At 48.7% G+C, this 60,926-nt stretch overlaps 1 protein-coding gene and 1 non-coding gene across 2 annotated transcripts; both read right to left on the bottom strand.

Annotated features, from left to right (window-relative positions):
• Positions 1-15,056: 15,056 nt before the first annotated feature.
• On the bottom strand, positions 15,057-15,129 carry trnaa-cgc (transfer RNA alanine (anticodon CGC)). Its single transcript has one exon. It is a non-coding gene; the product is annotated as a tRNA-Ala (tRNA).
• Positions 15,130-31,806: 16,677 nt separating this feature from the next.
• Positions 31,807-60,633, bottom strand: LOC106590669 (retinol dehydrogenase 10-A). The gene is made up of 6 exons (XM_045710927.1): positions 59,836-60,633; positions 58,958-59,193; positions 38,566-38,664; positions 35,958-36,103; positions 33,937-34,068; positions 31,807-33,287 (listed from the first exon to the last, which is right to left on the bottom strand). The coding sequence occupies exons 1-6, from the start codon at positions 60,134-60,136 to the stop codon at positions 33,164-33,166; spliced, it is 1,038 nt and encodes a 345-aa protein (XP_045566883.1). The 5' UTR covers positions 60,137-60,633; the 3' UTR covers positions 31,807-33,163.
• Positions 60,634-60,926: the final 293 nt, after the last annotated feature.

The raw sequence follows: 60,926 nt of genomic DNA, 5'->3' as shown, positions 1-60,926 counted from the left end.
AGAAGGGAGAAGGGTTAGTGTCCTGTTGGCATTGGGTTTCTCAGAGTAAATGTTAGTTAAGGGAGAAGGGTTAGTGTCCTGTTGGCATTGGGTTTCTCAGAGTAAATGTTAGTGTTAGAAGGGAGAAGGGTTAGTGTCCTGTTGGCATTGGGTTTCTCAGAGTAAATGTTAGTGTTAGAAGGGAGAAGGGTTAGTGTCCTGTTGGCATTGGGTTCCTCAGAGTAAATGTTAGTGTTAGAAGGGAGAAGGGTTAGTGTCCTGTTGGCATTGGGTTCCTCAGAGTAAATGTTAGTGTTAGAAGGGAGAAGGGTTAGTGTCCTGTTGGTATTGGGTTCCTCAGAGTAAATGTTAGTGTTAGAAGGGAGAAGGGTTAGTGTCCTGTTGGTATTGGGTTTCTCAGAGTAAGTGTTATTTGAAAAGCAGCTGAAAGGTGACACTCAGTCCCTCCCTCCATGTCTCACTGGGCCATCTGTTCTCCCTCTCTCTGCAGACTGCTCTAAGTGCCTTGAAACAGCTGTTGTGGCAGGGACTGGATGGGGTGGACGGCCCTATCAAGGTACAACAAGCAGCGGCATAGTGCATTATAACCACTATATGAAACCATTTATAATGCCACATAGACACTAATAACAGCTCAGAACCATCTCTATACTGTAACTACACTCATATACCTCAACTTTTGTAAATGAGCGTGTGTGTGTGTGTGTGTGTGTGTGTGTGTGTGTGTGTGTGTGTGTGTGTGTGTGTGTGTGTGTGTGTGTGTGTGTGTGTGTGATACAGTATTTACATGATGGTCAAACACATGTATAAAGCTGAGCATGATGCTGTTAGGAGAGATACCACATCCTGCTGTTAGGAGAGATACCTCATCCTGCTGCTGTTAGGAGAGATACCACATCCTGCTGTTAGGAGAGATACCACATCCTGCTGCTGTTAGGAGAGATACCACATCCTGCTGTTAGGAGAGATACCACATCCTGCTGTTAGGAGAGATACCACATCCTGCTGCTGTTAGGAGAGATACCACATCCTGCTGCTGTTAGGAGAGATACCACATCCTGCTGTTAGGAGAGATACCCCATCCTGCTGTTAGCAGAGATACCACATCCTGCTGTTAGGAGAGATACCTCATGCTGCTGCTGTTAGGAGAGATACCACATCCTGCTGTTAGGAGAGATACCACATCCTGCTGCTGTTAGGAGAGATACCACATCCTGCTGCTGTTAGGAGAGATACCACATCCTGCTGTTAGGAGAGATACCACATCCTGCTGCTGTTAGGAGAGATACCACATCCTGCTGTTAGGAGAGATACCACATCCTGCTGCTGTTAGGAGAGATACCACATCCTGCTGTTAGGAGAGATACCACATCCTGCTGTTAAGAGAGATACCACATCCTGCTGCTGTTAGGGGAGATACCACATCCTGCTGTTAGGAGAGATACCACATCCTGCTGTTAGGAGAGATACCACATCCTGCTGTTAGGAGAGATACCACATGCTGCTGTTAGGAGAGATACCACATGCTGCTGTTAAGAGAGATACTACATCCTGCTGTTAGGAGAGATACCACATCCTGCTGTTAGGAGAGATCACACAGCAGGACTGTAACAGAGTGCACTAATATATCGTGCACTACTTTTGACCGTGGCCCATAGGGTGGCATTTAGGATACAGGTAGGAGATGGCCAGACCAATGATAATCATATTTATTGGGCAGCCTTGTAAAACGCACCCTAAACGCATCAGTTGCTACACCTGGTTAGGCCTTTATAGCATATTGTTAGTATATGTAGGTTACAGCAGGGAGGGAGAGTTAGAGAGAGAGTTAGAGAGAGAGAGAGAGAGAGAGAGAGAGAGAGAGAGAGAGAGAGTTAGAGAGAGGGAGAGAGTTAGAGAGAGTTAGAGAGAGAGAGTTAGAGAGAGAGAGTTAGAGAGAGTTAGAGAGAGAGAGTTAGAGAGAGTTGGAGAGAGTTGGAGAGAGAGAGTTAGAGAGAGTTAGAGCTAGAGAGAGTTAGAGCGAGAGAGAGAGAGAGAGAGAGAGAGAGTTAGAGAGAGAGAGAGTTAGAGAGAGTTGGAGAGAGTTGGAGAGAGAGAGTTAGAGAGAGTTAGAGCTAGAGAGAGTTAGAGCGAGAGAGAGAGAGTTAGAGAGAGAGAGAGAGAGAGAGAGTTAGAGAGAGAGAGAGTTAGAGAGAGAGAGTTAGAGAGAGAGAGTTAGAGAGAGAGAGTTAGAGAGAGAGAGAGAGTTAGAGAGAGAGAGTTAGAGAGAGAGAGTTAGAGAGAGAGTTAGAGAGAGAGAGAGTTAGAGAGAGAGAGTTAGAGAGAGAGAGAGAGAGAGAGTTAGAGAGAGAGAGAGTTAGAGAGAGAGAGTTAGAGAGTTAGAGAGAGAGAGAGAGTTAGAGAGAGAGAGTGAGAGAGAGAGAGAGTTAGAGAGAGAGAGAGTTAGAGGAGAGAGAGAGAGAGAGAGTTAGAGAGAGAGAGAGTTAGAGAGAGAGAGTTAGAGAGAGAGAGAGAGAGAGAGTTAGAGAGAGAGAGAGAGAGAGTTAGAGAGAGAGAGAGAGAGAGAGAGTTAGAGAGAGAGAGAGTTAGAGAGAGAGAGAGGTTAGAGAGAGAGAGGTTAGAGAGAGAGAGAGAGAGAGAGTTAGAGAGAGAGAGTTAGAGAGAGAGAGAGAGGGAGAGAGAGAGAGTTAGAGTAGGAGAGAGAGAGAGTTAGAGAGAGAGTTAGAGAGAGAGAGAGAGAGAGAGTTAGAGAGAGAGAGTTAGAGAGAGAGAGAGAGAGTTAGAGAGAGAGAGAGAGAGAGAGAGAGAGAGAGAGAGAGAGAGAGAGAGTTAGAGAGAGAGAGAGAGAGAGAGTTAGAGAGAGAGTTAGAGAGAGAGAGAGAGATTAGAGAGAGAGAGAGAGAGAGAGAGAGAGAGAGAGAGAGAGAGAGAGAGAGAGAGAGAGAGAGAGAGAGAGAGAGAGAGAGAGAGAGAGAGAGAGAGAGAGAGAGAGGTAGAGAGAGAGAGAGAGAGTTAGAGAGAGAGAGAGAGAGAGAGTTAGAGAGAGAGAGTTAGAGAGAGAGAGAGAGAGAGAGAGAGAGAGAGAGAGAGAGAGAGAGAGAGAGAGAGAGTTAGAGAGAGAGAGAGAGAGAGAGAGAGAGAGAGAGAGAGAGAGAGAGAGTTAGAGAGAGAGAGAGAGAGAGAGAGTTAGAGAGAGAGAGAGAGAGACAGAGAGAGAGACAGAGAGAGAGAGAGTTAGAGAGAGAGAGAGAGAGAGAGAGAGAGAGAGAGAGAGAGAGAGAGAGAGTGTGCTCATGCGTGTGTTTTTCAAACTGTCCTTTAGTGAGGCGCAGAAAGCAGCAGTTTTGTACGAGTTTGAGGCTCGATAAACCAGAACTAGAGGATAACTCCATCATCAGTTAAATTTCCAGGAACATTTTGTCTTTCCAGTAGATAACAACTGCGATGGACAGAGAGTTGTGGATGAAACGTTAACAGTATGTCGCCACGCTCAACAAGAATAACCAATGCAGCTGCCCAACACCACAAATATGTTGACACATTTTACACCGACATCAGTGTATACCGGAGCGAGACGGTCAATGAAACAAATAAAATAAAATCTCCCCTCCGCATTCAAGCAGCCCTTGGCAGCTGATTTTGACCGGGCCAAAGAAATTACAAGAGTGTTAGAGTTTTTCACAGTCGGCGGGTTCATAGTTCGGTGGATATGCGTCCATTCTCGGTGGGTGAGAATAGGTGGTTCTAGCATCTTCTGTCACTGTTATGAACTTCCTTCTTGCACCCATTTTAGCAAACAGATAGTACCCGCTCTATATAAGCCAGAGTCAAAAGTTTTTGATAGAATAGGCCAATGAACCCCAGGGGGCATAGGCACAGGTGGGCTCAGACACACCCGCTGCGGAGCCAGACCCACCCAATCAGATTGAGACCCCAAAAAAGATGTATATACAATATACAGTACCAGTCAAAAGTTTGGACACACCTACTCATTCAAGGGTTTTTCGTTATTTTTTAAAAATGTTTCTACATTGTAGAATAACATGTGAAGACATCAAAACTATGAAATTACACATATGGAATCATGTAGTAACCAAAAAAGTGCGTTGATGACAGCTTTGCACACTCTTAACATTCTCTCAACCAGCTTCATGACGTAGTCACCTGGAATGCATTTCAATTAACAGGTGTGCCTTGTTAAAAGTTAATTTGTGGAATTTTGAGCCAATCAGTTGCGTTGTGACAAGGTAGGGGAGGTATACAGAAGATAGCCCTATTTGGTAAAATACCAAGTCCATATTATGGAAAGAACAGCTGAAAAAATCTAAGAGAAACGACAGTCCATCATTACTTTAAGACATGAAGGTCAGTCAATATGGAACATTTCAGGAACTTTGAAAGTTTCTTCAAGTGCAGTAGTAAAAACCATTTAGTTCAATGATGAAACTGGCTCTCATGAGGGCATCCACAGGAAAGGAAGACCCAGAGTTACCTCTGATGCAGAGGATAAGTTCATTAGAGTTACCAGCCTCAGAAATTGAAGCCCAAATAAATGCTTCAGAGTTCAAGTATCAGACATCTCAACATCAACTGTTCCAACCGTCGTGTCTTTGTGAAACGCAGAGCAGGTGAACGGATGACCTTTGCATGTGTGGTTCCCACTGTGAAGCATGGAGGAGGAGGTGTTGGGGTGCTTTGCTGGTGTCACTGTCCATGATTTATTTAGAATTCAAGGCACACTTAACCAGCATGGCTGCCATAGCATTCTGCAGCGATGCGCCATCCCATCTGGTTTGCACTTAGTGGGACTATCATTTGTTCTTCAACAGGACAATGAACCAACACACCTCCAGGCTGTGTAAGGGCTATTTGACCAAGAAGGAGAGTGATGGAGTGCTGCATCAGATGACCTAGCCTCCACAATCACCCAACCTCAACCCAATTGAGATGGTTTGGGATGAGTTGGACCACAGAGTGAAGGAAAAGCAGCCAACAAGTGCTCAGCATCTGAGGGAACTCCTTAAAGACTGTTGGAAAAGCATTCCAGGTGAAGCTGGTTGAGAGAATTCCAAGAGTCTGCAAAGCTGTCATTTAAGGCAAAGGGTGGCTACTTGGAAGATTCTGAAATATAAAATATAACACTTTTTTGGAGAGAATGTTTTTGCCGCAGATTCCTGTCACGGCACTAAATCTGGTGCTGTACTTAAAATCAATTTAATTTAGTATGTAATGAATTTTAATTATGCTTGATTTTTTAGAAGGAAATAAACAATTAGCTTTATCAATTTCAAAATAATGGGTAGGTTCTGGCACGTGCCCCTTTGCACTGATACCATGTGCAGTGAACAGTAGCTTTCGCTGTGTAGTCTACTCACCGTTAGCTACAGTAGCTATCACTGTGTAGTCTACTCACCGTTAGCTACAGTAGTTATCCCTGTGTAGTCTACTCACCGTTAGCTACAGTAGCTATCGCTGTGTAGGCTACTCACCGTTAGCTACAGTAGCTATCACTGTGTAGTCTACTCACCGTTAGCTACAGTAGCTATCGCTGTGTAGGCTACTCACTGTTAGCTACAGGTGCTATCGCTGTGTAGGCTACTCACCGTTAGCTACAGTAGTTATCACTGTGTAGGCCACTCACAGTTAGCTAGAGTAGCTATCACTGTGTAGGCTACTCACCGTTAGCTAGCAAGCTAAGACTCACTAGCCAACTTGGCTAGCAAAAACAAGTAAAATGGCCAAACAAATAATAATATATATAAAAAATTAAAAAAACAGACTGTATCTTGAAGAGGATTTTGGAGCATTTGTCCAGTTCTTTGATGTCAGTGATTTTGCCATGAAGGGCCCTTCAGTCCTCCTCTAGATCAATCACTGATTGATCTAATCGAGAGCCTTAAAGACTGTGGTCTATGTGAGGGTCTATGTGATGGTCTACGTGATGGTCTATGTAAGGTCTATGTGAGGGTCTATGTAAGGTCTATTTGAGGGTCTATGTGAGGTCTATGTAAGGTCTATGTGAGGGTCTATGTGAGGGTCTATGTGAGGTCTATGTGAGGGTCTATGTGAGGGTCTATGTGAGGGTCTGTGTGTGGTCTATGTGTGGGTCTATGTGAGGGTCTATGTGTAGGTCTATGTGAGGGTCTATGTGAGGGTCTATGTGAGGGTCTATGTGTGGGTCTATGTGAGGGTCTATGTGAGGGTCTATGTGTGGGTCTATGTGAGGGTCTATGTGAGGGTCTATGTGAGGTCTATGTGAGGGTCTATGTGAAGGTCTATGTGTGGGTCTATGTGAGGGTCTATGTGAGGGTCTATGTGAGGTCTATGTGAGGGTCTATGTGAGGGTCTATGTGAGGGTCTATGTGAGGGTCTATGTGAGGGTCTATGTGTGGGTCTATGTGAGGGTCTATGTGAGGGTCTATGTGAGGGTCTATGTGAGGGTCTATGTGTAGGTCTATGTGAGGGTCTATGTGAGGGTCTATGTGAGGGTCTATGTGTGGGTCTATGTGAGGGTCTATGTGAGGGTCTATGTGAGGGTCTATGTGTGGGTCTATGTGAGGGTCTATGTGAGGGTCTATGTGAGGGTCTATGTGAGGTCTATGTGAGGGTCTATGTGAGGGTCTATGTGAGGGTCTATGTGAGGGTCTATGTGAGGGTCTATGTGAGGGTCTATGTGAGGGTCTATGTGAGGGTCTATGTGAGGGTCTATGTGAGGGTCTATGTGAGGGTCTATGTGAGGGTCTATGTGAGGGTCTATGTGAGGGTCTATGTGAGGGTCTATGTGAGGGTCTATGTGAGGGTCTATGTGAGGGTCTATGTGAGGGTCTATGTGAGGGTCTATGTGAGGGTCTATGTGAGGGTCTATGTGAGGGTCTATGTGAGGGTCTATGTGAGGGTCTATGTGAGGGTCTATGTGTGGGTCTATGTGAGGGGTCTATGTGAGGGTCTATGTGAGGGTCTATGTGAGGGTCTATGTGAGGGTCTATGTGAGGGTCTATGTGAGGGTCTATGAGAGGTCTATGTGAGGGTCTATGTGAGGGTCTATGTGAGGGTCTATGAGAGGTCTATGTGAGGGTCTATGTGAGGTCTATGTGAGGGTCTATGTGAGGTCTATGTGTGGTCTATGTGAGGTCTATGTGAGGGTCTATGTGAGGGTCTATGTGAGGGTCTATGTGTGGGTCTATGTGAGGGTCTATGTGAGGGTCTATGTGAGGGTCTATGTGATGGTCTATGTGAGGTCTATGTGAGGGTCTATGTGAGGGTCTATGAGAGGTCTATGTGAGGGTCTATGTGAGGGTCTATGTGAGGGTCTATGAGAGGTCTATGTGAGGTCTATGTGAGGGTCTATGTGAGGTCTATGTGAGGGTCTATGTGAGGGTCTATGTGAGGGTCTATGTGAGGTCTATGTGAGGGTCTATGTGAGGGTCTATGTGAGGTCTATGTGAGGGTCTATGTGAGGGTCTATGTGAGGGTCTATGTGAGGGTCTATGTGAGGGTCTATGTGAGGTCTATGTGAGGGTCTATGTGAGGGTCTATGTGAGGGTCTATGTGAGGTCTATGTGAGGGTCTATGTGAGGGTCTATGTGAGGTCTATGTGAGGGTCTATGTGAAGGTCTATGTGAGGGTCTATGTGAGGGTCTATATGAGGGTCTATGTGAGGTCTATGTGAGTCGCATGTTAAACGCAAGGTTCATTGATTTACTTATGCCTACAAGACTATTTGTTCTGTAATGTGGTCTCAGTAGGGTATACGGTAAGCTATGCCTTTATGATCATTTAATACTGATTTTAGTGCCGAAAATTTGGCACACTTAAAATCTTTGCTGTCCCTGCCGTTAATGGGTTTATGCTTACGCCACTGATTCACCCAGTGCTGTTCTTACTTAATCAGCGACAGCCCGTCACATGACCCCGGAGTGGGAGGTGTACCAAGTTAAATGCAACAACAAAATATTATTTACAAAAAGCTATGTTTTTTTTTTAAACTCTAGCCACTGGCCCAACTCCACCCCAACCACTGGCCCAACTCCACCCCAGCCACTGGCCCAACTCCACCCCAACCACTGGCCCAACTCCACCCCAGCCACTGGCCCAACTCCACCCCAACCACTGGCCCAACTCCACCCCAGCCACTGGCCCAACTCCACCCCAACCACTGGCCCAACTCCACCCCAGCCACTGGCCCAACTGCACCCCAGCCACTGGCCCAACTCCACCCCAGCCACTGGCCCAACTCCACCCCAACCACTGGCCCAACTCCACCCCAGCCACTGGCCCAACTCCACCCCAGCCACTGGCCCAACTCCACCCCAACCACTGGCCCAACTCCACCCCAGCCACTGGCCCAACTCCACCCCAGCCACTGGCCCAACTCCACCCCAACCACTGGCCCAACTCCACCCCAGCCACTGGCCCAACTCCACCCCAGCCACTGGCCCAACTCCACCCCAACCACTGGCCCAACTCCACCCCAGCCACTGGCCCAACTGCACCCCAGCCACTGGCCCAACTCCACCCCAGCCACTGGCCCAACTCCACCCCAGCCACTGGCCCAACTCCACCCCAGCCACTGGCCCAACTCCACCCCAGCCACAGGCCTTACTCCTCCTCAGCCACAGGCTCCACTCCTGTGGGAGGGGGGGGGGGCAACTGACCAGCATTTTAACATAAAATGTACACTAATAGACTATGGGCCAATCAAGAAATACTAAATGGGTAGTTCATACTTGGCCCCCTACACTCTGACCTACATGGGTAGTTGGTGAGGGTAGGCAACATCACCTCAGCCACGCTGACCCTCAACCCGAGGGCCCTACAGTACCCTCCTGTACTCCCTGTTCACCCACAATATAGGGTCTCTATGGTTAGAGGTAGAGCTATAGGGTTTCTATGGTTAGGGTTAGGGTTAGAGATATAGGGTCTGTATTGTTAGAGGTAGAGATATAGGGTCTCTATAGTTAGAGGTAGAGATATAGGGTCTCTATAGTTAGAGGTAGAGATATAGGGTCTCTATAGTTAGAGGTAGAGATATAGGGTCTCTATAGTTAGCGGTAGAGATATAGGGTCTCCATAGTTAGAGGTAGAGATATAGGGTCTCTATAATTAGGGTTAGCGGTAGAGATATAGGGTCTCTATAGTTAGCGGTAGAGATATAGGGTCTCCATAGTTAGCGGTAGAGATATAGGGTCTCCATAGTTAGAGGTAAAGATATAGGGTCTCTATAGTTAGAGGTAGAGATATAGGGTCTCTATAATTAGGGTTAGAGGTAGAGACATTGGGTCTCCATAGTTAGAGGTAGAGATATAGGGTCTCGATAGTTAGAGGTAGAGATATAGGGTCTCTATAATTAGGGTTAGAGGTAGAGACATAGGGTCTCCATAGTTAGAGGTAGAGACATAGGGTCTCCATAGTTAGAGGTAGAGATATAGGGTCTGTATTGTTAGAGGTAGAGACATAGGGTCTCCATAGTTAGAGGTAGAGATATAGGGTCTCTATAGTTAGCGGTAGAGATATAGGGTCTCCATAGTTAGAGGTAGAGCTATAGGGTCTCTATAGTTAGAGGTAGAGATATAGGGTCTCTATAATTAGGGTTAGAGGTAGAGACATAGGGTCTCCATAGTTAGAGGTAGAGATATAGGGTCTGTATTGTTAGAGGTAGAGACATAGGGTCTCCATAGTTAGAGGTAGAGATATAGGGTCTCTATAGTTAGAGGTAGAGATATAGGGTCTCTATAGTTAGAGGTAGAGATATAGGGTCTCTATAGTTAGAGGTAGAGATATAGGGTCTCCATAGTTAGCGGTAGAGGTAGAGATATAGGGTCTCCATAGTTAGCGGTAGAGGTAGAGATATAGGGTCTCCATAGTTAGCGGTAGAAATATAAGGCCTCTATGGTTAGGGTGATAGCTCAGACACACCGGTAGGATTGTCAAACATTTGCCTCCTGACAGCACTTAGCACCTCTGAACAGAGTGTCGGCAGTCAATCTCTTGTTTTGTTCACACAGCAAAGACCTTGAAGTTGTCAGCCACTCAGCTTTGTTAAAATATTCCAAACCAGAAGGTGGCAGTAGTGTTTTTTGGCAACGCATGTCCATGTGTGTTGCTTAGTTTATGGTGTAGATTAAAATGTTAGCTAGCTAGCTAGTTATCTACACTAATTTTGCTATTTTGTTGAAAGTTGTTGATACTTGCCAGGTGGCCAGAACTAGATAACCTAGCAAGAGGACAAAGATACAACGTAATTTACTCTCCATAATCCCATACTACCAGTGCCATCCCATAGCCAAATGCTAATATTAGCATATTTACTAGCTAGCACAACATAGCTATCTAGCTAGCTAGCACAACATAGCTATCTAGCTAGCTAGCACAACATAGCTATCTAGCTAGCTAGCACAACATAGCTAGCTAGCTAAAGACACTGCACTAACACGGCAGTTAACTGTTTCGGCAGCTGTTTCATGGGAACAAATCCAGTGTGATGTCATTATAATGTCAATACTAGCTACAGTGGTTAGCTAGCTTGGAGGAAGTATTTAGTGCCTTGTGCATTGTGTCTGTGCACTTAGCTCGCTACCATCCCGTAGCCTACAGGTACCACTTTTGTTCTAGCAAAAGACGGAACGGCCTCCCACTGTGGTAAATACCTATCGGCAGTCTATCGTCAGGGAGATTCTCCGTGTGTGTCACGTTTTAGAGATGGGGATAATGACTCTTGACAGGATCCATTCCATGCATTAGATCAGTAACGATTTCAAAGAAGGGTTTGTAAGGATCCGTTCTATGTATTAGAAAAGTGAATACATTTTAAGGAAGGAAGAAAGGATGCATTTCTATGGATCCATTCTAACGTCTTCCCTCCTTCTCTCTGATTGGTTCCCCAGAGCAGCGAGGTGTGTGTCAGAGAGGAAGGACACTAAAACAGACTAACTCAGGCACCACCCACCACTCAGGTCACCATGGATACAACAGGCTGTCATCATGGAGATCCCCCACGACAATCACTGCATCCTTTAAAAACCGTGGCAACCAGGGTGTGTGGATGTTGTACAGAGAATACTTTTTTTTAAGGACGACTAGTAGTCTCGTGTAGCTCAGTTGGTAGAGCATGGCGCCAGGGTGGTGGGTTCGATTCCCAAGGGTGACCAGTATGAAAAAAAAGTATTGAAATATATGAACTCACCACTGCAAGTCGCTCTGGATAAGAACGTGTGCTAAATGACTAACTATAAAAATAAAGAATAACAAAAACCTACAGTGTCTACGTGAAGACAACACTATCCTAACACATGACAATTACTGATCATTTATGAGGAATTAAAATAAACTAATTAAGAAAAATATATAAAGAAATAGCAATGATATTGGGGCGGCAGCGTAGCCTAGTGGTTAGAGTGTTGGACTAGTAACCGGAAAGTTGCAAGATCATAATCCTTGAGCTGACAAGGTACAAATCTGTTGTTCTGCCCCTGAACAAGGCAGTTAACCCATTGTTCCTAGGCCGTCATTATAAATAAGAATTTGTTCTAAACTGACTTGCCTAGTAAAATAAAGGTAAAAATATATATATATTAAAATCTTTGAATAAGATATTAAATGTATTGTTTCACATTAAGGGAAGATGCGTGGGTCAACTCCAATTGGTTGAATAGATGTGTTACTGTGTGGGTCAACTCCAATTGGTTGAATAGATGTGTTACTGTGTGGGTCAACTCCAATTGGTTGAATAGATGTGTTACTGTGTGGGTCAACTCCAATTGGTTGAATAGATGTGTTGTCACAACCTGATCTGTTTCACCTGTCTTTGTGATTTGTCTCCACCCCCCTCCAGGTGTCACCCATTATTCCCTGGGTATTTATACCTCTGGCCTGCCTTCCCTCTTACATCAACACCTGACCCACTTCACTTCACCACAGACATACAGTAGCATCACTAGAATGGATACTACTCACCAGAGAGGTAGAGAAGAGTTTGTGGGTGATCTCCATGACGACAGCCTGTTGGTGACCTGAGTGGTGGGTGGTGCCTGAGTTAGTCTGTTTTAGTGTCCTTCCTCTCTGACACACACCTCGCTGGTAAGGACCTAAAAGCATAAGACCCCCATCCCTAAGTGTGTACTGTAACAACCCCCCCTGCCTACCATAGAGGCTGCCCACCATTCTAGAATGCATAGTATTGGAGTATTCTGGAATGGACGAGGTGTTCTAGAATACACCTACTGTAATCTAGAATGGACAGGATGTTGTTGATGATGATGATTGTTGATGATGTCATAGCATTGAGTGACTAGAACTCTCTACCAGTCCAGTGAATCTATGTTAATGAAAATCGATCCCCACCACCACAGTTTAGTCGATCACATCTGCACCCATTGTGTGTGTGTTGTATTGACCAGCAGCAACCGGGTGCTTTTAATCACTGCATTGATTAGCCGGGTTTCACCCTTTCAGAGTTCGCTTGGATCAAGGGTTGCAAAATTTCCTTAAAATGTCCAGGTTTTCCTGAAATCCTGGTTGGAAGATTCCTGGAATTACGAGGGTGTTAATAGGGAGATCCAGAATCGAACAACCAAGATTTCTGGAAAATGTGGGATTTTTTTTTGGAAAGTTACTGTAATTTTGCAACCCTACTTGTATCAGTTATTCACAAACACAATCCTATAACCCGCGATCAGATTGAATCTCAGCCAAACACAATCTTTTCACAAACTTTTAAAGGTAAAATCTATTTTCTTGCTGCAACAGTTAAAATTGTAACATTAATGTGACTATTTTTTTTATAATTTTAACTGGTAGGTACCATAAGGAACATATGTTGAGGATGTAAACGCTGACAATTTATTTCCATAACAATCTGTTTTATAGGTCAAAAGAACTGTGTTACATCATGTGTTAACATGACATAAATTACTTGCATCACATTCTAATACAAATATTCTCTAGTGAGTCTAAAAGAACTTGCATGTTTTAGGGGCCTTTGGTCGATAGTAGTGCACTATATAGGGAATAGGACTCCATTTGGGACACAAGCCTTTGTGACTACGTTCATTAAACCCACGTCCTAAGATCAAGCCCTGATAACGTGTGGCGGAATCCACCCACAATACTTGACTACGAAACGGAAAGATCTTTAAGAAGTACATACACTACCCTACGTATTTATTTGGACAGCGAAGCTCTATTCTCCAAAATCTGGGATTTGAAATCAAATGTTTCATATGAGGTGATAGTACAGAACGTCACCGTTTAGAAATGAAAGCATTATGTGTCAAAAGTATTTGGGAAAATGAACTTATAGTGTATTAAATGTGTCAAAAGGTGTAGCATTTAATGTGATATTCCAAGCACACATTGATTACATCAAGTTTGCGACTCTACAAACTTGTTGGATGCATTTACAGTTTGCTTTGGTTGTGTTTCAGATTATTTTGTGCCCATTAGAAATGAATGGTAAATAATGTATTGTGTCATTTTGGAGTCACTTTTATTGTAAATAAGAATAGAATATGTTTTCTGAACACTTCTACATTTAATATGGATGCTACTATGATTATGTATAATCACAAATGAATCGTGAGAAAGAAGCACAAAACGACCTCCACAAAATGCTAACCTTCCCTGTCATTGGTGATGGTGAGAGCAACATTTGATCTCAAATCCAAAATGCTGAAGTATAGAACCAGATGTAAAAGATTTTGCTTCACTGTCCAAATAACTATGTCAGTGAGTGTATGTTCTACTCATAGAACTAGAATGATTGACCATACTATTTGTGGTTCCACCCCTATCTTATCAGAACCCTATTTTCACCCTATTTTCAGAACCTATGTGAATCCCCTTGTAAATCTCCACCCCCATATCTAAATATACAGAACCCTATGTGTAAATCTCCACCCCCATATCTAAATATACAGAACCCTATGTGGAAATCTCCACCCCCATATCTAAATATACAGAACCCTATGTGGAAATCCCCACCCCCAGATCTATTTAAAGAATCTCATTGGTGAATCATTAATGAAGAGGTGAGTGTACATTCTGAAGATCAGGAACTCAAAAGGCAGCGAGACAAAATGATTTGCATATTATCAGGCATGGCATTCCAAAGGGTTTCCCTTTCCTCAATGGGAATGTTCCCAGTTTAGGAAGGAAGCTCAGTCTCCCTGCAATACAAGTCCCACATCCCAAATGGAACCATATTCCCTATGTAGTGCACTACTTTTGACCAGGGTTCTATGGCACCCTATTCCCTATATAGTGCACTACTTTTGACCAGGGTTCTAGGGCACCCTATTCCCTATATATAGTGCACTACTTTAGACCAGAACCCTATGTCACCCTATTCCCTATATATAGTGCACTACTTTTGACGAGGGCCCAACTGGAATAGGGTGCCATTTGGGACGCGGCCCCAAGCAGCGCCCTATTCGTTCATGGTCATCAGATTCTCCTGCTGGGGTGAAATAACATCCTTTTCCAGGACGTTTGGGAACAACCTCTAGTCTGGTAGTTCAGTGTTTTGACTCGATACTAGCGACCCCATATCACCAGGTCTGGATTGACATGAGAGAGCTGTGATATTACTCGTTCATACAGCACTCACTGTTAATGTGTCCCAAATGGAATCCTATTCCCTACATGTAGTGCACTGTCAAGCGTGTCTACGTTGATAAAAGTATCAGTCCACTGTGGCCCAGTGGGAGTTGTGACGTCTGCCTGTGTCTTGTCTTGTAACATGGGAAATATTTCATTGTGTGATTTTAAAATTGCTAGTTGGAGGAATGTTGGAGGACTTTTATTTTTTAATGGTTTTCATTTAGTATAACGCTTCATACGATGTAGGTCTTCTACCTGTGTAGTAACAATGTCATTAATATAAAATAAGGTACATCCCATTCTGTGTCTCTATCTCGTAACACAGGAAATCTTTCAACGTGTGATATGTTACTTTATTTCAGACATTTTACATTTTCATTTTAGTCATTTAGCAGACGCTTTCATCCAGAGCGACTTACAGTAGTGAATGCATACATCTCATTATTTTTTTTTCCCCGTACTGGTCCCCCGTGGGAATCGAACCCACAACCCTGGCGTTGCGAACACCATGCTCTACCAACTGAGCCACAGGTCGTTTTACAGGGACAGTGCACATTAAAATCAACATTACTGTAAAAATGCTGTAGTCCCTGTACAGTTTAAAGTTATAAAAAGATTAAACTGCTACTTGGAGGAATGCTTATCTTTACAGAGTTCTACATCTGTAACACTTCACATGTCTCTGGTCCCAAATGGATCAGAATGAATCAGATTACATGGAGAGATGTGGACCTGATCCTAGATCAGAATGAATCAGATTACATGGAGAAATGTGGACCTGATCCTAGATCAGAATGAATCAGATTACATGGAGAGATGTGGACCTGATCCTAGATCAGAATGAATCAGATTACATGGAGAGATGTGGACCTGATCCTAGATCATAATGAATCAGATTACATGGAGAGATGCGGACTTGATCCTAGATCATAATGATTCAGATTACATGGAGAGGAGGGGGACCTGATCCTAGATTATAATGAATCAGATTACAAGGAGAGATGTGGACCTGATCCTAGATCATAGGGAATCAGATTACATGGAGAGATGTAGTCTGAGACGCTTTTGTGAATACAAGCCCCAACCACCACACAGTATACCTGTGTTCTGTTAACTAACTAACAGAAAACCTCAGGACCCAACCTGCTCCCCTATGTGTGGAGATGGACATCCAACAAGAGGGCTACGTCCCAAATAACACCCTATTCCCTATATAGTGCACTACTTTCAAGCTGGGCCCATAGGGCTCTGGTCAAAAGTAGTGCACTATATAGGCAATAGGGTGCCATTCAGGAAACAACCAAGCTCTTCATGTCTTCATCACTGCTTAATAAACCGAGCTGGCAGCAGGATTCGCATATCTTTAATGACAAAAAAACAAATAAATGTGTTCTCACACATCAGAGCCATCTAGTCCCCGTCTCTCCTCTTCTGTTCTCACACATTAGAGCCATCTAGTCCCCGTCTCTCCTCTTCTGTTCTCACACATTAGAGCCATCTAGTCCCCGTCTCTCCTCTTCTGTTCTCACACATTAGAGCCATCTAGTCCCCGTCTCTCCTCTTCTGTTCTCACACATTAGAGCCATCTAGTCCCCGTCTCTCCTCTTCTGTTCTCACACATTAGAGCCATCTAGTCCCCGTCTCTCCTCTTCTGTTCTCACACATTAGAGCCATCTAGTCCCCGTCTCTCCTCTTCTGTTCTCACACATCAGAGCCATCTAGTCCCCGTCTCTCCTCTTCTGTTCTCACACATCAGAGCCATCTAGTCCCCGTCTCTCCTCTTCTGTTCTCACACATTAGAGCCATCTAGTCCCCGTCTCTCCTCTTCTGTTCTCACACATTAGAGCCATCTAGTCCCCGTCTCTCCTCTTCTGTTCTCACACATTAGAGCCATCTAGTCCCCGTCTCTCCTCTTCTGTTCTCACACATTAGAGCCATCTAGTCCCCGTCTCTCCTCTTCTGTTCTCACACATTAGAGCCATCTAGTCCCCGTCTCTCCTCTTCTGTTCTCACACATTAGAGCCATCTAGTCCCCGTCTCTCCTCTTCTGTTCTCACACATTAGAGCCATCTAGTCCCCGTCTCTCCTCTTCTGTTCTCACACATTAGAGCCATCTAGTCCCCGTCTCTCCTCTTCTGTTCTCACACATTAGAGCCATCTAGTCCCCGTCTCTCCTCTTCTGTTCTCACACATTAGAGCCATCTAGTCCCCGTCTCTCCTCTTCTGTTCTCACACATTAGAGCCATCTAGTCCCCGTCTCTCCTCTTCTGTTCTCACACATTAGAGCCATCTAGTCCCCGTCTCTCCTCTTCTGTTCTCACACATTAGAGCCATCTAGTCCCCGTCTCTCCTCTTCTGTTCTCACACATTAGAGCCATCTAGTCCCCGTCTCTCCTCTTCTGTTCTCACACATTAGAGCCATCTAGTCCCCGTCTCTCCTCTTCTGTTCTCACACATTAGAGCCATCTAGTCCCCGTCTCTCCTCTTCTGTTCTCACACATTAGAGCCATCTAGTCCCCGTCTCTCCTCTTCTGTTCTCACACATTAGAGCCATCTAGTCCCCGTCTCTCCTCTTCTGTTCTCACACATTAGAGCCATCTAGTCCCCGTCTCTCCTCTTCTGTTCTCACACATTAGAGCCATCTAGTCCCCGTCTCTCCTCTTCTGTTCTCACACATTAGAGCCATCTAGTCCCCGTCTCTCCTCTTCTGTTCTCACACATCAGAGCCATCTAGTCCCCGTCTCTCCTCTTCTGTTCTCACACATCAGAGCCATCTAGTCCCCGTCTCTCCTCTTCTGTTCTCACACATTAGAGCCATCTAGTCCCCGTCTCTCCTCTTCTGTTCTCACACATCAGAGCCATCTAGTCCCCCGTCTCTCCTCTTCTGTTCTCACACATCAGAGCCATCTAGTCCCCGTCTCTCCTCTTCTGTTCTCACACATCAGAGCCATCTAGTCCCCGTCTCTCCTCTTCTGTTCTCACACATTAGAGCCATCTAGTCCCCCGTCTCTCCTCTTCTGTTCTCACACATTAGAGCCATCTAGTCCCCGTCTCTCCTCTTCTGTTCTCACACATCAGAGCCATCTAGTCCCCGTCTCTCCTCTTCTGTTCTCACACATCAGAGCCATCTAGTCCCCGTCTCTCCTCTTCTGTTCTCACACATTAGAGCCATCTAGTCCCCCGTCTCTCCTCTTCTGTTCTCACACATTAGAGCCATCTAGTCCCCCGTCTCTCCTCTTCTGTTCTCACACATTAGAGCCATCTAGTCCCCGTCTCTCCTCTTCTGTTCTCACACATTAGAGCCATCTAGTCCCCGTCTCTCCTCTTCTGTTCTCACACATTAGAGCCATCTAGTCCCCGTCTCTCCTCTTCTGTTCTCACACATTAGAGCCATCTAGTCCCCGTCTCTCCTCTTCTGTTCTCACACATTAGAGCCATCTAGTCCCCGTCTCTCCTCTTCTGTTCTCACACATTAGAGCCATCTAGTCCCCGTCTCTCCTCTTCTGTTCTCACACATTAGAGCCATCTAGTCCCCGTCTCTCCTCTTCTGTTCTCACACATTAGAGCCATCTAGTCCCCGTCTCTCCTCTTCTGTTCTCACACATCAGAGCCATCTAGTCCCCGTCTCTCCTCTTCTGTTCTCACACATTAGAGCCATCTAGTCCCCGTCTCTCCTCTTCTGTTCTCACACATTAGAGCCATCTAGTCCCCGTCTCTCCTCTTCTGTTCTCACACATCAGAGCCATCTAGTCCCCGTCTCTCCTCTTCTGTTCTCACACATTAGAGCCATCTAGTCCCCATCTCTCCTCTTCTGTTCTCACACATCAGAGCCATCTAGTCCCCGTCTCTCCTCTTCTGTTCTCACACATTAGAGCCATCTAGTCCCCGTCTCTCCTCTTCTGTTCTCACACATTAGAGCCATCTAGTCCCCGTCTCTCCTCTTCTGTTCTCACACATTAGAGCCATCTAGTCCCCGTCTCTCCTCTTCTGTTCTCACACATTAGAGCCATCTAGTCCCCGTCTCTCCTCTTCTCCCGTCTCTCCTCTTCTCCCGTCTCTCCTCTTCTCCCGTCTCTCCTTTTCTCCCGTCTCTCCTCTTCTCCCGTCTCTCCTCTTCTCCCGTCTCTCCTCTTCTCCCGTCTCTCCTCTTCTCCCGTCTCTCCTCTTCTCCCGTCTCTCCTCTTCTCCCGTCTCTCCTCTTCTCCCGTCTCTCCTCTTCTCCCGTCTCTCCTCTTCTCCCGTCTCTCCTCTTCTCCCTGTCTCTCCTTTTCTCCCCGTCTCTCCTTTTCTCCCGTCTCTCCTCTTCTCGAGGGCCCGGGCAGTGAGTAGTGAAAGCCAGAGGCGAATTGCCGACTCCTAGGATGAATTGCCCCACTCCATCCCTCCAACATGGAAAGCCAAGTAGCGAACAACCCGTGACGTAAATAGAATCAAATCAATGATACTGTTTGAGCCTGTCCGTGGCCATGTGGGAACAAATGCCAACGTCATTGATTTTTCCATTTGAATGATGTGTTATCAACCTGCTTAATTAAAACCATCTAAATGAATTGCCATGTTAACGGGGGGTTAAGGAAGAAAAAGGAATACTACAGACGTTGATGAATGAATGAATGAATGATTAGAGATCAGAATAGATATCAAGCCAATAGTTTGTTTTTGCTTTTCTTAGTCCATGTGAATTCTCAGCAGATCTGTAACGTGGGCTCCTGGCCAGATAGTTTTGGCTCCAGACTAGGGAGGAAGAACTTGCATTTTAAGTTTAATCAAGTGTGTAAGTGCTGGGCTGGAACAAAAGCCTGCGGCCACTGTGGTCCAGTTTTGCCCATGCTTGGCTTTGGGCTATCTCTTTATCTACAGACCACAAACACACAGTAGCTGGCTAGGTGGTGGTGCTGCAGTAGCTGGCTAGGTGGTGGTGCTGCAGTAGCTGGCTAGGTGGTGGTGCTGCAGTAGCTGGCTAGGTGGTGGTGCTGCAGTAGCTAGCTAGGTGGTGGTGCTGCAGTAGCTGGCTAGGTGGTGGTGCTGCAGTAGCTGGCTAGGTGGTGCAGTAGCTGGCGGTGCTGCAGTAGCTGGCGGTGCTGCAGTAGCTGGCGGGGCTGCAGTAGCTAGCTAGGTGTGCGGGGCTGCAGTAGCTAGCTAGGTGGTAGTGGTGATGCAGCAGTTAGCTAGGTGTGCGGTGCTGCAGTAGCTAGCTAGGTGTGCGGGGCTGCAGTAGCTAGCTAGGTGGTAGTGGTGATGCAGCAGTTAGCTAGGTGTGCGGTGCTGCAGTAGCTAGCTAGGTGTGCGGTGCTGCAGTAGCTAGCTAGGTGTGCGGTGCTGCAGTAGCTAGCTAGGTGTGCGGTGCTGCAGTCGCTAGCTAGGTGTGCGGTGCTGCAGTAGCTAGCTAGGTGTGCGGTGCTGCAGTAGCTAGCTAGGTGTGTGGTGCTGCAGTAGCTAGCTAGGTGTGCGGTGCTGCAGTAGCTAGCTAGGTGTGTGGTGCTGCAGTAGCTAGCTAGGTGTGCGGTGCTGCAGTCGCTAGCTAGGTGTGCGGTGCTGCAGTAGCTAGCTAGGTGTGCGGTGCTGCAGTAGCTAGCTAGGTGTGCGGTGCTGCAGTAGCTAGCTAGCTAGGTGTGGAGGGCTGCTGTTTGTGCTTGATTTCTCCTGGACACTGCAGGGATGTGAGCTAATTAGTACGGCATATTATAACTAATATCCTTTCTAAGCAACAGAAACACGCACACACGTCATCCAGCCCAATTAGTAGAGATAAAGCTAGTTACTAACAGCTACAGCTGTAGAGACTACAGTATTGACTACAGCTAGTTACTAACAGCTACAGCTGTAGAGACTACAGTATTGACTACAGCTAGTTACTAACAGCTACAGCTGTAGAGACTACAGTATTGACTACAGCTGTAGAGACTACAGTATTGACTACAGCTAGTTACTAACAGCTACAGCTGTAGAGACTACAGTATTGACTACAACTGTAGAGACTACAGTATTGACTACAGCTGTAGAGACTACAGTATTGACTACAGCTACAGCTGTAGAGACTACAGTATTGACTACAGCTGTAGAGACTACAGTATTGACTACAGCTAGTTACTAACAGCTACAGCTCTAAAGACTACAGTATTGACTACAAATCAAATCTAATTTTATTAGTCAAATGCTCTGAATACAACCTTACAGTGAAATGCTTACTTACGAGCCCCAATACAGAGCTAGCTGCTAACAGCTACAGGACAGCTCTGAGGGAGGGGATGAATAGGAAGGAGGGGAGGAGGAAATGAAGATTAGGAAGGCATGAATAGGAGGGAGGCATGAATAGGAGGGAGGGGAGGAAGAAAGGAAGTTTAGGAGGGCATGAATAGGAGGGTGCTACGTAGTAAGAATGGAAGGAGTGAGTAAGTATATCAACAGTTTGAAAGGGATACTTTGAATCAATAATGACAGTGGCTCAGATCAGTCAGCAGTCACTCTGACTCACCGAGGAGCAGGACTTGATTGTCTTGTACAGTCACATGTACTGTATGGGGATGGGACGGTTACTGTATTATGATGACACAAAGACAAAACAGCGGATCGCGGCTCCTCTAGCCAACACCCATATCTATGTGTATGAGTCACGTGACGTGGCAACAACACGGGAGGACAATGACATCCATGAAAACAACGGCCTTATGGAGGGAAGAGGGGAGGGATACGAAGAAGGACAAGGGGAGTGATAGGGGGGAGAGGAAGAATAGGAGGGGAGATGGGAATAGGGAGGGAGGAAGAATAGGAGGGAGATGGGAATAGGGGGAGAGGAAGAATAGGAGGGAGATGGGAATAGGGGGGAGAGGAAGAATAGGAGGGGAGATGGGAATAGGGAGGGGAGGAAGGAGGAGGGAGATGGGAATAGGGGGGAGAGGAAGGAGGAGGGAGATGGGAATAGGGAGGGGAGGAAGGAGGAGGGGAGATGGGAATAGGGGGAGAGGAAGGAGGAGGGGAGATGGGAATAGGGAGGGGAGGAAGGAGGAGGGAGATGGGAATAGGGGGAGAGGAAGGAGGAGGGGAGATGGGAATAGGGAGGAGAGGAGGAATAGGAGGGGAGATGGGAATAGGGAGGGGAGGAAGAATAGGAGGGGAGATGGGAATAGGGGGGAGAGGAAGAATAGGAGGGGAGATGGGAATAGGGAGGGGAGGAAGAATAGGAGGGGAGATGGGAATAGGGAGGGAGGAAGAATAGGAGGGGAGATGGGAATAGGGGAGAGGAAGAATAGGAGGGGAGATGGGAATAGGGGGGAGAAGAAGGAGGAGGGGAGATGGGAATAGGGAGGGGAGGAAGGAGGAGGGGAGATGGGAATAGGGGGGAGAAGAAGGAGGAGGGGAGATGGGAATAGGGGGAGAGGAAGGAGGAGGGGAGATGGGAATAGGGGGGAGAGGAAGAATAGGAGGGGAGATGGGAATAGGGGGGAGAAGAAGGAGGAGGGGAGATGGGAATAGGGAGGAGAGGAAGGAGGAGGGGAGATGGGAATAGGGAGGGGAGGAAGAATAGGAGGGGAGATGGGAATAGGGGGGAGAGGAAGAATAGGAGGGGAGATGGGAATAGGGGAGGGAGGAAGGAGGAGGGGAGATGGGAATAGGGAGGGGAGGAAGAATAGGAGGGGAGATGGGAATAGGGGGAGAAGAAGGAGGAGGGAGATGGGAATAGGGAGGGGAGGAAGGAGGAGGGGAGATGGGAATAGGGAGGAGAGGAAGGAGGAGGGGAGATGGGAATAGGGGGGAGAGGAAGGAGGAGGGGAGATGGGAATAGGGAGGGAGGAAGGAGGAGGGGAGATGGGAATAGGGAGGGGAGGAAGGAGGAGGGGAGATGGGAATAGGGAGGGGAGGAAGGAGGAGGGGAGATGGGAATAGGGAGGGGAGGAAGGAGGAGGGGAGATGGGAATAGGGGGGAGAGGAAGGAGGAGGGGAGATGGGAGATGGGAGGGAGATGGGACGAGGAGGGAGGGGAGGAAGGAGGAGGGGAGATGGGAATAGGGAGGGGAGGAAGGAGGAGGGGAGATGGGAATAGGGAGGGAGGAAGGAGGAGGGGAGGAAGGTGGTGGGGAGGTGGGAATAGGGAGGGGAGGAAGGAGGAGGGGAGATGGGAATAGGGAGGGGAGGAAGGAGGAGGGGAGATGGGAGATGGGAGGGGAGATGGGACGAGGAGGGAGGGGAGGAAGGAGGAGGGGAGATGGGAATAGGGAGGGGAGGAAGGAGGAGGGGAGATGGGAATAGGGGGGAGGAAGGAGGAGGGGAGATGGGAATAGGGAGGAGAGGAAGAATAGGAGGGAGATGGGAATAGGGAGGGAGGAAGAATAGGAGGGGAGATGGGAATAGGGAGGGGAGGAAGGAGGAGGGGAGATGGGAATAGGGAGGGGAGGAAGGAGGAGGGGAGATGGGAATAGGGAGGGAGGAAGGAGGAGGGGAGGAAGAATAGGAGGGGAGATGGGAATAGGGAGGGGAGGAAGGAGGAGGGGAGATGGGAATAGGGAGGGGAGGAAGGAGGAGGGGAGATGGGAATAGGGAGGGAGGAAGAATAGGAGGGGAGATGGGAATAGGGAGGGGAGGAAGAATAGGAGGGGAGATGGGAATAGGGAGGGGAGGAAGAATAGGAGGGGAGATGGGAATAGGGGGAGAGGAAGAATAGGAGGGGAGATGGGAATAGGGGGAGAGGAAGAATAGGAGGGGAGATGGGAATAGGGAGGGGAGGAAGGAGGAGGGGAGATGGGAATAGGGGGAGAGGAAGGAGGAGGGAGATGGGAATAGGGAGGGGAGGAAGGAGGAGGGGAGATGGGAATAGGGGGAGAGGAAGGAGGAGGGGAGATGGGAATAGGGAGGGGAGGAAGGAGGAGGGGAGATGGGAATAGGGGGGAGAGGAAGGAGGAGGGGAGATGGGAATAGGGAGGAGAGGAGGAATAGGAGGGGAGATGGGAATAGGGAGGGGAGGAAGAATAGGAGGGAGATGGGAATAGGGGGAGAGGAAGAATAGGAGGGGAGATGGGAATAGGGAGGGGAGGAAGAATAGGAGGGGAGATGGGAATAGGGGGAGAGGAAGAATAGGAGGGGAGATGGGAATAGGGGGGAGAAGAAGGAGGAGGGGAGATGGGAATAGGGAGGGGAGGAAGGAGGAGGGGAGATGGGAATAGGGGGGAGAAGAAGGAGGAGGGAGATGGGAATAGGGGGAGAGGAAGGAGGAGGGGAGATGGGAATAGGGGGAGAGGAAGAATAGGAGGGGAGATGGGAATAGGGGGAGAAGAAGGAGGAGGGGAGATGGGAATAGGGAGGAGAGGAAGGAGGAGGGGAGATGGGAATAGGGAGGGGAGGAAGAATAGGAGGGAGATGGGAATAGGGGGGAGAGGAAGAATAGGAGGGGAGATGGGAATAGGGAGGGGAGGAAGGAGGAGGGGAGATGGGAATAGGGAGGGAGGAAGAATAGGAGGGGAGATGGGAATAGGGGGGAGAAGAAGGAGGAGGGGAGATGGGAATAGGGAGGGGAGGAAGGAGGAGGGGAGATGGGAATAGGGAGGAGAGGAAGGAGGAGGGGAGATGGGAATAGGGGGAGAGGAAGGAGGAGGGGAGATGGGAATAGGGAGGGGAGGAAGGAGGAGGGGAGATGGGAATAGGGAGGGGAGGAAGGAGGAGGGGAGATGGGAATAGGGAGGGGAGGAAGGAGGAGGGGAGATGGGAATAGGGAGGGAGGAAGGAGGAGGGGAGATGGGAATAGGGGGGAGAGGAAGGAGGAGGGGAGATGGGAGATGGGAGGGGAGATGGGACGAGGGAGGGAGGGGAGGAAGGAGGAGGGGAGATGGGAATAGGGAGGGGAGGAAGGAGGAGGGGAGATGGGAATAGGGAGGGGAGGAAGGAGGAGGGGAGGAAGGTGGTGGGGAGGTGGGAATAGGGAGGGGAGGAAGGAGGAGGGGAGATGGGAATAGGGAGGGAGGAAGGAGGAGGGGAGATGGGAGATGGGAGGGGAGATGGGACGAGGGAGGGAGGGGAGGAAGGAGGAGGGGAGATGGGAATAGGGAGGGAGGAAGGAGGAGGGAGATGGGAATAGGGGGGAGGAAGGAGGAGGGAGATGGGAATAGGGAGGAGAGGAAGAATAGGAGGGAGATGGGAATAGGGAGGGAGGAAGAATAGGAGGGGAGATGGGAATAGGGAGGGAGGAAGGAGGAGGGGAGATGGGAATAGGGAGGGAGGAAGGAGGAGGAGATGGGAATAGGGAGGGAGGAAGGAGGAGGGGAGGAAGAATAGGAGGGGAGATGGGAATAGGGAGGAGGAAGGAGGAGGGGAGATGGGAATAGGGAGGGGAGGAAGGAGGAGGGGAGATGGGAATAGGGAGGGGAGGAAGGAGGAGGGGAGATGGGAATAGGGAGGGGAGGAAGGAGGAGGGGAGATGGGAATAGGGAGGGGAGGAAGAATAGGAGGGGAGATGGGAATAGGGAGGGAGGAAGAATAGGAGGGGAGATGGGAATAGGGAGGGGAGGAAGGAGGAGGGAGATGGGACGAGGAGGGAGGGGAGGAAGGAGGAGGGGAGATGGGAATAGGGAGGGAGGAAGGAGGAGGAGATGGGAATAGGGAGGGAGGAAGAATAGGAGGGAGATGGGAATAGGGAGGAGGAAGGAGGAGGGGAGATGGGAATAGGGAGGAGAGGAAGAATAGGAGGGGAGATGGGAGGGGAGGAAGGAGGAGGGGAGATGGGAATAGGGAGGGGAGGAAGGAGGAGGGGAGATGGGAATAGGGAGGAGAGGAAGAATAGGAGGGGAGATGGGAGGGGAGGAAGGAGGAGGGGAGATGGGAATAGGGAGGAGAGGAAGAATAGGAGGGGAGATGGGAGGGGAGGAAGGAGGAGGGGAGGAAGGTGGCAGGAGGAGGGGAGGTGGGACGAGGGTGGTACATAGTAAGAATAGAAGCAGTGAGTGACTAAGTACTTCAACAGTTAGAAAGGGATACTATTTGTTTAGGCCGGGCTCCCCAATGCATGTAACGTCTGATACAGATGTTTAAATTATTAAGGAAGTTATTACACATTGTATGCATCCCAACTGACACACTATTCCCTAATAGTGCATCTCTTTTCACCAGGTAGTGCACCATGTAGGGAATAGAGCACCAATTGAGACGCTAGCATCATCTGCACTTATTTGACAGAGCAGTTGACCTGCTGTTATGTTCTGACATGTGGTGATATTCTATTGGTGGGTAGATGGGGATATTCTATTGGTGGGTAGATGGGGATATTCTATTGGTGGGGGGTAGATGGGGATATTCTATTGGTGGGTAGATGGGGATATTCTATTGGTGGGTAGATGGGGATATTCTATTGGTGGGTAGATGGGGATATTCTATTGGTGGGTGGGTAGATGGGGATATTCTATTGGTGGGTAGATGGGGATATTCTATTGGTGGGGGGTAGATGGGGATATTCTATTGGTGGGGGGGTAGATGGGGATATTCTATTGGTGGGGGGGTAGATGGGGATATTCTATTGGTGGGGGTAGATGGGGATATTCTATTGGTGGGGGGTAGATGGGGATATTCTATTGGTGGGGGGGTAGATGGGGATATTCTATTGGTGGGGGGGTAGATGGGGATATTCTATTGGTGGGGGGGTAGATGGGGATATTCCATTGGTGAGGGGTAGATGGTGATATTCTATTGGTGGGTAGATGGGGATATTCTATTGGTGGGGGTAGATGGGGATATTCTATTGGTGGGGGGTAGATGGAGATATTCTATTGGTGGGGGGGTAGATGGGGATATTCTATTGGTGGGGGGGGTAGATGGGGATATTCTATTGGTGGGGGGGTAGATGGGGATATTCTATTGGTGGGGGGGTAGATGGGGATATTCTATTGGTGGGGGGTAGATGGGGATATTCTATTGGTGGGGGGGTAGATGGAGATATTCTATTGGTGGGGGGGGGTAGATGGGGATATTCTATTGGTGGGGGGGGTAGATGGGGATATTCTATTGGTGGGGGGTAGATGGGGATATTCTATTGGTGGGGGGTAGATGGGGATATTCTATTGGTGGGGGGGTAGATGGGGATATTCTATTGGTGGGGGGGTAGATGGGGATATTCTATTGGTGGGTGGGTAGATGGGGATATTCTATTGGTGGGGGGTAGATGGGGATATTCTATTGGTGGGGGGGTAGATGGGGATATTCTATTGGTGGGGGGGTAGATGGGGATATTCTATTGGTGGGGGGGTAGATGGGGATATTCTATTGGTGGGGGGTAGATGGGGATATTCTATTGGTGGGGGGGTAGATGGGGATATTCTATTGGTGGGGGGGGTAGATGGGGATATTCTATTGGTGGGGGGTAGATGGGGATATTCTATTGGTGGGGGGTAGATGGGGATATTCTATTGGTGGGGGGTAGATGGGGATATTCTATTGGTGGGGGGGGTAGATGGGGATATTCTATTGGTGGGGGGGGTAGATGGGGATATTCTATTGGTGGGGGGGTAGATGGGGATATTCTATTGGTGGGGGGTAGATGGGGATATTCTATTGGTGGGGGGGGGTAGATGGGGATATTCTATTGGTGGGGGGGGTAGATGGGGATATTCTATTGGTGGGGGGGTAGATGGGGATATTCTATTGGTGGGGGGGTAGATGGGGATATTCTATTGGTGGGGGGGGGTAGATGGGGATATTCTATTGGTGGGGGGGTAGATGGGGATATTCTATTGGTGGGGGTAGATGGGGATATTCTATTGGTGGGGGGGTAGATGGGGATATTCTATTGGTGGGGGGGGTAGATGGGGATATTCTATTGGTGGGTGGGTAGATGGGGATATTCTATTGGTGGGGGGTAGATGGGGATATTCTATTGGTGGGGGGTAGATGGGGATATTCTATTGGTGGGGGGGTAGATGGGGATATTCTATTGGTGGGGGGTAGATGGGGATATTCTATTGGTGGGGGGGTAGATGGGGATATTCTATTGGTGGGGGGGAGATGGGGATATTCTATTGGTGGGTGGGTAGATGGGGATATTCTATTGGTGGGGGGGGTAGATGGGGATATTCTATTGGTGGGGGGGGTAGATGGGGATATTCCATTGGTGGGGGGTAGATGCGTGATATTCCATTGGTGGGGGGGGGTAGATGGGGATATTCTATTGGTGCGGGGTAGATGGAGATATTCTATTGGTGGGGGGGTAGATGGGGATATTCTATTGGTGGGGGGGTAGATGGGGATATTCTATTGGTGGGTGGGTAGATGGGGATATTCTATTGGTGGGTGGGTAGATGGGGATATTCTATTGGTGGGGGGTAGATGGGGATATTCTATTGGTGGGGGGGTAGATGGGGATATTCTATTGGTGGGGGGGTAGATGGGGATATTCTATTGGTGGGGGGGTAGATGGGGATATTCTATTGGTGGGGGGTAGATGGGGATATTCTATTGGTGGGGGGGTAGATGGGGATATTCTATTGGTGGGGGGGTAGATGGGGATATTCTATTGGTGGGTGGGTAGATGGGGATATTCTATTGGTGGGTGGGTAGATGGGGATATTCTATTGGTGGGTGGGTAGATGGGGATATTCTATTGGTGGGGGGTAGATGGTGATATTCTATTGGTGGGGTGGATGGTGATATTCTATTGGTGGGGGGGGTAGATGGGGATATTCTATTGGTGGGGGGGTAGATGGGGATATTCTATTGGTGGGGGGTAGATGGGGATATTCTATTGGTGGGTGGGTAGATGGCGATATTCTATTGGTGGGTGGGTAGATGGGGATATTCTATTGGGGGGGTAGATGGGGATATTCTATTGGTGGGTGGGTAGATGGGGATATTCTATTGGTGGGTGGGTAGATGGGGATATTCTATTGGTGGGGGGTAGATGGTGATATTCTATTGGTGGGTGGATGGTGATATTCTATTGGTGGGGGGTAGATGGGGATATTCCATTGGTGGGTGGGTAGATGGGGATATTCTATTGGTGGGGGTAGATGGGGATATTCTATTGGTGGGTGGGTAGATGGCGATATTCTATTGGTGGGGGGTAGATGGGGATATTCTATTGGTGGGTGGGTAGATGGGGATATTCTATTGGTGGGTGGGTAGATGGGGATATTCTATTGGTGGGTGGGTAGATGGGGATATTCTATTGGTGGGTGGGTAGATGGGGATATTCTATTGGTGGGTGGGTAGATGGGGATATTCTATTGGTGGGGGGTAGATGGGGATATTCTATTGGTGGGTAGATGGCGATATTCTGTTGGTGGGTAGATGGCGATATTCTATTGGTGAGTGGTTGACAGCTCGTGGTAACATTCTGAGTGTTGTAATGGAAACAGAGTGAGACCCATGAGATCTAACAATTCACACATCCATCCTCCAACGTATTGACAGTACACACACACACACACACACACACACACACACACACGTGTTCAGTCACATCCTTCTGGGCTTCATCAGTGATTCACATCTCCTTTTTGACCTGCTCTATCAGTCATTATGGAAGCAGACAGTGCTTACAGTACAAGTCAATGTCATGTGAGGGGCAATGTAATGTGGTTTCAGACCTTGTAAAAAGCAGCATATTTTGCAATCTATTACTATCAATAGTGTCGTGTGTGTGTGTAGAATCCACTGTGTTCACCGTCCCAGCTAAGAAATCAGGACAGGGCCTGTTTCAGTCTAGGAGTGCTTATCAGTCCCTGCCATCCATGTTAAATTTTGTGTTATGATCTGAAAGACACAACTGATCCTAGATCAGCACTCTGAGTCTCTTTTTGAATACGGGCTTAAAAAAGAGGAGACAGACACACCACGTAATAATCAAATAATCTAAAATCACTTTATTCATTTTAAGTTAGTTAGAGAGACACAAAACATCAGAACCACATCTGCTTAAAAGAGCAGTTTTTAAGAAAGAATTACAAAATGAGGCTTGTGTCATACTGTCAATGAATGGCAAATGAAGAGGTAGAGAATTTAGGCTTATCACTGGAGGAATGACGCCTATTGGAATGTATTTCAACGATTCATAAAACTCTGCAGTCCTGCTACTCCCGCCTAAAGTTTATCAAATATCCAAGCAGCAAAAAAACTATGGAGACCCTTAACTTTCCCCAAATTCCCTGGTTGGACGATTCTGGTTTACCGTCTTTTTAAATCCGGAAATCTTTTAAAAACCAGAATTTCTTGAAAATCTTGGGATTTTAGGGAAAGTTACCAGAAATTTGCAAACCTAGTGGCAGTCAACGTTTCCATGAAGGACGATGTAGTACTGTATTCACAAAACAGATCAACCAAAGTTTTCATTTTCACTGTCACTTTATGCAAATGGTGGAGGACATTGGAGAGAGAGAGAGGCTACTGAACGTCTGAACGAAGACGTGAAAACAGACCAGCTGGTGATATAGTTCCTCATCACCCACTGATAGATAAAAGGGCTGTTCATTGGTTTGATTGGAATTACATTACCGTTCAAAAGTTTGAGGTTACTGAGAAATGTCCTTGTTTTTGAAAGAAAAGCACTTTTTTTTTAGTGTCCATTAAAATAACATCAAATTGATCAGAAATACAGTGTAGACATTGTTAATGTTGTAAATGACTATTGTAGCTGGAAAAGGCTGATTTTGTTTTTTTATGGAATATCTACATAGGCGTACAGAGGCCCATTATCAGCAACCATCACTTCTGTGTTCCAATGGCATGTTGTGTTAGCTAATCCAAGTTTATAAATTTTAAAAAGGCTAATTGATCATTAGAAAACCCTTTTGCAATTATGTTAGCACAGCTGAAAACTGTTGTTCTGATTAAAGAGGCAAAAAAAACTGGCATTCTTTAGACTAGTTGAGTATCTGGAGCATCAGCATTTGTGGGTTCAATTACAGGCTCAAAATGGCCAGAAACAAAGAACTTTCTTCTGAAACTCGTCAGTCTATTCTTGTTCTGAGAAAGGAAGGCTATTACATGCGAGAAATTGCCAAGAAACTGAAGATCTCGTACAACACTGTGTACTACTCCCTTCACGGAACAGCGCAAACTGGCTCTAACCAGAATAGAAAGAGGAGTGGGAGGCCCCGGTGCACAACTGAGCAAGAGGACAAGTACATTAGAGTGTCTAGTTTGAGAAACAGACTCCTCACAAGTCCTCAACTGGCAGCTTCATTAAATAGTACCTTCTAGGCAGAGTTGCAAAGAAAAAGCCATGTCTCAGACTGGCCAATAAAAATAAAATATTAAGATGGGCAAAAGAACACAGACACTGGACAGAGGAAGTTTGGGGGGGGAGTGTTATGGACAGACGAATCTAAGTTTGAGGTGTTCGGATCACAAAGAAGAACATTCGTGAGATGCATAAAAAAAAATGAAAATATGCTGGAGGAGTGCTTGATGCCATCTGTCAATCATGGCAGAGGCAATGTGATGGTCTGGGGGTGTGTTGGTGGCGGTAAAGTGGGAGATTTGTACAGGGTCAAAGGGATCTTGAAGAAGGAAGGCTTTCGCTCCATTTTGCAACGCCATGTCATACCCTGTGGACGGCGCTTAATTGGAGACAATTTCCTCCTACAACAGGACAATGACCCAAAGCACAGCTCCAAACTATGCAAGAACTATTTAGGGAAGAAGCAGTCAGAATACCAGCTGTCTTTAATGGAGTGGCCAGCACAGTCACCGGATCTCAACCCTATTGAGCTGTTGTGGGAGCAGCTTGACCGTATGGTACGTAAGAAGTTCCCATCAAGCCAATCCAACTTGTGGGAGCTGCTTCAGGAAGCATGGGGTGAAGTCTCTTCAGATTACCTCAACAAATTGCCTCAACTAGAATGCCAAAAGTCTGCAAGGCTATAATTGCTGCAAATGGAGGATTCTTTGACAAAAGCAAAGTTTGAAGGACACAATTATTATTTCAAGGAAAAATAATTATTTATAACCTTGTTAACGTTTTGACTATATTTCCTATTCATTTTGCAACTCATTTAATGTATGTTTTCATGGAAAACAAGGACATTTCTAAGTGACCCCAAACTTTTGAACGGTAGCGTATGTCTTAAGATGTGGTGATTGATAGGGCCAGCAATAAGTCAAAGTGTGATAAAGCTCATATGTTGACTGCTGAAGCAAGTCACATTAAATTAATGAGACATTTGGCTGATAGATCTACCCAAATCAATGGTCGGTAGGTACAACTAATTTGAACTGTTTGAAATGGATGGAATAAATCGGAATATCTTCATATGATCTGAAGGAATTAAAATACATAAAACGCAAGCTCAGATCGCTATAGTATGATTGGATAACCATTTGGAGCATCATGTCATGATTGTTTAGACTGAGCCGCAGGGGTTGCCGGGTAGTGTTCCCCAAAATCCCCAGGTTGTCCAGAAATCCTGGTTGGCGGAGTCAGGATTTCCTGCCCCCCCCCCATCTTGATTCTGGGAATCTTTTAACCAGAATTTTCTGAAAATTAACGGAAATATGCAACCCTAACATGCTGACTAGACTGCTTGCGCGCATGCTGATTTTGTCCACCCACACCTGACCAGTGGAAATATCAAAACAAACTCTGAACCAACTATATTAATTTGTGGACAGGTCAAAAAGCAAACATTTATGTCAATTTAGCTAGCTAGCTTGCTGTTGCTAGCTAATTTATCCTGGGATATAAACATTGGGTTGTTATTTTACCTGAAATGAAACAAGGTTCTCTACTCCTACAATTAATCCACAGATAAAAAACGGTAAACTGAGTTTGTTTCTAGTAATCTCTCCTCCTTAAGTCTTCTTCTTCTTCTATGGACTTTATATGGCGGTTGGTAACCAACTTTAAGGTGAGTTACCACCACCAACTGGACTGGACTGTAGACCTCAGTTCATCTTTCAATCACCTACGTGGGTCTATGCTCCTAACAACCAATGAGGAGATGGGAGAGGCGGGACTTGCAGATCTAATTTTAGCGCCTGGCTACCCAGACGCTCGCTGAGAAACGTGATCAGTGTTGGTGCAACGATTGAATAACATGTACGTGTAAATTTATTTTGCATGTTGGTCTGGGTGATGAAATGCCATTGTGAACCGTTTCTACAGAGACTTGGCCGTGTAGAGAAAGGCAGTATTACAGTGCATGTCTACAAATAAAAGAGAAACTTAAAAAAAAAAGTGACAAGATTTTACTGTACAGTAACATACTGTATATTTCCACAAAGATACTAAATAAAAAATAAAAGTTGGTGACTACATTACGTAAATAGTTAATACCTTTGTTTCATATGATTTCAAAAAAACTATTGACACAGTATATAGATGGTCGGTTTCTTTAAACAAACCTTAGAAGAAAAAAAAAATGAAAAAAAAAAGACTATGGGAAAAAAAACTAAGAGGAATAAAATCCTTTGTGTAGTACACAGCTGGCATCGTTTCAGAGGACCTTTTGTATCTGCTCAATGCAAGTTCACCAGTCTAGATTCAGTCTTTTTAAATCCTCTTCTTCCTCCTCCTCCTCCTCCTCCTTGCACCCTCAGTGGTCTTATCCTTGTGCCTCTAGGGCTATGGGCCCCGCGGCAACAGCGCCCCCCCCTCCCCTTAGATGTCCCCCTTAGCCTCGTTGTTGTTCATCAGCTCCTTCCTCTGAGCAAGGAAGGGATACATACACTTATCAGCACCCAGGAACCTGTACATGCACACGATGGCCTCGAAGGGCAGGAAGCTGTAGAGAGGAGAGAGCGAGAGAGATGTCAGAGGTCAGATACACAAAGCTCTTCATTTAGGAGACATGAATTCATTCACAACACACTGTGGAAAGGAGAAGGACTGAGTTCATTCACAACACACTGTAGAGAGGAGAAGGACTGAGTTCATTCACAACACACTGTAGAAAGGAGAAGGACTGAGTTCATTCACAACACACTGTGGAAAGGAGAAGGACTGAGTTCATTCACAACACACTGTAGAAAGGAGAAGGACTGAGTTCATTCACAACACACTGTAGAAAGGAGAAGGACTGAGTTCATTCACAACACACTGTAGAAAGGAGAAGGACTGAGTTCATTCACAACACACTGTAGAGAGGAGAAGGACTGAGTTCATTCACAACACACTGTAGAGAGGAGAAGGACTGAGTTCATTCACAACACACTGTAGAAAGGAGAAGGACTGAGTTCATTCACAACACACTGTAGAAAGGAGAAGGACTGAGTTCATTCACAACACACTGTAGAGAGGAGAAGGAGAGGGATGTGGAAAGAGAGTAGAGTAGAGATGGCAACCACCCATTCATGCCAATAAAGCATGTATTTATTAATTGAATTGAGAGAGAGAGAGAGAGAGAGAGAGAGAGGGAGAAAGACTGGACTGACCTTTTCATGAAGTTGACCATGTAAACTACACGTGGTGTGCAGATCATAGCCTGATCGGTGAGAATGGCCCTCATAGACTGCGTTACACAGAACTCTGGCTTCAGGGGAGGCAGGAATGGCTCGATTTCCTTCCTGTACAGACAGGAAGTGGCATAACAGTTAAAAGAGACAGCCAGAACGAGGTCAGAACACACACACATAAACACAAGGGGGGAAAGTGCCAAGGTTGCTATTCAGCAACGTAGTGCAGAGTTTGTACACAACAGACAACCCATGTCTGATCTTATCTAAACCATATCGATCCCAAACCCTTCAAATAGGCCAGTTCAGATACAGACACTCTTCCATTTACACAGCGGGCGGGAGGGCATTGTAACTAAAGAAGGGAACAGTATCCAGGGTGCACCTGTTAGGGGAGGTAGAGAGGGTGTCCCTTGGTGAAGTAGAGCTCTAGGTGAAACGCTGACATTGACGTACAGGTTAAGGCACAAGTGCACTCAGTAGAACAGTGCAATACACCGAGTGTACAAAACATTAAGAACACCGTCCTACTATTGAGTTGCACCCCCTTTTTGTCCTCAGAACAGCCTCAATTTGATTGGGTGCATGGACTCTACAAGGTGTCGAAAGGATGCTGGCCCATGTTGACTCCAATGCTTCCCACCGTTGTGTCAACTTGGCTGGATGCCCTTTGGGTGGGTGGACCATTCTTGATAGACACAGGGAAACTGTTGAGCTTGAAAAACCCAGCAGCGTTGCAGTTCTTGACACAAACCGGTGCACCTGGCACCTACTACCATACCCCTGTTCAAAGACACTTAAATAATCTGTCTTGCCCATTCACCCTCTGAATGGCACACTTAAACAATCCATGTCTCAACTGTCTTGAGGCTTAAAAATCCTTCTTTAACCTGTCTCCTCCCCTTCATCTACACTGATTTTGAAGTGGATTTAACAAGTGACATCAATAAGGGATCATAGCTTTCACCTGGATTCACCTGGTCTGTCTATGTCATGGAAAGAACAGGTGTTCATAATGTTTTGTACACTCAGTGTATAGTACAATAGAGTACAGTGCATTGCAGTACATCACTAGCCCATAGCATGTAGCTGCGTGTGTGTATATTTGTACATATTCTTTCTAGTTAGTGAATTATTAGCCAAGTTATAGCTAATTTATAGTCAGCAATGGGGGAAGGGATCGCTTCCTACAAGAGCACAAAGACATCTATATTTCTAGACATCTCTGAAAATCCAGTCAGGTAGAGAGCGTTTGATCTGTCTTAAAGGGGCAGTGTTGTATTTTAAGACAGGCTTGAATAAACTAAGCAGCCAATAAGGCAGAGGGTAGTATAATTTGTCTGATTCTTTCTCCTGTAATAATGGTATGTAAATAAATAAATATGCATTTTATTTTGTAAAGTAGCTTCCTGCATCAAACACAGCATTTTCAGTCACCTCATTGTCTGGAGGGTAAGTGGATAAACAGGTTAATGTCAAGCCCTGCTTGTTTCTTTCAGAAGTCTCATGGAATGTCGGTCCTACACTGAACACCACACATTGGCTGCTACTGTAGGCTGTATGACAGAACAGCTATTTCCATGTTAAAATATTATGGGATGCATTTTTTTCCCCATTTGTTTTTTATGGTAGGCCACTCTGGTAGGCCCTACGTTATGATGAAATAGCCAAAGTGACGTACTTGGCCAATGTTAAAACTGTAACTCAAAGTGGATACAGCCTCAGTGTTCACAATAAACGAGCGTCAAAAGTTGAATTTTTCACAACGTTGAAGTTTGCGCTCAGTAGACCTGAAATTTGCTCTGCGCCCGGAATTTGTTTTTAACGGAACATTGCTGTTAGCAGTAGATTCCCTGGTGCGTTTTAATAATTTAATTATTAACCTCAACATATATTTTAAATAGAAATGTAATCCTAAGGTGATTTAAAGCACTATGAAAACGTTATGAATCACGTTTTGATTTATTGATTGAGTGAATGATCGATTGACGATGTCTCACCTTATCCTGCAGCCTTTGAACATGCCCGTGTCCACCAGGTAGGGACACACCAGCGTCATCTTAATGCCGTCCTTATCCGAAGCCTTGATCTCGTGGCTCAGCGACTCGTGGAAGCCGATGGCCCCAAACTTACTGGCGCAGTAGTCCTATAGGGGGTTATGAGAGGGAGGGAGAGTGTCACTGTTAAATCCTGTGTAGTTATCATTACTGGAGTAAGGACACAGTCGTAGAATTACAACCGGATAGAACGGACGTCACCATTTAGGTCAATGACGTCATAATGGGTGGACCTACGGGATTAACTAGTCAAATTGCCAAGGTCAGAGGTTCCAAGCCCATTCTCTCTCTGTGGACAACAGGTCCCCACTTTAAAAACCCTGCATTATGGGATGGTGATGTGAGTGGCTGTCTGACAGGTGATTCAGCTTGTATCCGTGTTTGTACACCGGACCAGAATGCAGTACTGACAGAACAGGTATCCCTGTAAAAACCCTGCATTATGGGATGGTGATGTGAGTGGCTGTCTGACAGGTGATTCAGCTTGTATCTGTGTTTTGTACACTGGACCAGAATGCAGTACTGACAGAACAGGTATCCCTGTAAAAAGCTGGACATTATCACTGTCTCACCCCAGACAGGCTGCTTTCTGCTTCTTAGTAGCTTCACGACCACGGGGAAAATGTCCCAAATGGAACCCTATTCCCTATATAGTGCACTACTTTTAAACAGAGCCCTATGGGTCCTGTGGACCCTGGTCAAAAAAAGAATAGGATGCCATTTGGGACAAAGATCCCAAAAGCCCTCCCATCCCTCCAACCCTCCATGCATTCAGTTGTACAACTGACTAAGTATCCACTTTCCCTACATCCCTCCATTTCTCCTGTCCTCTATTCTACAGTTTCATTAGCATTATTTTGCCCTTCATCAGACAGATGAGTGATGGATTATGGGTTATGGGTTAGGTTATGGGTCTGGTGGGCACAAGGCTGGGTTATGGACTGGGGTTGGGTTATGGGCTGGGGTTGGGTTATGGGCTGGGGTTGGGTTATGGGCTGGGTTATGGGATATGGGTTGGGTTATGGGATATGGGTTATGGACTGGGGTTGGGTTATGGGCTGGGTTATGGGCTGGGTTATGGGCTGGGTTATGGGCTGGGTTATGGGCGGGGTTATGGGTTGGGTTATGGGCTGGGGTTGGGTTATGGGCTGGGGTTGGGTTATGGGCTGGGGTTGGGTTATGGGCTGGGGTTGGGTTATGGGCTGGGGTTGGGTTGGGTTATGGGCTGGGGTTGGGTTGGGTTATGGGCTGGGGTTGGGTTGGGTTATGGGCTGGGGTTGGGTTGGGTTATGGGCTGGGGTTGGGTTATGGGCTGGGGTTGGGTTATGGGCTGGGGTTGGGTTGGGTTATGGGCTGGGGTTGGGTTATGGGCTGGGGTTGGGTTATGGGCTGGGGTTGGGTTATGGACTGCGGTTGGGTTATGGACTGCGGTTGGGTTATGGACTGGGGTTGGGTTATGGGTTGGGTTGGGTTATGGACTGGGGTTGGATTGAGTTATGGGGCGAGGAGGGTTTGATGGTTACCCGGGGGACTAATCTTCAAAAAGCAGCTTGGGCAAACCCAGAGAAGATAAAGGAGATGTGACTGTGCCCACGTGACAAGCCTGCCAGACTATGGTTCCTAAATGAATAGTCCCTCCTGCCTTAAAATCACATTCAATTTCTATGAAGTATTATAGGTTAAAACCTTGACTGTGTTCCAATTCCTTTGAAGAGAGACTTAATGGTTATGGATGAGTTCCCGCCCGTGCAACAACAGCTAGAAAAACAAAAAGGCAATGGGGTAGCGGTGCCTAAAGACAGAATGAAAATGACACCACTCCGGAATGGAGAGAGGGAGTGAAAGGGAGTCCATGTGTTCTAGAATATTAAAGAAGCATTCTAGAAGGTTTCTCTGGAACACACAACAGAGAGTGACAGATACAGGCCCTCTCCTTATTGTCCCCAGGACAAAATGACCACATCAAATCCTTTTAACACTGACTCAGATAACACACAAAAAGAAACAGTGAGGGGCCTGGACGAAAGACAACCCCCCCCCCCCACACACACACACAAAAAAATGTGAAAACAAAGTCCCCTCCATTTAGAGTGAATTGGCTGTGATGTGAATACTGAGAGAGCTGCGATGGTTTCACAAAGAACCTGATGAAGATGTCTCTCTCCCACAGAGACCTGTCAGCCTGTTCTTCCCCCAGAGCCAAGGGCCCTATGGGCCCAGCCCCAGACCCCCCCAGCGACAGACAGAGGGCCCCATAACAGGCCCCCACACCCAGACCCCCCCCCCCCACCCCCCTCCAGCTACAGACAGAGGACCTTGTAACAGGCCCCCTAGACACCCCGAACTACAGACAGAGGGACCCGTAACAGGCCCCAGACCCCCCCTCTACTATAGACAGAGGGCCCCCAAAGCTCATCTCTGTTCTTTAAATTTCCAGCATTGGGGGGGGGAATAACACGAGAAAGGCGAATATCTGTATCGGTGTGTACTACATAGTACTACTAACTAACTGACCGCAGAGAGAGTGTCTCATTCATGTGTGGTAACTCACCTCCACACCAGCTGTGCTGAACAGCCCCAGAGAGCTGGCAACCGTCACAATGTGGCCGTGGTTCAGCTCCAACATCTTGGGAAGGAATGCCTTGGTGGTCTATAGGAAAGAGAGAAGAGGGGGAAGGAGGGGGGGAAAAAAAGAGGAAGGTTAGTTTACTAGTGCAGTTTGTCTCTGCCAAAACCCTTTGATCCTCTTCCTCTCTCTCTCTCTCTCCCTCTCTTCTCCATGGTGATGCAGAGAAAGAGAGGGAGACTTTTTGACAGACAGAGGGAAAAAACAGGAGAGAACGAGGGAGAGGGAGAGAGCACACCACAGAGAAGAGAAATGGTTTACTGTATGCGTCTGTTCTTTCCCACACAGATCCAGTACCCAGCGCTGTGCCCAGCTCTAAAGACCCGCTGACAGAACCAATCACAGGTCCCCGTTCACTCACCATGGACCACAATGCAATTCAACCGCTGTCCACCCACTGCCCTCTGTGCTGCCTAAGCGGAACAATACTCAGAGTGATAGGAGAGAGAGAGATAGGAGAGAGAGAGAGAGATAGGAGAGAGAGAGAGAGAGAGAGAGAGAGAGAGGAGAGAGAGAGAGAGAGAGAGAGAGTGAGAGAGAGAGTGATAGGAGAGAGTGAGAGAGTAGTCTTCCCTGGTCTTCCCTGTGGCTCAGTTGGTAGAGCATGGTGTTTGCAACGCCAGGGTTGTGGGTTCGATTCCCACGGGCGGCCAGTACCAAAAAAAAAATGCATGGAATGTACGCATTCACTACTGTAAGTGGCTCTGGATAAGAGCATCTAATAAAATGTAAAAATGTAATGAGAGAGTGATAGGAGAGAGTGGTTGTGTATCCCAAATTGCACATTATTTCCTACATAGTGTGCTACTTTTGACAAGAGCCCGTTGGCCTTCCCTCTAATGGCATTAAGATTTAAGAAGGATTGAGCTGATCCTAGATCTGTGCCTTAGTGCAAATTCTATCTACCTGGAGCAGTGACAAACAAAACACTGGAGGAGACAGACACAGAGTCCCAAACGGCGACCTATTCACTACATAGCCCAATAGGTCCTGGTCAAAAGCAATGCACTGTGTAGGGGGTAGGGTGCCATTTGGGATGCACATTGAGAAGACTTAGCACTGGGGGGAGAGTGAAGACTTAGCACTGGGGGGAGAGTGAAGACTTAGCACTGGGGGGAGAGTGAAGACTTAGCACTGGGGGAGAGTGAAGACTTAGCACTGGGGGGAGAGTGAAGACTTAGCACTGGGGGGAGAGTGAAGACTTAGCACTGGGGGGAGAGTGAAGACTTAGCACTGGGGGGAGAGTGAAGACTTAGCACTGGGGGGAGAGTGAAGACTTAGCACTGGGGGGAGAGTGAAGACTTAGCACTGGGGGAGAGTGAAGACTTAGCACTGGGGGGGAGAGTGAAGACTTAGCACTGGGGGGGAGAGTGAAGACTTAGCACTGGGGGGAGAGTGAAGACTTAGCACTGGGGGGAGAGTGAAGACTTAGCACTGGGGGGAGAGTGAAGACTTAGCACTGGGGGGAGAGTGAAGACTTAGCACTGGGGGAGAGTGAAGACTTAGCACTGGGGGGAGAGTGAAGACTTAGCACTGGGGGGAGAGTGAAGACTTAGCACTGGGGGGAGAGTGAAGACTTAGCACTGGGGGGAGAGTGAAGACTTAGCACTGGGGGAGAGTGAAGACTTAGCACTGGGGGGAGAGTGAAGACTTAGCACTGGGGGGGAGAGTGAAGACTTAGCACTGGGGGGAGAGTGAAGACTTAGCACTGGGGGAGAGTGAAGACTTAGCACTGGGGGAGAGTGAAGACTTAGCACTGGGGGGAGAGTGAAGACTTAGCACTGGGGGGAGAGTGAAGACTTAGCACTGGGGGGAGAGTGAAGACTTAGCACTGGGGGGAGAGTGAAGACTTAGCACTGGGGGGAGAGTGAAGACTTAGCACTGGGGGGAGAGTGAAGACTTAGCACTGGGGGGAGAGTGAAGACTTAGCACTGGGGGGAGAGTGAAGACTTAGCACTGGGGGGAGAGTGAAGACTTAGCACTGGGGGGAGAGTGAAGACTTAGCACTGGGGGGAGAGTGAAGACTTAGCACTGGGGGGAGAGTGAAGACTTAGCACTGGGGGGAGAGTGAAGACTTAGCACTGGGGGGAGAGTGAAGACTTAGCACTGGGGGGAGAGTGAAGACTTAGCACTGGGGGGAGAGTGAAGACTTAGCACTGGGGGGAGAGTGAAGACTTAGCACTGGGGGGAGAGTGAAGACTTAGCACTGGGGGGAGAGTGAAGACTTAGCACTGGGGGGAGAGTGAAGACTTAGCACTGGGGGGGAGAGTGAAGACTTAGCACTGGGGGGAGAGTGAAGACTTAGCACTGGGGGGAGAGTGAAGACTTAGCACTGGGGGGAGAGTGAAGACTTAGCACTGGGGGGAGAGTGAAGACTTAGCACTGGGGGGAGAGTGAAGACTTAGCACTGGGGGGAGAGTGAAGACTTAGCACTGGGGGGAGAGTGAAGACTTAGCACTGGGGGGAGAGTGAAGACTTAGCACTGGGGGAGAGTGAAGACTTAGCACTGGGGGGAGAGTGAAGACTTAGCACTGGGGGGAGAGTGAAGACTTAGCACTGGGGGGAGAGTGAAGACTTAGCACTGGGGGGAGAGTGAAGACTTAGCACTGGGGGAGAGTGAAGACTTAGCACTGGGGGGAGAGTGAAGACTTAGCACTGGGGGAGAGTGAAGACTTAGCACTGGGGGGAGAGTGAAGACTTAGCACTGGGGGAGAGTGAAGACTTAGCACTGGGGGAGAGTGAAGACTTAGCACTGGGGGAGAGTGAAGACTTAGCACTGGGGGAGAGTGAAGACTTAGCACTGGGGGAGAGTGAAGACTTAGCACTGGGGGGAGAGTGAAGACTTAGCACTGGGGGGGAGAGTGAAGACTTAGCACTGGGGGGAGAGTGAAGACTTAGCACTGGGGGGAGAGTGAAGACTTAGCACTGGGGGGGAGTGAAGACTTAGCACTGGGGGGAGAGTGAAGACTTAGCACTGGGGGGAGAGTGAAGACTTAGCACTGGGGGGAGAGTGAAGACTTAGCACTGGGGGGGAGAGTGAAGACTTAGCACTGGGGGGGGAGTGAAGACTTAGCACTGGGGGGAGAGTGAAGACTTAGCACTGGGGGGAGAGTGAAGACTTAGCACTGGGGGGAGAGTGAAGCCTTAGCACTGGGGGAGAGTGAAGCCTTAGCACTGGGGGAGAGTGAAGCCTTAACACTGGGGGAGAGTGAAGCCTTAGCACTGGGGGGGAGAGTGAAGACTTAGCACTGGGGGGGAGAGTGAAGCCTTAACAGCGCTAACTTCACTTAGATCTGAGGTGGAATAAGAACAACAGAACAGCTTTCTGACCCCCCCCTCATTACCATCTCTGGGAGTACTGGTGCTAGAAAATGGACATAGAACTCAAATCACTGAATAGATAATATACTAGAACCCATCTGTAAACAGCCCATCCAACTACCTCATCCCCATATTGTTATTTATTGATCTTGCTCCTTTGCACCCCAGTATCTCTACTTGCACATTCATTTTCTGCACATCTACCACTCCAGTGTTTAACTGCTAAATTGTAATTACCTCGCCACTATGGCCTATTTATTTATTGCCTTACCTCCTTAATCTTACCTCATTTGCACACACTGTATATAGATTTTATTTTCCTATTGTGTTATTGACTGTAGTTTTGTTTATTCCATGTGTAACTCTGTTGTTGTTTGTGTCGCACTGCTTTGCTTTATCTTGGCCAGGTCGCAGTTGTAAATGACAACTTGTTCTCAACTGGCCTACCTGGTTAAATAAAGGTGAAATAAATACATTTAAATACATTTTAAAAGAATGTGTTATGGTGTTACTGCATCATGTTTGATTGCACCTGTGTTTTATTGTCACATAGGTGTTGTATTCCACAGTCAGCCATAGTAGTACTTTGTTGGTTGAGGATTGTCCATGCTGTAGAACCTGATGAACACAGCTTTGGAAAGAGCCAGGAGAAGCCAAGAGAAACACACAGACAGAGTTCTAGATTATATCCCTGAGTTCTAAACATGCCCTGAAGGAGTTCAGTTCACAGAGCCAGAGAGAGAGAGAGAGAGAGAGAGAGAGAGAGAGAGAGAGAGAGAGAGAGGAGAAGAGCGCCAGAGAGAGAGAGAGAGAGAGAGAAAGCGCCAGAGAGAGAGAGCCCAGAGAGAAGCGCCAGAGAGAGAGAGCGCCAGAGAGAGAGAGCGCCAGAGAGAGAGCGAGAGAGAGAGCGCCAGAGAGAGAGAGAGAGAGGCGCCAGAGAGAGCCAGAGAGAGAGCGAGAGAGCGCCAGAGAGAGAGAGAGAGAGAGCGAGAGAGAGAGAGAGAGCGCCAGAGAGAGAGAGAGAGAGAGCGCCAGAGAGAGAGAGAGAGAGCGCAGAGAGAGAGAGAGAGCGCCAGAGAGAGAGGAAGCGCCAGAGAGAGAGAGAGAGAGAGAGCGCCAGAGAGAGAGAGAGAAAGCGCCAGAGAGAGAGAGAGAGAGCGCCAGAGAGAGAGAGAGAGAGCGCCAGAGAGAGAGAGAGAGAGCGCCAGAGAGAGAGAGAGAGCGCCAGAGAGAGAGAGAGAGAGACGCCAGAGAGAGAGAGAGAGCGCAGAGAGAGAGAGAGAGAGCGCCAGAGAGAGAGAGAGAGAGCGCCAGAGAGAGAGAGAGAGCGCCAGAGAGAGAGAGAGCGCCAGAGAGAGCGAGAGCGCCAGAGAGAGAGAGAGCGCCAGAGATGGCACCCTATGGCCTATATAGTGCACTACCCTCTGGACAAAAGCAGTGCACTACCCTCTGGCCTAAATAGAGCACTACCCTCTGGTCTAAAGTAGTGCACTATATAGGGAATAGGGTGCCATAGGGCTCTGGTCTAAAGTAGTGCACTATATAGGGAATAGGGTGCCATAGGGCTCTAGTCTAAAGTAGTGCACTATATAGGGAATAGGGTGCCATTTGGGACACAGACACACTTTTATGGTACCGTGATCACTCTGTGTCTGTCTGATAACCAGACTGGTGTAGATATCTCGTCTGTCTGTCTGTCTGTCTGTCTGTCTGTGTGTCTGTGTGTCTGTGTGTCTGTCTGTCTGTCTGTCTGTCTGTGTGTCTGTGTGTCTGTGTGTCTGTGTGTCTGTGTCTGTCTGTCTGATAACCAGACTGGTGTAGATATCTCTTCTCCCTCTGTGTCTGTTATGTATGAAGCTAGAAGGAGCATTAATCACTTCCAGCCAATCTTCCTTTATGGTCTACGGAGGGGGGGGAATAGAGGGATTTAAAGAACTGGCAGGCAGATCATGGTAATGTAAGGTGGTGTACTCTGTTCTGCTACAGTAAGCTAGGTAGATTACTGGAATAAGATCTGATGCAGGAAGAACCAAACATCTGCACTTTTCCAGGACATTAAAATCTGAAATTGCTGCAATATTCAATTTATTGAGGGATGGGGCGTTGGGTGAGAGGAGGGGAGGGGAGGGGAGGACTTGCCAGAAGGAATATCAGGACTGGGTAAAGAACAGAGACTGGCTTCCTCGTGCCAAGATGGAGGTGGGTGGGGGCTATGCGTGCAAACGGAGCATTAGCAGAGATATATACCCCCGTACCTGGTCCAGCCAACTCACTCCAACCCAGAACCCACTCCCACACTGCGTCATTATGTACAGGGGGAAAGGAAGGAGGGAGGCTTGGTTTTGATTTGATCCAGCAGCACAACGACTGGGCCTGCCTGCCATCAGGGCAGGAAAAATGAGACATTTCTGGTAAACTGCGATTGAAAAGCTTTGGCTTTCAGGGCAGAACTATTGAGGTCAGAGATTGAAGGAAGACAGAGTTACACGTGCAGGAGTATCTCTGGTTAGATAACCTCCTACATATAGCAAGCACACAGGGACCACTCCGCTCTCTGCCCAAAACCCCCCCCCTCCCCCCAGCCCTCCCATGATTCCCTGCTTCTCATGGCAACTCTGGCGTGTCAGCAGCAACCTCTGGCGACCTCTCAGACACGAAACCTGTGAAAAATCGACCAGGGGGGGCTCATGTCTTACATCAGAACGGTCTGTAATTGGGCCTCAAGGATCCCAGTTCCGTTGAATTACACCCCCACCGCCCTGCCCCCCGGGCCCCCGCCGGGATGTCCTACCCGCCTCTAATTGCTGCGTACCCCCAAGAGAATCTGGCCCACACAAAGCTGCTCACAGCTGGGGTGTCAGAGCATATTACTGCCTGTGTCTGACCAACAGGAATATGAACAAATATTGGAGTTACAGACGGGCCAGATGGTCATTTAATTAGAACGACCTCAACACTCGGGAGAGAGAGAGAACGAGAGAGAGAGAGAGAGAGAACGAGAGAGAGAGAGAGAGAGAACGAGAGAGAACGAGAGAGAACGAGAGAGAGAGAGAGAACGAGAGAACGAGAGAACGAGAGAACGAGAGAACGAGAGAACGAGAGAGAGGGGTCCTTGGTCAAAACACCCACAAGAACATTGCTGTATTGATTGAGGCTAGAGAAAGTGGAGGGTTTGTGTAGTCATAGCGACAGAAGTGAATTGTTGTGGTGGAGAGGGACTCAGTCAGGTGTGTGTGTGTGTGTGTGTGTGTGTGCGCGGCGCGTGTGTGTATATAATGTGGGGTCATAAGACGTAAATGATTGAAAGGTTAATCCAAAGGGAATCAGCTTTCATTTGCAACAAAGCAAAAACACTTGATGCATAGAAAACATTCCAGGACTGAACACAAACATCCATACTATTATCTTTCCCCCGAAACCTCAAGACAACTTTCCTTCTGGTTTACTCACGCACGCACACACACACACACACGCACACACGCACACACGCACGCACACACGCACACACGCACACACGCACGCACACACGCGCACACACACGCGCACACAAGCACACACGCACAACCCCCTGAAAAGGCCAACGAGGGCAACAGTGGTCAGACTTTTCCCAGACTCATTAAACAGAAAGTCTTGGTTGTGAGTAGCAGCAGTGCTAACATAGTCACCCTCTACTCAGACACCCTCTACTCAGACACCCTCTACTCAGACACCCTCTACTCAGACACCCTCTACTCAGTCACCCTCTACTCAGTCACCCTCTACTCAGACACCCTCTACTCTAGCTCTACTCAGACACCCTCTACTCAGACACCCTCTACTCAGACACCCTCTACTCAGACACCCTCTACTCAGACACCCTCTACTCAGACACCCTCTACTCAGACACCCTCTACTCAGATCACCCTCTACTCAGACACCCTCTACTCAGACACCCTCTACTCAGACACCCTCTACTCAGACACCCTCTACTCTGACACCCTCTACTCAGACACCCTCTACTCAGACACCCTCTACTCAGACACCCTCTACTCTGACACCCTCTACTCTAGCTCTACTCAGTCACCCTCTACTCAGACACCCTCTACTCAGACACCCTCTACTCAGACACCCTCTACTCAGACACCCTCTACTCAGTCACCCTCTACTCAGACACCCTCTACTCAGACACCCTCTACTCAGACACCCTCTACTCAGACACCCTCTACTCTGACACCCTCTACTCTGACACCCTCTACTCTGACACCCTCTACTCAGTCACCCTCTACTCAGACACCCTCTACTCTGTCACACACAGACACACACACAATACCCTAATCGCTAACTCCCTCCATCCACATCCAGCCTAGCCCAGCCCAGCCTAGCCTAGCCCAGCCTAGCCCAGCCCAGCCTAGCCCAGCCCAGCCTAGCCCAGCCTAGCCCAGCCCAGCCTAGCCCAGCCTAGCCTAGCCCAGCCTAGCCCAGCCTAGCCCAGCCCAGCCTAGCCCAGCCCAGCCTAGCCCAGCCCAGCCTAGCCCAGCCCAGCCTAGCCCAGCCCAGCCTAGCCCAGCCCAGCCTAGCCCAGCCCAGCCTAGCCCAGCCCAGCCCAGCCTAGCCCAGCCCAGCCTAGCCCAGCCCAGCCTAGCCCAGCCCAGCCTAGCCCAGCCTAGCCCAGCCCAGCCTAGCCCAGCCCAGCCTAGCCCAGCCTAGCCCAGCCCAGCCTAGCCCAGCCTAGCCTAGCCTAGCCTACAGGTGCCCTGAGCCCAGGGAGGGCTCATATAAAGCCAGTCAAGTACGACCCTTCTGCCTGGCTGCCTCCTTTCTCCGGTCCGGGCAGGAATGCAGGGAGGGGAACTTATCTCCTGTCGCTTGGCATCACGTCAAGCCCATGATCCGCAGACAAGAAACCAATTGTCACATAAGTGGGTCAGACAGCAACTCACCATTACCCTTTCGTCTAATCTAGCTTGTAGGGAGTGACGGGACAGGAAGTGACGGGACAGGAAGTGACGGCCTTTCTTCTTTTCCTCTCTCTCTCTCTCTCTCTCCCTCTCTTTTCATTCCCGCCATGCCACTCTCCAGAGATCCACGCCACCCTCCAGATGAACTTCCACTACATGAGCACTGTGAGATGGAGGGACACTGCATCTCTCTCCTGTTGAATACCCTGATCAATATATTATGACTTATCCATGGTTATTTCCACTACTTATTAAAAACCACAATTCAGAAGAAGGACTCTGTAAATGGCTCTGGATAAGAGCATCTGCTAAATGACTAAAATTGTAAACTGAAGAATGAGTCACGCCTGAAACCTTTTGTAACTCCTCTCTGCACTCCAGCCAGAACTTTACATATCCATTAACCTGATTCTCTGGACACTACCAGGTCAATACCGGGTCTCATCAGGACATCTGACTGAACCGAATCCATTCGTTTCCACACTCGACTCTCAGCTGTGGGACACACGTCATCCGTTTGAGCACCAGGCGTGTCCGTATATATATATATATATATATAATGCCCCTCCTCTTCCTCAAAACACAAGAATAAAAAGGGAAGTTACGTCTGATCCGGGACCGACTGGTCAGAGTTGGGCCGGGTGGTTCCCATACAGCTGCATCCATCCCGGGCCGGCATGGGTCCTCTGAATCAGGCCTTGGGACCCATCAGGGACCCATCAGGGACCCATCGGTGGAGACGGGGGAAGGCACTGTATGCATGGGTGTGTATGTATGTATGTGTGTGTATGCGTGTGTGTGTGCAGCCTGGCAGAATCATGCTTAGATAACCACCCACTTCCTGCTCACGTCTCCATCGGGGCTCCATTCAAACGGCGCTATCCAAAAACACGTGCACACACACACACTCTCCATCTCTCTCAGCCCCCTCTCTCTCCTTCTCCCATCTGGACTCTGCCCTTCCCAAGCTCAGTCTCTCCCTTCGTCTTGTTTCCACACTCGTTGGACCATTTCAGATGGAGTCAGTGCAGTGAACCCACTGCCAGGTCACGTTGGAGAGGAGAGGAGGAGAGGAGGAGAAGGGAGGGGAGGAAACGGCTGGTGTTGCTGGAGAGGCCAGAGAGGGAAGGGGAACACTTCAAACTTCACTGTAAAAGGGCCAGACTCATAGACGCGATAGTCTGGCCTCCCATTGTGACATAGGTATGCGGCTCTGAGACCACCGTCCGGGGGGGGGGGGGGGGTTTGGCCTGAACGTGCACCTCTCCAAAATTCCCAACCACCCCCCTGCCCCGCGTACATACACATCCTCTACTCATTTGAATGTGTTGACAGTTGGAGAAAATTAGTTTAGCCGTGCTGACAATGAGAAAAGTATGAAAGTCAACGGTCCCTAGACTCTACAACCTTGCTGTACGTACGCCTACACGTTGTGGACTCTGATAAGACATTTTAGAGGAGAAAAGGACGGAGGGGGTTTCTGATAATCGTCTGTAACTGTTACCCTGGGTAACAGCCGAGCTGCTGCCAGACTGCAGGGTAGTCGTTGGTTACGGGGTAGTCGTTGGTTACGGGGTAGTCGTTGGTTACGGGGTAGTCGTTGGTTACGGGATAGTCGTTGGTTACGGGATAGTCGTTGGTTACGGGGTAGTCGTTGGTTACGGGATAGTCGTTGGTTACGGGATAGTCGTTGGTTACGGGATAGTCGTTGGTTACGGGATACGGGATAGTCGTTGGTTAGCTCAGTTGGTAGAGCATGGTGTTTGCAACGCCAGCATGGTGTCTGCAACGTCAGGGTTGTGGGTTCGATTCCCACGGGGGGCCAGCACAGAAAGAAAATGTATAAAATGTATGCATTCACTATTTGTAAGTCGCTCTGGATAAGAGCGTCTGCTAAATGACTAAAATGTAAAAATGGGATAGTCGTTGGATACGGGATAGTCGTTGGATACGGGATAGTCGTTGGATACGGGATAGTCGTTGGATACGGGATAGTCGTTGGATACGGGATAGTCATAATAATCTGTAAACTTTAGACATAGAAAGAAAACAGAATTAAGGCTTCTGGAGGATTTAAAATATATAAAATGAACCTCGAACATAACATGGAGGAGAAATGTGCTTTAGGCTGTTTATGTCCAAACAGAGAGATGACAGGCTTGAGAAAGCAGCAGAGCTGGGAAGGAATCCTTTGTAAACTAAAACAGAGAAACCGAACCACTCTCTCCCCCTGATTTTAATCCCTTCTTCTGGCAAACGCTGCGTGGAGGAAATAAAATGTCCTGTTTAGTAATATCCACAAAGCAGTTTAAAGCTTTAGAAAGCACCATATCCCCTTAAACTGGTTTTAACATCCTACTCAACTATATATATATATATATATATGACTAGCATTAAATCCCATTTGTGATTAGTTGTTGAGTCATAATATGGAACAGTACAATAGTTGTGTACGACCTGCTATAGCCTACAGACAACACATATCAAAGCTCTGTGTGATAGGACCATCTGCATGTAGTGAGCTACGACACCGGCTTGCACGCGTTTGTGTAAGAGCAAAGAGGACGACTAAGTCCCAAGTGGCACACTATTCCCTACATAGCGCACTACTTTTGACCAGAGCCCTACGGGGTGCATAAATCTCCATATTAATAGCTAAGGCAAAACAAAAAATCGGGTTCCAGAAAATCCAAAAACCGCAGCAGACTCTGGAGTCTTTAATGGACCACAATCCTCCATTCTGACATGCTGGTCTGTCCCCATTCATTAGAACCTGCTTTCATCTAACCACACTGCCCTCCCTCTCTCTCTCTCTCTCTCTCTCCGTCCCTCCCTCCCTCCGGCCGTCCCTTTGCAAAGAACAAGACAAAAAAAATAAAAAATCAGGAGCAGCCCTAATGAGAATCCAGACTACTGCTGTATCACTGACTAAAGGAGCGTTCCAAATGGCTCCCTATTACAAAATATAGGGCACTATTTTAAACTACTCCTAAGGGAACTAGGGTACAGTTAAAACTCTATCACAAATAGGGAATAGGGTGCAATTAATAAATCCTACATAGTCGAGGGAATCTTCACTAAGTTAATAGATCAGTCATATATAACCTGTCTCCTACACGGCCCATTGAACTGGCAAGAGACTGCGCATGCTCATTTTCTAGAATCAATTCACAATGTGTCATTGAGACGGAAACAGACAGCTTCTCCACTCAAATCCCTGAGACTGAAAACAGACAGCTTCTCCACTCAAATCCCTGAGACGGAAACAGACAGCTTCTCCACTCAAATCCCTGAGACGGAAACAGACAGCTTCTCCACTCAAAGCCCTGAGACTGAAAAGAGACAGCTTCTCCACTCAAAGCCCTGAGACTGAAAAGAGACAGCTTCTCCACTCAAAGCCCTGAGACTGAAAACAGACAGCTTCTCCACTCAAAGCCCTGAGACTGAAAAGAGACAGCTTCTCCACTCAAATCCCTGAGACTGAAAACAGACAGCTTCTCCACTCAAATCCCTGAGACTGAAAACAGACAGCTTCTCCACTCAAATCCCTGAGACTGAAAACAGACAGCTTCTCCACTCAAATCCCTGAGACTGAAAACAGACAGCTTCTCCACTCAAATCCCTGAGACTGAAAACAGACAGCTTCTCCACTCAAATCCCTGAGACTGAAAACAGACAGCTTCTCCACTCAAATCCCTGAGACTGAAAACAGACAGCTTCTCCACTCAAATCCCTGAGACTGAAAACAGACAGCTTCTCCACTCAAATCCCTGAGACTGAAAACAGACAGCTTCTCCACTCAAAGCCCTGCGGCATCAGAGAGCAGCAAACAAACACCCAGTCTGATCAATCAACCCATCATTCATCACCACCACACGTAAACAAACACTAAGAAATATGTCCGATTGTAAAACAACCTGTGCTATAAAACCCCTCCTGGTTCTTCAGAGCTAGTCAGCTCTCACTGCAGGTTTCTAAACAAATCCCCCCCCATCACAACTGCCTCACCACAGGGGGGGGGTAATCTCCTGAACAATGCTCTAAGCAGCCCTCAGAATGGACTGGTTTACTAACACACACACACACACACACCCCTCCTCCCCCGCAGACAGGATGTGCACTTTCAATGGGCTTTTAATTAACTACTCTGGCCAAGCAGATTGAGTCTGTCTGTCTGTCTGTCTGTCGGCAAGCAAGCAAGAAAGAGGGAAAACAAATGGAGAACACAAACCTGTCCCAAATGATACGCTATTCCCTATATATAGTGCACTACTGTTGACCAGGGCCCTATGGCACCCTATTCCCTATATATAGTGCACTAGTGTTGACCAGGGCCCTATGGCACCCTATTCCCTATATATAGTGCACTACTGTTGACCAGGGCCCTATAGCACCCTATTCCCTATATATAGTGCACTACTGTTGACCAGGGCCCATAGTGCAGAATGTAGGGAATAGAGAGCCATTTGGGATGCAGGCAGTCAGGCTGTGTGGAGCTGGCAGGCAGGGGGAGGGGCCGAGGCACCAGGAAGGACAATCCTATCCAATGCCCTAAAGAGGTCTGAGACCATTACAACGGATGGAGAGAGACATGCCGTGCAGTAGGAGCCCACGCTTTCCCCCCATCTCTCTCTCTCTCTCTCTCTCTCCTGGCTTCTCCCCCATCCATTTCTCTCTCCTGGCTTCTCCCCCATCTCTCTCTCTCTCTCTCTCTCCTGGCTTCTCCCCCATCTCTCTCTCTCTCTCTCTCTCTCTCCCTCTCTCTCCTGGCTTCTCCCCCATCCCTCTCCCTCTCTCTCCTGGCTTCTCCCCCATCTCTCTCTCTCTCTCCCTCTCTCTCCTGGCTTCTCCCCCATCCCTCTCCCTCTCTCTTCTGGCTTCTCCCCCATCCCTCTCCTGGCTTCTCCCCCATCCCTCTCCTGGCTTCTCCCTCTCTCTCCTGGCTTCTCCCTCTCTCTCCTGGCTTCTCCCCCATCCCTCTCCCTCTCTCTCCTGGCTTCTCCCTCTCTCTCCTGGCTTCTCCCCCATCCCTCTCCCTCTCTCTCCTGGCTTCTCCCTCTCTCTCCTGGCTTCTCCCTCTCTGTCTCCTGGCTTCTCCCCCATCCCTCTCTGTCTCCACCCCGATCCCCCCCTCTCTCTCTCTCCTGGCTTCTCCCTCTCTCTCCTGGCTTCTCCCCCATCCCTCTCTCCTGGCTTCTCCCTCCTGGCTTCTCCCCCATCCCTCTCCCTCTCTCTCCTGGCTTCTCCCCCATCCCTCTCCCTCCTGGCTTCTCCCCCATCCCTCTCTCTCTCCTGGCTTGACCCCCATCCCTCTCTCTCTGTGTGTGTCATGGCGGAAGTGGGGGATATGTTAGTGAGCTCAGGGCAGTGCAGAGGGGATTGACATACCAGTGGGATCATCAGTCTATGTCTGCCTCCTAAATGGCACTCTATTCCCTATGCAGTGACCTACTTTTGACCAAGACCCACAGGGAATAGTGTGCCATTTGGGAGGCAACTTATCTCTGCCTGCCTGTCTGCCAAACAGCTAGCTTCGGTTGTTACACCATCCAACCCAGCCCACCACTCTCTCTTTCTGAGGAGAGGAGAGGAGAGGAGAGGAGAGGAGAGGAATGTATGGTGACTGGAGGAGAGGAGAGGAATGTATGGTGACTGGAGGAGAGGAGAGGAGAGGAGAGGAGAGGAATGGAGGAGAGGAGAGGAGAGGAGAGGAGAGGAGAGGAGAGGAGAGGAGAGGAGAGGAGAGGAGAGGAGAGGAGAGGAGAGGAATGTATGGTGACTGGAGGAGAGGAGAGGAGAGGAGAGGAGAGGAGAGGAGAGGAGAGGAGAGGTGACGGAGGAGAGGAGAGGAGAGGAGAGGAGAGGAGAGGAGAGGAGAGGAGAGGAATGTATGGTGACTGGAGGAGAGGAGAGGAGAGGAATGTATGGTGACTGGAGGAGAGGAGAGGAGAGGAATGTATGGTGAGTGGAGGAGAGGAGAGGAGCGTATGTTAACTGGATCAGACTGCAGATGCAGCCAGGGAAACTATTTATGGTCAGCGTTTACTTTCCAGACACAGAGAAAGACACACATACAGACATGCACACACACACACACACACAAAATAAACCATAGTTTGGCACACAGAGCAGATCTGTCAGACATACTGTAGGATACATTCCTAGAACAGTAAACACAAGACCAGTATAAGGAGGTGATGATAGGCTAATCTACAGATGGCCTATCCAACTACCTCATCCCCATACTGTATTTATTTATTTATCTTGCTCCTTTGCACCCCAGTATCTCTACTTGCACATTCATCTTCTGCACATCAATCACTCTAGTGTCTAATTGGTATATTGTAATTACCTCGCCACCATGGCCTATTTATTTATTGCCTTACCTCCATTATCTTACCTCATTTGCTGTATACACTGTATATAGATTTTCTTCAACTGTATTATTGACTGTATGTTTTATTTATTCCATGTGTAACTCTGTGTTGTTGTTTGTGTCGAACTGCTTTGCTTTATTATTGGCCAGGGATGACAGTACAGTAGCTATGGGGGACAGGGATAACAGTACAGTAGCTATGGGGGACAGGGATAACAGTACAGTAGCTATGGGGGACAGGGATAACAGTACAGTAGGTATGGGGGACAGGGATAACAGTACAGTAGCTATGGGGGACAGGGATAACAGTACAGTAGCTATGGGGGACAGGGATAACAGTACAGTAGGTATGGGGGACAGGGAGACAGGGATAACAGTACAGTAGGTATGGGGGACAGGGAGACAGGGATAACAGTACAGTAGGTATGGGGGACAGGGATAACAGTGCAGTAGGTATGGGGGACAGGGAGACAGGGATAACAGTACAGTAGGTATGGGGGACAGGGAGACAGGGATAACAGTACAGTAGGTATGGGGGACAGGGATAACAGTGCAGTAGGTATGGGGGACAGGGAGACAGGGATAACAGTACAGTAGGTATGGGGGACAGGGAGACAGGGATAACAGTACAGTAGGTATGGGGGACAGGGAGACAGGGATAACAGTACAGTAGGTATGGGGGACAGGGAGACAGGGATAACAGTACAGTAGGTATGGGGGACAGGGAGACAGGGATAACAGTACAGTAGGTATGGGGGACAGGGAGACAGGGATAACAGTACAGTAGGTGTGGGGGGACAGTGCAGTAGGTGTGGGGGGACAGTGCAGTAGGTGTGGGGGGGACAGTGCAGTAGGTATGGGGGACAGTGCAGTAGGTGTGGGGGGACAGTGCAGTAGGTATGGGGGACAGTGCAGTAGGTATGGGGGGACAGTGCAGTAGGTATTGGGGGACAGTGCAGTAGGTATGGGGGGACAGTGCAGTAGGTATGGGGGGACAGTGCAGTAGGTATGGGGGGACAGTGCAGTAGGTATGGGGGGACAGTGCAGTAGGTATGGGGGGACAGTGCAGTAGGTATGGGGGGACAGTACAGTAGGCGTGGGGGACAGGGATGACAGTGCAGTAGGCGTGGGGGACAGGGATGACAGTACAGTAGCTATGGGGGACAGGGATAACAGTACAGTAGCTATGGGGGACAGGGATGACAGTACAGTAGCTATGGGGGACAGGGATAACAGTACAGTAGGTATGGGGGACAGGGATAACAGTGCAGTAGGTATGGGGGACAGGGAGACAGGGATAACAGTACAGTAGGTATGGGGGACAGGGATAACAGTACAGTAGGTATGGGGGACAGGGAGACAGGGATAACAGTGCAGTAGCTATGGGGGACAGGGAGACAGGGATAACAGTACAGTAGGTATGGGGGACAGGGATAACAGTACAGTAGGTATGGGGGACAGGGAGACAGGGATAACAGTGCAGTAGGTATGGGGGACAGGGATAACAGTACAGTAGGTATGGGGGACAGGGAGACAGGGATAACAGTGCAGTAGGTATGGGGGACAGGGATAACAGGGATAACAGTACAGTAGGTATGGGGGACAGGGATAACAGTACAGTAGGTATGGGGGACAGGGAGACAGGGATAACAGTGCAGTAGGTATGGGGGACAGGGATAACAGTACAGTAGGTATGGGGGACAGGGAGACAGGGATAACAGTACAGTAGGTATGGGGGACAGGGAGACAGGGATAACAGTGCAGTAGGTATGGGGGACAGGGAGACAGGGATAACAGTACAGTAGGTATGGGGGAGACAGGGATAACAGTACAGTAGGTATGGGGGACAGGGATAACAGTACAGTAGGTATGGGGGACAGGGAGACAGGGATAACAGTGCAGTAGGTATGGGGGACAGGGGACAGGGATGATACTGCAGTAGGCGTGGGGGACAGAGATGACAGTACAGTGGGCGTAGGGGACAGGGATGAGAGTGCAGTAGGCGTGGGGGACAGGGATGACAGTGCAGTAGGCGTGGGGACAGAGATGACAGTACAGTGGGCGTGGGGGACAGAGATGACAGTACAGTGGGCGTAGGGGACAGAGATGACAGTACAGTAGGCGTGGGGGACAGGGATGCCAGTGCAGTAGGTGTGGGGGACAGGGAGACAGTGCAGTAGGTGTGGGGGGACAGTGCAGTAGGTATGGGGGGACAGTGCAGTAGGTATGGGGGGACAGTGCAGTAGGTATGGGGGGACAGTGCAGTAGGTATGGGGGGACAGTGCAGTAGGTATGGGGGGACAGTGCAGTAGGTATGGGGGGACAGTGCAGTAGGTATGGGGGGACAGTGCAGTAGGTGTGGGGGGACAGTGCAGTAGGTGTGGGGGGGACAGTGCAGTAGGTGTGGGGGGACAGTGCAGTAGGTGTGGGGGGACAGTGCAGTAGGTGTGGGGGGGACAGTGCAGTAGGTATGGGGGGACAGTGCAGTAGGTATGGGGGGACAGTGCAGTAGGTATTGGGGGGACAGTGCAGTAGGTATGGGGGGGACAGTGCAGTACGTATGGGGGGGACAGTGCAGTAGGTATGGGGGACAGTGCAGTAGGTATGGGGGGACAGTGCAGTAGGTATGGGGGGACAGTACAGTAGGCGTGGGGGACAGGGATGACAGTGCAGTAGGCGTGGGGGACAGGGATGACAGTACAGTAGCTATGGGGGACAGGGATAACAGTACAGTAGCTATGGGGGACAGGGATAACAGTACAGTAGGTATGGGGGACAGGGGACAGGGATGATACTGCAGTAGGCGTGGGGGACAGAGATGACAGTACAGTGGGCGTAGGGGACAGGGATGAGAGTGCAGTAGGCGTGGGGGACAGGGATGACAGTGCAGTAGGCGTGGGGGACAGAGATGACAGTACAGTGGGCGTGGGGGACAGAGATGACAGTACAGTGGGCGTAGGGGACAGAGATGACAGTACAGTAGGCGTGGGGGACAGGGATGACAGTGCAGTAGGTGTGGGGGACAGGGATGACAGTGCAGTAGGTGTGGGGGGACAGTGCAGTAGGTATGGGGGGACAGTGCAGTAGGTATGGGGGGACAGTGCAGTAGGTATGGGGGGACAGTGCAGTAGGTATGGGGGGACAGTGCAGTAGGTATGGGGGACAGTGCAGTAGGTATGGGGGGACAGTGCAGTAGGTATGGGGGGACAGTGCAGTAGGTGTGGGGGGACAGTGCAGTAGGTGTGGGGGGACAGTGCAGTAGGTGTGGGGGGACAGTGCAGTAGGTGTGGGGGGACAGTGCAGTAGGTGTGGGGGGGACAGTGCAGTAGGTATGGGGGGACAGTGCAGTAGGTATGGGGGGACAGTGCAGTAGGTATTGGGGGACAGTGCAGTAGGTATGGGGGGGACAGTGCAGTAGGTATGGGGGGACAGTGCAGTAGGTATGGGGGGACAGTGCAGTAGGTATGGGGGGACAGTGCAGTAGGTATGGGGGGACAGTGCAGTAGGTATGGGGGGACAGTACAGTAGGCGTGGGGGACAGGGATGACAGTGCAGTAGGCGTGGGGGACAGGGATGACAGTACAGTAGCTATGGGGGACAGGGATAACAGTACAGTAGCTATGGGGGACAGGGATAACAGTACAGTAGGTATGGGGGACAGGGATAACAGTGCAGTAGGTATGGGGGACAGGGAGACAGGGATAACAGTACAGTAGGTATGGGGGACAGGGATAACAGTACAGTAGGTATGGGGGACAGGGATAACAGTACAGTAGCTATGGGGGACAGGGATAACAGGGATAACAGTACAGTAGGTATGGGGGACAGGGATAACAGTACAGTAGGTATGGGGGACAGGGAGACAGGGATAACAGTGCAGTAGCTATGGGGGACAGGGAGACAGGGATAACAGTACAGTAGGTATGGGGGACAGGGATAACAGTACAGTAGGTATGGGGGACAGGGATAACAGGGATAACAGTACAGTAGGTATGGGGGACAGGGATAACAGTACAGTAGGTATGGGGGACAGGGAGACAGGGATAACAGTGCAGTAGGTATGGGGGACAGGGATAACAGTGCAGTAGCTATGGGGGACAGGGAGACAGGGATAACAGTACAGTAGGTATGGGGGACAGGGAGACAGGGATAACAGTACAGTAGGTATGGGGGACAGGGAGACAGGGATAACAGTACAGTAGGTATGGGGGACAGGGAGACAGGGATAACAGTACAGTAGGTATGGGGGACAGGGATAACAGTACAGTAGGTATGGGGGACAGGGAGACAGGGATAACAGTGCAGTAGGTATGGGGGACAGGGATAACAGTACAGTAGGTATGGGGGACAGGGAGACAGGGATAACAGTACAGTAGGTATGGGGGACAGGGAGACAGGGATAACAGTACAGTAGGTATGGGGGACAGGGAGACAGGGATAACAGTGCAGTAGCTATGGGGGACAGGGAGACAGGGATAACAGTACAGTAGGTATGGGGGACAGGGATAACAGTACAGTAGGTATGGGGGACAGGGGACAGGGATGATACTGCAGTAGGCGTGGGGGACAGAGATGACAGTACAGTGGGCGTAGGGGACAGGGATGAGAGTGCAGTAGGCGTGGGGGACAGGGATGACAGTGCAGTAGGCGTGGGGGACAGAGATGACAGTACAGTGGGCGTGGGGGACAGAGATGACAGTACAGTGGGCGTAGGGGACAGAGATGACAGTACAGTAGGCGTGGGGGACAGGGATGACAGTGCAGTAGGTGTGGGGGACAGGGATGACAGTGCAGTAGGTGTGGGGGGACAGTGCAGTAGGTATGGGGGACAGTGCAGTAGGTATGGGGGGACAGTGCAGTAGGTATGGGGGGGACAGTGCAGTAGGTATGGGGGACAGTGCAGTAGGTATGGGGGGACAGTGCAGTAGGTATGGGGGGACAGTGCAGTAGGTATGGGGGGACAGTGCAGTAGGTGTGGGGGGACAGTGCAGTAGGTGTGGGGGGGACAGTGCAGTAGGTGTGGGGGGACAGTGCAGTAGGTGTGGGGGGACAGTGCAGTAGGTGTGGGGGGGACAGTGCAGTAGGTATGGGGGGACAGTGCAGTAGGTATGGGGGGACAGTGCAGTAGGTATTGGGGGGACAGTGCAGTAGGTATGGGGGGGACAGTGCAGTAGGTATGGGGGGACAGTGCAGTAGGTATGGGGGGACAGTGCAGTAGGTATGGGGGGACAGTGCAGTAGGTATGGGGGGACAGTACAGTAGGCGTGGGGGACAGGGATGACAGTGCAGTAGGCGTGGGGGACAGGGATGACAGTACAGTGGGCGTAGGGGACAGGGATGACAGTGCAGTAGGCGTGGGGGGACAGGGATGACAGTAGGCGTGGGGGGACAGTGCAGTAGGCATGGGGGGACAGTGCAGTAGGTATGGGGGACAGTGCAGTAGGTATGGGGGGACAGTGCAGTAGGTATGGGGGGACAGTGCAGTAGGTATGGGGGGGACAGTGCAGTAGGTATGGGGGGGACAGTGCAGTAGATATGGGGGGGACAGTGCAGTAGGTGTGGGGGGACAGTGCAGTAGGTATGGGGGGGACAGTGCAGTAGGTGTGGGGGGACAGTGCAGTAGGTGTGGGGGGACAGTGCAGTAGGTGTGGGGGGACAGTGCAGTAGGTGTGGGGGGACTCACCCAGAAGTGTGCGTGGCAGTTAACCAGCATGGTGCGTTCGATCAGCTCGTCAGGACACTCCAGGAGATGGTGACCAGAGACCACACCAGCGTTGTTTATCAACATGTCCACGTTACCCACGTCCCGACGCACCTTCTCCGCCGTGGAGTACACGCTCTCCCGCTTGCCCACGTCACACACGTACGTGTACACCTGAGGCTTGAACGGAAGCACCTCCTCTAGCTCTCCTATTGCTCCTGGATAGACGGAGTGAGGAAGAGAGAGAGATGGGAGTGAGAATAGACCACAGTACATCGCTGGAAGGCAAGACAGTCCAATCATAAGTAGACAGTCCAAATCAGAATAAAGGTAATAACACATTTAAAAATCAAGCCATGGAAAAATAACTTTTCTTTTCAAGTTTATGGACAAGTCAGACCCTTTAACTGCCATGCAACAGTTCTGAAACGTATTATTTTCAGCCCTCTATACTCTGTGTGTGGCGGTAGGTAAACCATGAACCTATAGACAATGACTGGGTAGACTACTAGCACAGACCCACGGTGAAGGGACCGACAGAGAGGACTTTAACAGAGCTGTCCTGTGGCGAGCGCACCGTACCACCGCCTAGTTTACCGACTGAACTTCTCCTCTGAATGATGTAGCCCAGCTGTACGTCGAGGCTGCAGCGATGTGCTCTTAAACGTTAATAAACGGAGTCGACAGTAAATAGACTAGTTGGCTCATGTTTAAACTCAATTGTTATTAGGATTTAACGCCTAGGGTGACCCGCCTGACCAGACAATATTTCATCAAGCATAATGAACAACAACAACAAAAAAATCGCGTTGCAAAAAAAGAATCGGATGACAGTTTTTTTTTTTCTTCAGGCAACTCACCTTCTTTGGACATCGGGGATTCACTGTCCAGCTCCCGGTAAATTTCCCTCACCAACTCCGCCGTCTCCTCGTTGCTTTGGCTGTTGATGTCCCACAGCACCAGTACAGCCCGTCTCCGGGCGAACTCCTTGGCGAACAGCCGGCCCAGACCGCTCCCTGCCCCGGTGATAACACATACCTGTCCCGCTACACTCTTCTCCTTCGGTCGCACCACCCATTTCGCCCCGGCGGTAACAAAAGCCCACAGCACTTTCAAGATGACCACGAAAAATTCCGCAAAAATGACCATAGCATTCATCATGTTGACCGCGATGACAATGAGCAAGATAATGAGAGAACGGAGATAATATTGTATAGAAAGCACACACCGTTTTTTTTTGCTTTACTGTGGTTTAAATGAGTTATTACAGCCAAAGTTGTGATAAATAGACTATCTACCGAAATGACTTGTAAACTAATATTGTCCGTGTTGTTTATGAAAGAAACGGTCTGAATAGAATAAAGGTCTACTGGACTGATTCCTTTCCTTAAAGAATAAATTACTCTACTCCAAGACAGCAAAATAATGCAGAAATTGACTGAATCAATGAATGCTAGACTCAACAAATGTTTAAAAAAACAACAACTTGTTGCTGATTTTGTCAAGTTGCTTCCCGATCTCACAAACAGTCCCAGTTGTCAGAAGAGCGCATAGAAGTAAGGACGGAGTTGCGTGTAGACAGTGGCGCTGTGTCGCGTCCTTCCATCCGTAGCAGCGACAGTCCTGCAACCCTCTCACAACATAACAGCGACTCATGCGCTTTTTAACCACTGCCTGTCAATGGACCCCAACAGGACGAGGGCGGTTGCGCCTGACAGAAATACACCGTCTAATCTTTAGTAAAATGAAAGGCGCGGAGTGGAAACTGGAGGCTGAATTGAGGAGCTCTCTTGTGCCACCTGTAGGACTGTTGAAGTGTTGTCAGATGAATGGAAATACAGGGAAAATCTATTTTAAACAATTGTCTTCTTTTTCTTTAGTAATTAAATGAAAAACAACATTCCGACTTTTGGAAAGATAACCTAACTGTAAATGTGGCACCTTTACAAAA

Source organism: Salmo salar, chromosome ssa29 (genome assembly GCF_905237065.1).
Source record: "Salmo salar chromosome ssa29, Ssal_v3.1, whole genome shotgun sequence".
In the NCBI taxonomy this organism is placed as follows: Eukaryota; Metazoa; Chordata; class Actinopteri; order Salmoniformes; family Salmonidae; genus Salmo; species Salmo salar.
The sequence above is the reverse complement of the archived record's forward strand: the minus strand, read 5'-3'. Positions and strand labels throughout refer to the sequence as shown.

Coding starts and splice junctions, on each gene's coding strand:
- LOC106590669 (XM_045710927.1), bottom strand. CDS start 60,136: ATGATGAATGCTATGGTCATTTTTGCGGAATTTTTCGTGGTCATCTTG. Junction 59,194..59,835: donor ATCCCCGATGTCCAAAGAAG/GTGAGTTGCCTG, acceptor CCGTCTATCCAG/GAGCAATAGGAGAGCTAGAG. Junction 34,069..35,957: donor TTCAAAGGCTGCAGGATAAG/GTGAGACATCGT, acceptor CTGTCTGTACAG/GAAGGAAATCGAGCCATTCC.